General features: G+C 38.5%; 1 protein-coding gene and 1 pseudogene across 3 annotated transcripts; both read left to right on the forward strand.

The window, feature by feature from the left end:
• Positions 1-4,858: 4,858 nt before the first annotated feature.
• On the forward strand, positions 4,859-4,956 carry LOC120107679 (small nucleolar RNA R71; annotated as a pseudogene).
• A 19,969-nt stretch (positions 4,957-24,925) lies between these two features.
• On the forward strand, positions 24,926-58,288 carry LOC103697124 (uncharacterized). 3 transcript variants are annotated; one of them, XM_008778919.5, is made up of 5 exons: positions 24,926-25,105; positions 29,263-30,999; positions 51,653-51,766; positions 51,943-52,092; positions 57,556-58,288. In XM_008778919.5, the coding sequence occupies exons 2-5, from the start codon at positions 29,308-29,310 to the stop codon at positions 57,694-57,696; spliced, it is 2,097 nt and encodes a 698-aa protein (XP_008777141.3). In that variant the 5' UTR covers positions 24,926-25,105; positions 29,263-29,307; the 3' UTR covers positions 57,697-58,288. The 3 variants fall into 3 exon arrangements, with proteins under 3 accessions (XP_008777141.3, XP_008777143.3, XP_088560356.2); XM_008778921.6 differs by having other exon boundaries at positions 24,946-25,105; positions 29,292-30,999; XM_088704230.2 differs by having other exon boundaries at positions 24,958-25,105; positions 29,242-30,999.
• The last annotated feature ends 13,801 nt before the right edge of the window (positions 58,289-72,089 follow it).

Genomic DNA, 72,089 nt, shown 5'->3' on the forward strand with positions numbered 1-72,089 from the left:
TCAGGATTTCTAATAGGTTGGTGATGGAAGAACTAGGGCACAATCGGTACACCAAAAGGAACTAGTATGAACCCGATTTGATGATCAATATGTTGGCTATATGAACGTAGATTTTTTTGAAGAATATGAAGGTTGGAAGCTCTTGTGGACGTGAGGGAACAATGGAGTATTTTTTTTTTTTTTTGGAATTTATTTCTAAAGGATAACTAAAGAAACTAGGTTGAGTCTCACACCCTAGGTTCCTAGAATTTGAGGAGAAGGTTGGGGCGTCTCACCTTTATCTTCTTCTCTCCAATGGTGTCTCACCAATGGCTGGAAAAGAGCACTTCTTTTCGTGGTCTCTCTCTCACAAATCTCTAGAATTTTTTTTTCAAATAAATTTGATATCATTTCATTCATCAAAACCTCCTCTTATAAAGAGAAAGAGGTTGGAAGTTACAAACAGATTTACTTAGACTCAAAATCAGATAAGGACATTTTTTAAAATTCAAATCTAATGATAAACTTCCTAAACAACTTGCCAACTAAAGGTTGGACAAGTGTCAACCCTTCATGGTGTGTGGGTTGGAGATTAGGAGCAGGAAACCCCAACCGCACCATTACTCAAACACCTTCTCGAGTACCAACATCAGTATGAAGTTCGGGAGACTCCTTAAATTTCATCTGATCTCCAAATTTCACGTTCTTATAGTCATTGGAAAGCTACGGATGTCTATTTTCCAACAAAATTTGAATCAACTTAATCAGACTTCTGTAGCTCCCAAAATCTTCAAAATACCATATGGTGTTCAATCTGTCACGGATTTCAACTGGATTTGAACTCTGAATTTCTTCCACATGTGAGAGATCTTCATGGTTGAACTTCTCCACGTGATGAGTGATGATCTTCACGGCATTAGGAATCCTTCTTAATGGCACTCAATCATAAGGACTCAATCTTAAACACATGGACTCAATCCTCTCGCATAAGGACTCAATTTCACTCATACGACTAAACTAAATTCTCCACATATGACCCAATATGACTTGACTCAATCCTTGCATAACATGGACTCTTTTGATGCCACTTGGCATTCAATTACAAACATAAATCAGCAAATTGCAAACCCAAAATAAGAACTCAAATAAACCCAAAATAAAAGGACTCAATGTGACCAAAATAGAATAGACTCAATCCAATTAAATGCTAGAAATTATGAACCCAATGTTTTTTCGGGCACTCCCAAGCAAGAATCCAAACTCGACGTACATCCATTATGATTTGGGCTCGTGCTCCTGCATCATTGAACAAATAGGGGGCATCATAATAATAACTCCTTACTTCACGCAAGAAATTATTCTTATCATTCGATCTCCAATGCTCCGGCATCCGGTTCGTGACAAGAAAGTTTACAATATCAGCATACCATGGCATAGTAGAAAGTGCAAACAGCTGCTCTTCGGAGAATGAGTCCTTGATGGGAAACTGTGGCACCGAATCATTAAAAACTAGCCATGATAAATGGTCAGCAACCACATTCTCTACTTCCTTTTTATCTTTGATAGTGACGTCAAATTTTTGGAGTAGAAGTATCCATCGTATTAAGCGTGGTTTGGCTTCTTTCTTATCCAGTAAATATTTTAGCGCTGCATGGTCCATAAAGATAACAATAGGAGCACCAAGGAAGAGCAAAATTTGTCTAATGCAAATACTACTGCAAGCAATTCCTTCTCGATGGTGGTGTAATTCATTTGAGCATCGTTCAAGGTTTTGCTTGCATAGTAAATGACATATGGCTTATTATCCTTGTGGTGTCCTAGGACAGCTCCTATCGCATAGTCGCTAGCATCGCACATGATCTCAAAAGGTAATGACCAATCAGGTGGTCGCACGATAGGTGCAGTGCTAAGCATAGACTTCAACTTTTCAAATGCCTCTTGACAGGTTTCAGTCCAATTGAATGGTGTATCAAGGGCTAGGAGGTTACATAATGGTCGAGCTATGACACTAAAGTCCTTGATGAACCTCCTATAAAATCCGGCATGACCCAAAAGTGATCTAACATCTCTAACCGTCTTGGTTGCAGGTAGCTTGGCGATTAGGTCAATCTTAGCTCTATCAACTTCCATGCCCTTCGATGAAACAATATGTCCTAGGACAATTTCCTTTGGCACCATGAAGTGGCATTTCTCCCAATTCAGTATCAGATTCTTTTTCATGCATCGAGCTAAGACTGCTTGTAAATGTGACAAGCAATCATCAAAAAAGTCGCCAAAAATAGAGAAATCATCCATAAACACTTCTAAAAACTTCTCGTTCATGTCTTCAAAAATACTGAGCATACATCTTTGGAATGTTGCAGGTGCATTACACAACCCGAATGGCATCCGACGGAAAGCAAATGTGCCAAAAGGACAAGTGAAGGTAGTCTTCTCTTGATCTTCTGGTGAAATCTCGATTTGGTAGTATCTGGAATAGCCATCGAGAAAACAATAAAAATCGTGTCCTGCAACTCTTTCCAAAACATGGTCTAGAAAGGGTAGGGAAAAGTGATCTTTTCTGGTGACCAAATTCAATTTTCTGTAGTCAACACACATGCGCCAACTCGTCGGAACACGAGTTGGGACTAGTTCACCCTGCTCATTTTTGACTACTATCAGACCCGCTTTCTTGGGCACGACTTGAGTAGGACTTACCCACTTGCTGTCGGAAATTGGCTAAATAATACCCACATCAAGCAACTTGAGGACTTCTGCTTTAACCACATCTCTCATTGTCGGATTCAGCCTACGCTGCATTTGCCTTGTGGTTTTGGCATTGTCCTCCAAATATATCCGGTGCGTGCAAATTAAAGGGCTAATCCCCTTCAAGTCGGCAATAGACCACCCTAAAGCTCCTTTATGATTCTTTAGAACACCAAGTAATTTTCTTTCTTGGGCATGATCAAGATCAGATGACATGATTATAGGGAAAGTGTCCTCGGGTCCAAGAAAGGCATACTTGAGTTCCTTCGGTAAAGGTTTCAACTCGAGCTTAGGTGCTTGTTCATGGGATGGTACTATCTTTGCTTCTCGAGGTGGCAACTGTTCAAATTCCTCTATTCTCGGTCTCCACCCATTGACCATCATGACATCCGAATTATCTAAAACAGGTGGGACCACATCATCAGCAGTACCTTCAGAACACCAATCTATTAAACCATTGTCGGCCGATTCAGTAAATATTTCTTTTAACAGATATTCTTCCGCAATGGTTTCAACCCATTCAACCTCTTTACTTTCTTCATGATCACTGGGTTGTTTGCCTATACTAATAATGTTCAGTTCCAAGGTCATATTGCCAAAAGAAAGCTTCATGACACCATTCCTACAATTGATCAATGCATTAGAAGTTGCAAGGAATGGACGTCCTAAGATGACCGGAATCTGAGATGGTGAATTGGAAGCCGGATGTGTGTCCAGTACAATAAAGTCAACAGGAAAATAGAACTTGTCTACTTGGACCAACACATCTTCGATAATCCCTCTAGGAACCTTCACTGACCTGTCAGCTAATTGTAAGGTAATAGTTGTTGGCTTCAACTCACCCAAACCGAGTTACTCATATACTGTATATGGCAACAAGTTCACACTCGCTCCCAAATCTAGCAATGCTCGCTCAATCCTAAAATTGCCAATGATGCACGAGATAGTTGGGCAACCGGGATCCTTATATTTAGGGAGAAGGTTATGCTGTAAAATCGCACTCACATTTTCAGCCAAAAATGCCTTTTTCTTGACATTTAGTCGACGTTTGACAGTGCACAAATCCTTCAAAAATTTTGCATATGAAGGCACTTGTTTAATTGCATCAAGAAGAGGTACATTGATTTTTACTTGCTTAAAAAGCTCAAGAATTTCAGAGTTTGGTTCAAGCTTTTGCAAGGGCTTTAATCTTTGTGGAAATGGTGCAGGAAAAGGACATTTAATTTTTTCAGTAGATGTTTGTGCTTCAGTTTCTTCGGTATCCTTTTCTTTTGTCTTGGGAGGATCAGAATCAGGTATGACTTGTGTTTGTTCTAGGACTGTTCGGTCAATAACCTTTCCACTTCGCAAAGTTATTATACTCTTCGCTTGTTCTTTATGCGAAGTTGAAGATGATGCATTGCTACCGCCGTAGACTTGAGGGTTAGGTTGTGGTTGAGCTGGTATCTTGAGCACTTAAAGCAATGGTCAGCGTTGTCAGTTGATTTCTTAATTCATCATTGATTTTAGCTTGACCTTGCATGAAAGATTGCAAAGTTTCTTCGAGACTGGGTTTTTGAGGGGGTGCGTGTGCATAATGAGGTTGCGGAGGTGGAGGAGTTGGGTTATATACTTATTGAGGTTGGTCATTCCTCCACCTAAAATTTGGATGGTTCTTCCATCCAGGGTTGTAAGTACCCGAAAAAGGATTATTAAAAGATTTTTGATAGGAATTCATAACATTGGCCTGATCGTGCAAGACTTCCTTGAATGCGGGTATTGTGGGGCAATCAATGGTGAGATGACCAGGCATCTCACTAATCCTACAACACTCGTTGTTATGTTCTATGGTCTTGACGGGTTTAATCCTTCTAAGTTCAATTTCCTCTACCTTCCTAGTAAGGGCTGCCATTTTAGCCTGAATATCATCCTGAGTACTAAGGTTGTAAAGGCCCCCATGTCCAATGTTAGTAGGCTTAGGCAAAGGTTTATTCACTCTATCCCCTGTATCCCATAATTGTGCAGTCTCTGCGAGAGAGTCTAAATAGTCCCATGCCTCATCGGGTTGCTTTTCCAAAAATAGACCATTGCACATGGTCTCTATAATTGTGGAGACAACCCTTCGTAAAAGAAACTAATGGTTCTCCATGTTTCAAACCCGTGATGAGGGCAAGAGAGAAGCAACTCTTTAAATCTCTCCCAGCATTCATAAAATGTTTCATGGTCTTTTTGTTGAAAATTACTAATGTGCCTTTTCAAAAAATTAGTCCTTTGTGCGGGAAAGAATTTTTTCAAGAATTCTCTTTGCATATCATGCCATGTTCCTAGCGATCTAGGTCTCAAGGAGTTCAGCCATGTTTTGGCTTTGTCCTTTAAGGAAAAAGGAAACAATATCAATTTAAGGACATTTTCCGATACATTTGGTACTCTAAATGTGATGCTAATTTTCTCAAAATCCTTAAGGTGAAGATAAGGGTTCTCGGATTCTATCCCATGATACTTGGGCAGCAATTGAATTACTCCTGGTTTGATTTCAAAGTGTCCTACGTTTTCAGGAATAATCATGCATAAAGGTTGACTAGTCCTAGTGGGGTGTAAGTATTGTCGAAGTGTCATAACTGGGGGTCTACCTTCATCACCATGGTGACTTCCTACATCATCATCAGCCATCTCACCAGATCTGAGATTTTGCGAAAGAGTTTCAATAGTATGATCTAAGGAATTGTCAAAAGTTTTTCGATTCAAACGCCCAGTGTTGTCCCTATTCCAACCTAGCATACAAAATTTAATTTTAATTAATTTTTTTTATTTGTTTTTTTTAATGATCACCCTTGCTCTTTTTTTAAAGTTCTTATCAATTTTCAATTAGCAACAAGGGTTAAAGAGATATGATAATAATAAAATTCTGATTCTAAAAAAAAATAAACGCAGAAAATTCAAAACAGACAGCAGCAAGGTTTTAGATTAATATAATAGTCTTAAAAGTCTCAGAATGTCAATCTGACCGTTCAGATGAAAGAAACACAGGTCCTACACCAGACGACCAAATTTGAGTTCCATCAGACGGTTAATTATTTTGATATAAGAGTTTGATGCAGACTGTGCAGGAAAAAAAAAACAGCAGTAAAGATTTTTTTTTCAGTTTTAATTTTACTATAAGGTTCAACCTAACTACAAGGTACTAATTAAATCTAAAATTATACTAATAACTAAGCCGTTCTCCGGCAACGGCGCCAAAAATTTGACGCGTTGGCAAAAATATTTTCGCGAAACTAATCTCCCAAGTATAGAAGAATCGTACAAGTAGTAAAATCTTGGAAGTCCGAGATCGAATCCTCAGGGAACGTTCTATGGATTATTAGCGTAATTTTTAGATGTAATTTTCAATTGATTTTCAGAAATTAAAAACAAAGAATGATATGCAACTAAACAAAGTTCAATGAAATAGATAAATGATAGGGATCTGGAATCTCCCTTGATAATATTGCATCCAAGAAATAAACTCTAAGGTTCTTGATTAAAGATTAATGGTAGGATAGATCTAATCATGGTATATGTTTCATGAACATATGAACTCAATTTCTAAGCATTCATCGTGCTTTCTACGTCTACGACAAATCAAATACTAAAGCAATCCATATATCAATAATCATAATCCATTAAAGAGCTATCTACGAAATAACAATGCATGGATCAAGAATATATCAGTAAATATAAGTCATTCAAAGCAAAAGTTTAGAGTTTACTTCAAAGAGCAATACATCAAAGGTTCCTCCATCACCCTCCCTAAGAAATTAGCCCTCCATAAAAGACATTAGCCACTTTTCTCTTTTTTTTTTCTTTTTCTTTTCGAAAATAGGGCATCCCCTGTTTCCCTTTTCTTTTTTTTTGAATAACAGGGGCTCCTCTGTTTTTTCGAATGAACTATCCCCCCCCCCCGTTTGCCAGCCGAGAGCCCTCCTATATCTCTCGATGGGTCACCTGATCACACAAGATGCTCCTCTCCTGCTGGCTTCCGAGTATCCCGGACGCTGAGGAGTAGATCTGGGAACGGAAGATGTTCGCGGACGGTTGGGCTTGAGCACGAATCCGGAAGACGAGCGGATGGATCGGAAGGAAGCACGGACGCGGGTGATGCCTCGTGGGATGCTGGAACGTTCGCTAGAAGGCTGGGATCTGTTGGAATGCATGGGAGATGAACCGTGGACGGCTGCAACGCTTCACAGGATGCTGGGATCACGGTGTAAACGCGCGGATGAAGCGGATGCAGAAGACTGGGAGACTGCGGATTATGTGGCCCGATCGAAGGGGATCAGGATCTCTTCCACACGGGCGGATCGCTGATATGGCTGGAACTTGGACTTGTGGAAGAAGCTGGGATGCTTGAAGAATCGGATGCGGACGAGATGCTTCATGGGATGCTGATGCTGAAATCACGGGGTGAAGTCAGGATGACGGTTGGGAGGAAGCTTGAACGCAGATGGATGAGGCTTGGGTGCTGCTGGGAGGATCCAATGCTGAGAGCTGGACGATTGCACGCGGGAGAAGTGGACTCGGACGGACGTGGCATGCTGGGAGGGTGCACAGACACTGGATGAGGGGTCACACGTTGGGCTGCTCGGGAGAAGCAGACGCGGAGAATGCTTCGCGATTCTTCCACGCGGGCGGATGGGCTGCACGCGGCTTAGATGCTTGGGCTCATAGAAGACTGAAGCTGCGATGAAGCGGACAGCTGAACTTGACCTCCTTCTAGTGTGCAACTGGGGTTGACACAAGCGGTTGGCTGATCACCTGTAGTGATGCATATTTTTGGACCCAATGTGCATTTTAGCTTTGATTTCCGATCACTTGCACCCCACAAAAATATAATATTAATACAGCACTTTTATCATTATTTGTTAGTAATAATACTAATTTAAGTGATGTATAGATCGCACTTTTGTACTCTCATCAATTGGGAATGATGTTCCCATGCTAACCTCGGTCAAGGTCTGTTTGTCAAAAGAGTTCTCCATGAAAGACCTTGGGAAAGCATCCTACATTTTGGGGATTAAGGTCTATAGAGATAGATCTAAAAGGATGCTTGGCCTGTCACAGAAGATGTACATAGAGAAGGTACTGAAGAGGTTCAGTATGGAAAACTCCAAGAGGGGTCTATTACCCCTAAGGTATGGGATTCATCTCTCTAAGAAGATGTGCCCCAACACATCTGAAAAGGATACAACGCATGAGCAAGATCCCTTATGCTTCGACAATAGGGAGCCTCATGTATGCCATGCTATGTACACGACCTGATATAGCCCTTGTTGTGAGTGTCACTAGCAGATATCAGTCGAATCCAGGTGAAGAGCACTGGACTGCTGTGAAGAACATTCTTAAGTACTTAAGAAGAACTAAAGATTTGTTCTTGGTTTTTGGAGGATCATCAGAGTTAAAGGTAGAAGGATACACAGATTCAGACTTCATGACTGATATTGATGATAGAAAGTCTACATCTGAATATGTGTTCTTGTGCAATGGTGGTACGGTAAATTGGAAGAGTTCCAAACAACCGATCATTGCTGATTCTACCATGGAAGCTGAGTATATCGCCGCCTCTGAAGCTGCAAAGAAAGCCTTCTGGTTCAAGAAATTCATTGCAGAGTTAGATGTAATGCCATCAGATGCCATCACACTCTACTGCGATAATAATGGCGCCATAGCTCTTGCTAAGGAGCCAAGGTCTCATCAGAAGTCCAAGTATATAGAGCGGCGCTTTCACCTCATACGCGATTACCTCGAGAAGAAATATGTCGAGGTGCAGAGAGTAGACTCCGCGGACAACGTGGTGGACCCGCTCACTAAGCAGTTAAATCAGCAGAAGACTGAAGCCCACCTTGAGAAGATGGGACTTAGATATATGACTGATTGGCTTTAGTGCAAGTGGGAGATTGTTAGACGTATGCCCTAGAAGCCAATCTGGCGGACACATTATTAATTCTGGGACATAAATTTGTACTTGACTTTATTATTATTGAATAATAAATGGGCATTCTTTTCATTCATATTGTTTATGTGTCTATGAATCGTTCAAGAAATTAATAAGATGATGATACATATTCTCAAGAGTTGAGAATTTGAGTCATGTATCATTGGCTTTTAAATTTTAAATGCTCCTGATCAATGGATCATCACGAGGACGGTGATCGATCCGATCAGTGCACAGATTGCTTTCCTTATGGATGGACGAGACTCGAGTCCACAGTGTAGAGACACTGAAGTGAGAGTGCAGGTGCTTGTTAGAGAATAAGGGTACTGAGCGTGACCAAGACAAGAAGTCACTTGGATGTCTATCCACTCGTCAGTGACTTGCTTGATGTTGCAGTAGTGTGACTGGTGAAAGTTATTCTTAGGTTCTTCGGTGTTTAGCATACTGAATTTTTTTTTCTTTTGAAAACCATGGCTGAACCTGATCGGGTTGCCTACGTACCCCTTCACAAGGGGAATCAAGCCACACGTAGTTTTTTTAAAGTTGCAAAAATACAGCGGAAAAATGAATCAAACAATTTAATTCATGCATGCTTACAAGATCAAATCTAGAAATCAGCACATTAAGAACACATAGGATTATGCCGGAATCGTTTAAACAATTATGCTAAAACTTTTATGCATGATTAACTATCAGATCTGAAACTTAAGAACTCTATTCCAATTAATCTCCGAATATCCATCGAATGGATTCTGGAGATAGCTCCGTGAGGAGCCCCAAAAGAGGGCAAAACCTCGGGGAATCGGACCTAGACCTTGACACCATAATAAATGATTAATGCTAGATTAATACCTTTTATGATGGATGAAAGTTGTGAATCTGATTCTTGACTTCGCAGCCACGCACACGAATGGCCTCTATGAGAAGTACACGCGAAGTCCTGAAGGATCTTCTTCCGCAACAGTGCTAGCAGCTGCAGAACACTTGAAAGCTGAAATCTGCCCGCCGGGATTCAATCAACTCTTGATCAATCGTCTTGAAGCAGATAGAGATGAGGTTTGTAAGAGAAGTAGAGGACTCAGATCTGATCTTGAATCTTCTAGATATTCACCCTGAAAACTCTATCTAAAATGGAGAAGAAGAGGAGGAGGAGGTGGGTGAGGAAGAAGGCTGCAATGGATGTGTTTTCGGTGCCCATGTTTGACCCCTTTTAATGGCCTCCGAATTTTCATTCAAAATTCGAAATTTATTTTCAGAAAACCTCATTTAGTTGGCACATGCAAAGAAATAGGAACAACCCAAATCAGATCTCAACCAAATCTGATTTAAATTCAAATTTTAAACACATGTGCAAGAGGGGAGAGATTTGAAATCCATGCAGCAGAATTTTCCTACCTCTTGTCGCATATATTTCATTTGAATTTCGAATTTAAATGATTCAGAGGTTCACACGCCAGCTAGGAAAGTTATTTCATATATGAAATCATTTAATATATTGCTTAATGTTTGAATTCAAATTCAAACAACAAACAATGTCGCCATGTGTCAAGCAATGGGTCCATGCGCCATGCAATAATTTTGGTTTATTTAAAATTCATGAAATCCAATTCCATGTTACCACTAATTGCCACATCATCTGAGCCTAATCCTCTTGGGTTGCACCTAATCAAATTTGGTCAAACCCGGTTTAAAACAAAGCAATTTGGTTGAACCCAATCTAATCAGGTCAAACCCTGATTGAGCTCAAATTGAATCCAATTCAATTTTTGGCTCATCCAAACTCAATCAAATTGAATTAATTACTTTGTGTTGGACCTAATCCAATTAGGTCAATCTCCAATTAAGAACAAATTAATTTAAAATTAATTTGATCAGCTTAAGTCCTTTTTGGTTCTGACCTAATCCAATCAGGTCAAAACCCTGATTGAGCCCAAACTTGAATCCAATTCAATTTGGCTCATTCTTAGCACAATTACTCAATCAAATTGAGTTTATTAGTAATTTAATTACTAATTAATCCTTCAATAATTACTTTAATTATTTTATAAGATAATTTGACAATTAAATTGACCAAATTATTCCCAAATAATTCTTAATCATTCATCAGCTTTCTTGATCAATCAGGAATCTTCTATGCGTGTGACCTCATAGGTTCGAACCTAAGCCGGTAGTATAGGAACAATTTCTACACTAATCGATGTGACCATCTAGCAATGGTACCCGACGTCTGGATAGGCTGAATATATGCGAAGCAAATATTCTGGAACCCTGAACTATGGTTACTGTATAATTCAATCCCTTTGACTCCTAATGCCAGGATGACTTAGAGCTCACTGTCAACCCTATAATTAGTACATCCATTATGTGATTAACTTTAGATATCCTGTGACTCCTCACTGGGATTACCCTGGCCAAGATTTTGCTAAATTAATCACAAGACATTATCTTCTGTTTTCAGGAGGGGTCAATTCTATCTTGACTCACAACTGACTACGCAAAATACTTGACTGCACCCAGCGACCTTCCGTCACTGAATTAGAAATTCAGGTAGTCCGGTACCAAAGTACAGTGAGTTGCTTGCTAGTCACAGGTTGCGGTCTCAGGTCAGAGGGCCAAACTTATACCATATCCACTCGGAACATCTTTCGACAGTAGAGCGTTCCGGAATTGGTCACGTTCAGTGAAATGTACTCCTACACTTCACCTGTGTGGCATACCAGTGTCTCCACACTCTTTGGTTAAGAGGACAACCAACGTATATGTCACACAACGACCTAATTTTGATAATGTTGTCGTCCTAGTAACAACATATCATTTCGTCGCGAACAAGTTTAAGGACTCAAAGATAAATCCTCCTTTATCATAACATAAGTCCTAAGGACTTCATCATATAAGAGTTCATTTGAAGATGAAATGATGAATAATGCCAAATAACACTTTATTAATTTGTCAATTCATTTACAAAATTCAATCATCAATATGCTGACGATTGACATTTAGGATATAAATCCCAACATCTCCCACTTAGCCTAATGCCAATCGGCACAGTATCTAATACCCATCTTCGACTTGTGTTCGTCGAACTCTTTGATGCCGAGGACTTTGGTAAATGGGTCGGCCAGATTTTCTTTTGTGTCAATCTTCTGAAGATCAATATCACCTCGATCGATGATCTCTCGATCCAGGTGGTAGCGACGTAGAATATGCTTGGTCCGCTGATATGCTTTGGGTTCTCTTGCTTGAGCTATGGCCCCAGTATTGTCACAAAATACAGGCACTGGACCATCAATGGAGGGTGTCACTCCAAGCTCGGTGATGAACTTCCGCAACCATACAGCTTTCTTGGCGGCATCAGATGCTGCGATATATTCTGCTTCACATGTAGAATCTGCCACTATATGCTGCTTGGAACTCTTCCAGCAGATGGCCCCACCCTTAAGAGTGAAGATATATCCTGACACGCTCTTGCTATCATCTTGATCTGACTGAAAACTTGAATCAGTATATCCCTCAAGTTTTAAGTCAGAATCACCATAGACAAGCCACTGATCTTTAGTATTTCTCAAATACTTAAGGATGGTTTTTACAACCTTCCAGTGGTTGCTACCTGGATCAGACTGGTATCTGCTCACTACTCCTAGTGAGTATGCCACGTCTGGTCTAGTACATGTCATGGCATACATTTTAGATCCCACTGCCGAAGCATATAGAATTCTATCCATACTCTCTTTTTCTTGAGGGGTTGTCGGACAATCCCTTTTAGAGAGGTTAATTCCATGGCCCATCGGAAGATAGCCTTTCTTGGAATTAATCATACTGAACCTCTTCAGTATAGTATCAATGTATGTGGATTGGGATAATCCAAGCAATCTTTTACATCTATCTCTATAAATCTTCATCCCTAGGATGTAAGATGCTTCTTCCAAATCCTTCATGGCAAATTGAGATGATAGCCAAACCTTTATTCCTTGTAATGCAGGAATGTCATTCCCGATTAAAAGAATGTCATCCACATACAAAATAAGGAATATAATAACGGAACCATTTGTCCATTTATAAATGTAAGGTTCCTCTTCATTCTTAATGAAGCCATATGTTTTGATTAACTTATCAAAACATATATTCCAACTCCGTAAAGCTTGTTTTAATCCATAAATGGATTTTTGAAGCTTGCACACTTTAGACTCATCTGCAGATGTAAAACCTTCAGGTTGTATCATATATACTTTCTCTTCTAAATCTCCATTTAGAAATACGGTCTTTACATCCATTTGCCAGATTTCATAGTCTAAATGTGCTGCCAACGCAAGCATAATCCGAATGGACTTGAGCATTGCCACAAGAAAAAACGTCTCGTCATAGTCAATACCATAACGTTGACGATAACCCTTGGCAACCAAACGGGCTTTATAGGTCTCTACCTTTCCGTCTGCGCCCCGTTTCCTTTTGAATATCCACTTACACCCTATGGATTTAATTCCTTCGGGTGGGTCAACTAATGTCCAAACATCATTGACCTTCATGGATTCCATTTCGGATTGCATGGCTCCAAGCCATTTATCAGAGTCATACCTCTGCATTGCATCCATATATGTGATCAGATCCTCATCGTTTTCATCAAGTTCGATAGGATCCCCATCCCGGACCAAGAAACCATAGTATCTGTCCGGCTGACGTGGTACTCTACCCGATCGCCTTAATGGTGCATCTAATATGGGTTCTGGATCTGATCTAATCAAATCCGACTCAACTGGTTCAGTAGATGGTGTCGGATCTTCTGCATGTTGAACTTCTCTAAGCTCAATATTAGAGCTATTTGTTCCTTCACCACGGAATTCCTTTTCTAAGAAAATTGCTCTATTGTTTACAAACAACTTTTGTTCTTCAGCAAAGTAGAAGTAATATCCTTTAGTTTCTTTAAGGTAACCAACAAAGAAACATTTGTCAGACTTGGGTTCAAGTTTGTCTGTCTTCAAACGTTTGACGTACGCCGGACACCCCCAAATCCTAAGGTGAGAGAGCATCGGCTTGCGTCCAGTCCACATCTCATGTGGTGTTTTGTTTACAGACTTACTTGGAATCTTAGTTAGAATATAGCAGGCTGACTCAAGAGCATATCCCCAAAAGGATATGGGCAGATTAGCAAACCCCATCATGGATCGAACCATGTCTAACAGAGTTCGATTTCTCCTTTCTGACACACCATTATATTGTGGTGTACCAGGAGGAGTCCATTGGGAGAGAATCCCATTTTCTCCTAGATATGTCAAAAATTCACTGGAGAGGTATTCACCTCCTCGATCTGGTCGAAGGGTTTTAATACTCTTTCCAGTTTGTTTTTCTACTTCATTACGATATAATTTGAATATTTCAAATGATTCAGATTTATGTCTCATTAAATAGACATAACCATACTTAGAAAGGTCGTTTGTAAACGTAATGAAATATGAATACCCACCTCTAGCATCTATGCTCATTGGCCCACATACATCAGAATGTACAAGGATCAATAAATCACTGGCTCGTTCACCTTTTCTGGTAAAAGGTGATTTGGTCATTTTACCAAGAAGACTTGATTCACAGGTTGTCAATGATTCACAATCATTAACATCAAATTCCCTTTTTACTTAACATGTTCATCCTGTTCTTGTTAATATGACCTAGCCTATGATGCCAAAGGTAGACATTCGTGACATTATCTATTCTAGGGCGCTTATTGGATTTATACATTACATGAACAGGCTGTGACAAAATGTAAATGCCATTCTCAAAATTCCATTCATTACAACAACACCATTCCAAATGACATTGCAATAATCCTTTTTTATTGATATTTCATAACCATTCTTGGCCAAAAGGCCTACAGAAATGATATTCAATAGAAAACTTGGACAATAGTGACAATCACTAAGGACATTTACATGAGAGTTGAATTCAAGTTTAAGAATTCCTAAAGCTAGAACTGGAACTGGTCTTCCATCTCCAACATTCAGGAACCTTTCTCCTTCTTCAAACCTCTTACTGACTTGTAGCCCCTGCAACAAATTGCAAATATTAAAAGGACTACTGGTATCCAATACCTAGATCGAATTATCACAAATAGAAAAATTGCAAGGTGTTATCATATAAGTACCTTGATTGGCAACTGATTGCCCATTTTTCTTAGGCCGGTTCGGATCGAGGGATGCAATGTAAAGAGGACAGATCCTCTTCCAATATCCTTGCTTCTTGTAGAAGAAGCACCCCGCCTTGCTCTGATCAGTTTTTTTATTCTTTTTCTGACTAGGCTGAGCATGGTGCACCTGTTTCTTTTGGATTTTTTTTTTCCCTTTCTTAAAGGAGCGACCCTTGGATGAACCTTCCACTAAGTTCACCGTCTTCTTAAGAAGTTGGTGATCATTCTCAAACGTCTGTAGTAACCCCAACAATTGGTGATAATTCACTACAGATTTCGTCATACGAAAATGAGTGAGAAAAGGACAGTATGATCCAGGCAATGAGTTTAGTATGGCATCCTTCCCCAATTGATCATGAAGGGGAAAGCCAAGAGAGCTTAGACGCTCGATCAACTCAATCATGTACAGTACATGATCAGTTACCGAGGTCCCATCTTTCATTTGGGTGCTGAAGATGGCACAACTAGTTTTGTGCCTCTCAACGTCGTCAGGAATGCCGAATGATTCATTCAACACTTGAATGATATCTTCCGGCTGCGTATTCTCAAAACGCCTACTAAACTCATCACTCATTGCTGTCAATATGATGCATCGAACAGTGATCCGATCACTGAGCCACTTCTGATAAGTGTCTCTGGCCGATCTTGATGCATTAGCAGCAGGCTGCTCAGGTGCTTGATCCGTTATCACATAAAGGATCCTCTCATGCTCTAGCACTATTTTCAGTTTTCTATGCCAATTATTGAAATTTGGACCAGTCAATTTGTCATTGTCCAACAATGAGCGAAGTGATAAATTAGTGGCCATTTCTGCATAAAAAAAATTTGGCTATTAGTATATGAATTGACTAAACTCAATAGACTTAGACTTTAGTCTAAAGGTATTCCCACTATTTTATACAAATTGGTAGCCTCTACCTCTAATTCGAAAAATTACTCCTAATTCTTTAGTGGGCACTAGAACCCAATAGATCATATATAGGCCCGAGTGTGGCTCGGCCAACCCATATGCATCTATTGGTAGGTTCTTAACCAATTGCTTCACCAAGCAACTTCTAGTGATGATTTTGCCTTAGGTTTTCCGGCAGACATGTGGCGCCTCCACCGAATACCCTAGTCAGGTCCAACCATTAAATGATAGGGTTAAGTCTAATCAACTAATAGACGACCAAATCCGAGTGTGGCTCGGCTCATCTGACCGTCTATTGAAGGTACACTTAACTCATCATATATTGAATGACAATTCCAATGCTTGATAAGTACCAGGCGTGTGGCGCCTCCAATAATTATCAAAATATTGGACCCATTATCACCCAACTTAATGGGAGGCTATGACCTAGTTATCTCCATAACCATTTCATTTTAAGGACCTAATAATTTTAGAAGATTTCATAATTAGGATAGATGAGAAGATCCGGTTAGTCTAATTTCTCTCACTGACTTCACCAAATCAGATTAGACTCAAACCGATTAAGGAGACACCTAAATCAGTCATACTGATTTTTCTTAAGGCATGATTTAACTCGAATCATTAAGTGATCCAATCAAAATGTGATTGACCATATCGGCCAAGTAAGTGAGATCGGTGGAAGGGATATGCCATTAATTCGACAAAGACGAATCAGTGCGAGTAGCTCCCAATTAAAAACCATCGGTCAAAACTGCCAAACTTACCTTAGATACCGACTGGTTAATCAATTTCGATTTGATTACTCAAATGACTCGGGCTACACCTCTGAGCCTAAATCAAGTTCCATCTTGGTCTAATCAAAGACATGGAATTGATCAATCTACAACTATTGTATTTAACCTAGAGTTTTCTTGACCTAATCTAGTTACTACTTAATTAGATTTGATCAATTAACTCTAATTAGACCATGTTTGATTCTAACCTTAGGTCTAACCCAATCCTAAGAACTTGATTCAAGCTAACCCATATGCCCAAAGAATTATGCAATGTCAATTAATTGAGTTACAATTTTATTTCATAACACTTAATTCTCAACTAAGTTTAGACTTATGAAAGTTTTGATCATTGCATATTTTTTTAATTACATATTAATTACAATCTTTCATTTATTAAAACATATTTTTAGATCTGAGTTTTTGTAATTAATCACATGTAATCAGATTTAATTCATGTTTAAGTCATTATGTTTTATGTTCATGCATCACATATACATAACAACATGAATTAATACAAACAACATAGATCTTATGTATTTATTTTTTTACTTTTATTTTCAGATCTGATTTGTTTATTAAAATCAGATATCATATGAATCATAAACTTTATTTTGATCTAATCTAATTAATATTATGATTTCAGATTTATTCATGTTACTAATCCTAACACAAATATGCATCATATGCATCCAAAATTTCAGATCTACTTAATCATGCATAATCAGCAATTAAATCAATCATAAAAAGCAATTTAGATCTAATCTAAATATGTTAATGATTTTAGATTTAATTGCAAGAATTAAAATATAAAAGTTTAAACATAAACCTGGCTCTGATACCACTGAAAGTTATTCCTAGGTTCTTCGGTGTTTAGCATGCTGAATTTTTTTTTTTTTGAAAACCATGGCTGAACCTGATTGGGTTGCCTATGTACCCCTTCACAAGGGGAATCAAGCCACACGTAGTTCTTTTAAAGTTTCAAAAATACAGCAGAAAAATGAATCAAACAATTTAATTCATGCATGCTTACAAGATCAAATCTAGAAATCAGCACATTAAGAACACATAGCATTATGCCGGAATCATTTAAATAATTATGCTAAAACTTTTATGCATGATTAACTATCAGATCTGAAACTTAAGAACTCTATTCCAATTAATTTTCGAATATCCATCGAATAGATTCTGGAGATATCTCCGTGAGGAGCCCCAAAAGAGGGTAAAACCTCGGAGAATCCGACCTAAACCTTGACACCATAATAAATGATTAATGCTAGATTAATACCTTTTATGATGGATGAAAGTTGTGAATCTGATTCTTGACTTCGCAGCCACGCACACGAATGGCCTCTACGAGAAGTACGTGCGAAGTCCTGAAGGATCTTCTTCCGCAACAGTGCTAGCAGCTGCAGAATACTTGAAAGCTGAAATCTGCCCGTCGGGATTCAATCAACTCTTGTAAATCGTCTTGAAGCAGATAGAGATGAGGTTTGTAAGGGAAGTAGAGGACTCAGATCTGATCTTGAATCTTCTAGATATTCACCCTGAAAACCCTATCTAAAATGGAGAAGAAGAGGAGGAGGAGGCGGGTGAGGAAGAAGGCTGCAATGGATGTGTTTTCGGTGCCCATGTTTGACCCCTTTTAATGGCCTCCGAATTTTCATTCAAAATTCGAAATTTATTTTCAGAAAACCTCCTTTAGTTGGCACATGCAAAGAAATAGGAACAACCCAAATCAGATCTCAACCAAATCTGATTTAAATTCAAATTTTAAACACATGTGCAAGAGGGGAGGAATTTGAAATCCATGCAGCAGAATTTTCCGACCTCTTGTCGCATATATTTCATTTGAATTTCGAATTTAAATGATTCAGAGGTTCACAAGCCAGCTAGGAAAGTTATTTGATATATGAAATCATTTAATATATTGCTTAATGTTTGAATTCAAATTCAAACAACAAACAATGTCGCCATGTGTCAAGCAATGGGTCCATGCGCCATGCAATAATTTTGGTTTATTTAAAATTCATGAAATCCAATTCCATGTCACCACTAATTGCCACATCATCTGAGCCTAATCCTCTTGGGTTGCACCTAATCTAATTTGGTCAAACCCGGATTAAAACAAAGCAATTTGGTTGAACCCAATCTAATCAGGTCAGACCTTGATTGAGCTCAAATTGAATCCAATTCAATTTTTGGCTCATCCAAATTCAATCAAATTGAATTAATTACTTTGTGTTGGACCTAATCCAATTAGGTCAATCCCCAATTAAGAACAAATTAATTTAAAATTAATTTGATCAGCTTAAGTTCTTTTTGGTTCTGACCTAATCCAATCAGGTCAAAACCCTGATTGAGCCCAAACTTGAATCCAATTCAATTTGGCTCATCCTTAGTACAATTACTCAATCAAATTGAGTTTATTAGTAATTTAATTACTAATTAATCCTTCAATAATTACTTTAATTATTTTATAAGATAATTTGCCAATCAAATTGACCAAATTACCCCCGAATGATTCTTAATCATTCATCAGCTTTCTTGATCAATCAGGAATCTTCTATGCGTGTGACCTCATAGGTTCGAACCTAAGCCGGTAGTATAGGAACAATTTCCTACACTAATCGATGTGACCATCTAGCAATGGTACCCGACGTCCGGATAGGCCGAATATATGTGAAGCAAATATTCTGGAACCCTGAACTATGGTTACTGTATAATTCAATCCCTTTGACTCCTAATGCCAGGATGACTTAGAGCTCACTGTCAACCCTATAATTAGTACATCCATTATGTGATTAACTTTAGATATCCCGTGACTCCTCACTGGGATTACCCTGGCCAAGGTTTTGCTAAATTAATCACAAGACATTATCTTCTATTTTCAGGAGGGGTCAATTTCATCTTGACTCACAACTGACTACGCAAGTACTTGACTGCACCCAGTGACCTTCTGTCACTGAATTAGAAATTCAGGTAGTCCGGTACCAAAGTACAGTGAGTTGCTTGCTAGTCACAGGTTGCGGTCTCAGGTCAAAGGGCCAAACTTATACCCATATCTACTCGGAACATCTCTCGATAGTAGAGCGTTCCAGAATTGGTCACGTTCAGTAAAATATACTCCGACACTTCATCTGTGTGGCATACCAGTGTCTCCACACTCCTTGGTTAAGAGGACAACCAACGTATATGTCATACAACGACCTAATTTCGATAATGTTGTCGTCCTAGTAACAACATATCATTTGGTCGCGAACAAGTTTAAGGACTCAAAGATAAATCCTCCTTTATCATAACATAAGTCCTAAGAACTTCATCATATAAGAGTTCATTTGAAGATAAAATGATGAATAATGCCAAATAACACTTTATTAATTTGTCAATTCATTTACAAAATTCAATCCTCAATATGCTGACGATTGACATTTAGGATACAAATCCCAACAACTGGTCCTTTGACCTGCGGTGCTTCGGCCATTCATAGTGAGGTTATTGTAGTTTGACTGCACATATACATGGTCTCTAGTCATATGGGTCCTTGTTATGTAGATTGGCTGCAGTAGGTTCACTATAGGAGTAGGGTATGCACTTACATGGAATCTATCGACCTTGATAGAAGAGGAGTGATCCTATGTGATTTATTAGACTGAGTTCTAAGATCTTGGCTAGGACAGTAATATAAAGCGGAGAAAGAGTTTTTCACTATCGAACTCAAGTCAAATAAATCTAGACATATGACAGACGACGGGGTTTGACGAGTTATCCATGACCTTCAGTCTGTAGGGATCCATGATAGAAGGACTGTATCATACGATAACTGCACATAGAAATTCATCATTCTATTCTGCTGGGTGGCCACTACATACTGCTAGGTATCACTGGTGGATGGTGAGACTCACAGGGATCATCTTGATGGTCGATAATCCCTGGTGAGTTGAGTTGGAATTGTTTCAACCCATTGAAAGGAGTTTTCAATGATATTGTGATAGAGATTGCAATATATCTTACTACCAGTCAGAATAGAACCTATGGGGTCACACACATTAGAGGTATTGACCGATCCGATGGTTGAATATGATTAGGAATCACAAATAATCAATTAGATTGATAAATGGTTAACCCGCTAAGAGTTAGTGGTTAGAAGAAGGAATAATTGCAATCGGATTGCAATTTAATTTAATTAATTGAATTTAATTAATTGGACTTGATTATGAATCCTACTTGGAGTGGGATTCATAAAGTCCTAATTGGATTAGGATTTTAAATTAAATTAGAATCCTATTTGGAATAGGATTTCTAAAGTCCTAATTGTCTTAGGGCTGAAATTTAAACAAGTCCTGATTAGATTAGGATTTTCTCAAGTTCTAATTAATTTTAATTTTAATCTAATTAATTAAATGACTCCTAATTGGATTAGGATTGATTAAATTCTAATTGGATTAGGATTTGGAGGAATTAAATTGGGTTCATTTAATCCTTTTTAGAAAAGGATTGGGTCCCTAACTATGTGGCTAAACCCACCCCACTTAATATGATTAAGTGGGGTGTGAGAATAGAAGGGAGAAGAGGGAGGGGCCCACGCCCCTCCCTTGCTTGCGTGAGATGAAAAGGAGGGGCTATGCCCCTCCTCTCTTGGAAAATAATATGATAATGATGAGCTCCTAAAAAGTAGGAGCTCATCCTTATCTATTATGGCATTAAAAGGAGAGAGGTTTTGGCCCCTCCATTTCATGCCATTTTTCTGGGAGTTCACCGCAGCAAGTCCCTTCTTCCTTCCTCCTTTCAGCCACAAGGGAAAAGAAAAAGAAAGGGAGGCGTGGTGGCCCTTCTTCCTCATATTCTTGGTTCCAACAAAAAGAAAAAGGAAAAGGCTGCAAGTGTGTTGTTCTTGCTCCTTTTGATCCATCCTTCTTCCTCCTCCTCCCTAAGCATTCAAGAGTTGATTGAAAGGGAGGACTTCAGTCATCAAAAGCCATCTCTACAAAGGAGCTAGCACCCCGGGGAGATACGAAGGCTTCGATCGGTTCAATATTTCGTGTGGATACCCGTAGAGGCCGGACGCGTTTGCGGCTTCCATTGAACCTTCACCAAATACCACGTGAATCAGATTTGCGAAGACCATCTACCCGCACAAGGTGAAGATCTGATCTTCTTAATGATTTTAAAATGGTTTAAAATAATTTAATTCTAATTTATCTACAAACGAAAGGTTTTAAAATACGTTAATGCGATGAACGGATCCCGCATATGTTTTTCCGCTGCAATCTGAAAATTATTTCGAAATTTTCATGACATATGAGGGATGCTAACAGAGGCTCCATATTCCCAGCTTCCTCCCACATAATCAACATTCTTCCAACGTCACAGCAGGACCCGTGTCCAAGCCTCCCGGATCGCACGTCCGGGTATCTCATGGCCAGCCGGGATGCGCATCCCGGATGACCGCCTCCTCCCAGATTCCAGTTCCCTCTGCATTTCAGCCGTTCGTGATTCACTTCCTAGATTCCAGCCTTCCGCATCCGCTTCCCTCTTCGTTTCAGCATTCCCAGCGATTTTCCAGCTTCCGAATCCCAGCAATTGCATTCCAACCTTCTGCATCAGCATCCAGCCATCCGCGTCCAGCAATCGCGTTTCCATCCTTCCATCCTAGCGTCCGGGATACTCGGCAGCTAGCACGAAAGGAGCATCTAGTGCGTCTGTTCACACTCCTCTCCATGTTATCCCATGTGATCAAGGGATCCATCAGGGGATATAGAATAGCTCTCCCTCGGCTGAAAAGGGATCTCTGATTCAAAAAAAAAAAGAAATAGAGGATGCTCTATTTTCCAAAAGGAAAAGAAAAAGAAGAAGAAGAGAGGCTAATGTTTTTAATGGGAGGCTGATTTCTTAGGTGAAGGGTGATGGAGGAACCTTTGATATATTGCTTTCTTTGAAGTAAACTCTGAACCTTTGCTCTTATTGATTTATGTTTTCGATGTGTTATGGATTCTTGCATAATTATTTTGTAGATAATTCTTTAATGGTTTGTGTCTATTGATATATAGATTGCTTTCGTATTTGATTTGTCATAGACATAATAGGCATGATGAATACTTAGAAGTCGTCTTCATGTGTTCATGAAATTTATACCATGATTAGATCTATCCTACTATTAATCTTTAATCAAGAACTATAGAGTTTATTTCTTGGATGCGATATCATCAAGGGGGATTCCGGATCCCCAACCATCTCTATTTCATTGAACTTTGTTTAATTACTTATTATTCTCTGCTTTCAATTCATAAAAACCATCTGAAATTATATCTGAAATTACGCTAATAATACATAAACCGCTCCCTAAGGAATCGACCTCGGACTTCTAAGTTATACTACTTGTGCGATTTTTCTGCACTTAGGAGAGCAGTTTTGCGAACGCACCATATGCCAACTATTATACCCATTAGCAGGGCCATATGCCAACTATTATACTCGTTGGCGAGGGCTGCATATAGCTATCTGAGAGTCTGAATCTTATTTCTTAAATCATATTTTCATATGTTATTTTTTTTCAAAATATATTTTTCGTTAAGTACATGAATAAGACAGTAAATAGCTTTATTGAATTCATAATCCCTAAATATTCTTTAACAATAAAACTGACATTAAATCATTTATGGTAAATTAGCTATTTTCATAAAAGTTTATAATTTATAATTAGGCCATATGTATCATTTTCCTAGCAAAATGCAATTTTTCATAATTTAGAAATCATTCACATAAGAGGATCCATGAAATAATGCTATTTGACATAAAAACATAAATCATTTCACAATCATATGCTTGATCCTAAATTCTCACAAAAATGCATAGCCAATTTTATCAATATAAGTTTTATTTTCATTCTTCATATAAATTAAAATTGTATAGTAACTCAAAAATTAGTAAGTTCATGTCAAGGCCACTTACCTCTATTTGCTTAAAAATCGCAAAGTTCAATTGCGCAAATCAGCTAAACCTTTTAAAAGTCATTTAAGAATATAAATTAATTCATGTTCAAGTATGTAAAATCTAAATACAAAATAAGGAAGTCTAGGGGACTGAAATGGGCTTGGTCATGAATCATGTCCAAATCGGGGGAAACAGTTAAGAAAGACCAGCTAACATTGGTCTAGAATCCTATATCAAGGTCCATCCAATGGGTACATAGAGAAGGAGACAAGCAAGAGATGGGATCTATTATTTTATTTATTATATTATATTTTATTTGTGTCTCTTCTCTCTTGTTTTTGGCTTTTTTTTCTTCTTTCTTCTCTCTCTCTCTCCTATATTCTTCTCCATATGCTGGTTAATGATTAAGGTGTTTTATGTGACCTTTCGAAAATAATTTTCTACTGTTATCCTTAGTTCCTTTCACACGTAAAAATATAGCAAAATTTGAAACCTAAGTTTAACTTTATCCATCTTCTTCTTTTGAACTTGCTTTTGTCATAGTTATACTTTCATTCTTGTAGTTTCTATCCAACTATTTTTAGTTTTAAAATCACTGCTTTCATCTGCTTCGCAAAGCATGAATGTTACAATCTCTCTCACCACGGGCTACTATAACATCTTTTGTATTTGTACTTTTATCCTTCCAATTTGGGAAGCACATTCTCCTTTGCAGAGTACCCTTCATTATTTCTTTCAGTTTTTGGCTTCCAATTTCAATGCCTTGAGATCAGACAATGAATGCATAATGGACAATAGCAAACCCATTGTTTATTCAAGTGCCCTCTATCCCACTTGTTGATGGTGACTTATCATGCTTGGTTTCTCAAATACACTCCTTGCTTCTGATTAATAATTAATATTTTTGATTAATGCATTTTAATTAAGGTAGGTTAGTAATCCCTCAAAAAAAAAAAACTTCAAAGTAGACATTTAAACTAAAAGAGGAAATGAAAGTTTAACCTTAATAGTAAGAATCTTGTCTAACACTTCGGGATATCTTCTTCCTTCCTGAGCCTTCTCTTGTTCTTCTTCTCCTCTCATATTAAAGATTCAAACATGAATTGTGGTGAATAATCACCACACTTTTATTATAAGAAAAAAATAATCTTAACCTGCTTCTTTTAGGCAACAAAAGTGACAAACTTATTAAGTTAAACAAGAAATAGGTTTTAGCAAAAAAAAAAAAACAAGAAATAGAAGGATATCATTAAGGTCTTGATGTCAGCCAAGAGCTCGGTTTGTGATCGCACTGGGCATCCTTCCCAGCCAAACCCAACCCACTTAGGCGCCTACCTGGGCGATTCTGCGTTGTCTGGGCCTCCCAATTTCGTAAGGCGCTCGCCCAGCCCAGCCCAGCCCAGCCCACTCAGAATAGTATCCGACCCATAACATTTTAGCCCGCCAGGCTTGACTCAACCCCCGTTTACCGGCGAAATGATAAGGAACGGAAAATGGTTTTAGCAAGAAGGAACGGAAAATGGCCGAAAGGCTTCTTTCTTTCTCTCTCTGCTTCTAGGGCAAGAAAGGAGCTCCGTTTCTCGGCAGCGACTAGAGACCAACAAGGGCCGGCGTAGATCGGCGGTGATCAGGAAGGCCGCAAGGTAGCTCCTTGTCTCTCTCCCTGTCGATCTTTCGATCGTTGCTTCTTTCTCTTTCTTTTTTCCCTGAGAGAAGGGATTTTTTCTTCTGTAAATCTATTTAGGGGCTGGCCAGATACCTCTGGGGTAAGAGGGTTCTAATCCTTTGGTCGCCGTCTCAAGAAAAAATAGAAAAACGATAACCGATGATATTGTTCCTCATCTTTTGTGTCCTGCCTTTTTTTTTTGTTTTTTAATTTCCATTTTTTCCATTTTAATTTTGGAGTTACAATTGATGTTGTGGAGAGGATATTTCTTTGGTATATTTTCACGCTTCTAGGTATTGATCATCATTTCTGGTCTATTTTGATGATGAATTAATTTATATCAGGACTTCTATTCTATGTTTTAGCTTGAGTAGGATTGGGAATTTAAAATTATGTGTTTGAATCCAGTGAATGTATTTGGAAATTTTAAATTTTACAATGGCTTCTTTTTTTTGTCATGTTTCTTTGTTATCTGTTTTAAGAAAATGAGAAGTTAAATTGTTTCATTTCTCCTTCTGTTTGGTATCTTGTATTATTCTCTGTTTTCATGTATTTTATGTTGTAGCAACATACTAGTGTTATTACCATGACGATGGGACTAAGTAGTGACATAACAGTGATGCCACTATTTTCATATTAGTACGTAGTGGCATACTAGTGCTACTACCATTATTAAAATAGTAACTTGAATATGATTTCTATATGTTTCTAATTTCTTCTACATTATTTTTTGTTTTACCATTGCTAGCATATCTTTGGATCATGTGATAGTGATAATTTATTGAGAACAATGTGAGTTTTAATCAATAATCGAAATATATGCATATATACATTGTTTTTGTTTAATTTTATGCTAATTTTGTTGCCTAGATGTCACCTAATTGCCTGGACCATCATCTAGGTTATAGGAGACTTCATCATTAGGGGCTACTCGACAATTATGCCACTGATAGAGTATAAAAATATAAGCTGATATTTTTAAACACCTTGTTTCTTTCTAAATATGTTTTTGATTAAATAAATTTCAAAGTCAATGCCTAACAATAATTTCTAATCCTGGATATGCCATAGTGGCTGAAATTTTGATAGCTCTGTCCTAAAATATTGGTTGAGGTCTTGGAAAAAATCTTGCATCTTTCCTTATTTTCAAGATGATAAATATCTCATCTTTATAAAAAACTTGCTCCAAATTGAAGATGAGTAGATCGGTCGACTTTGTCTCTTCTTTTAAGCCTGTTACAAGCCTCTCTTAGTCTTTCCAATATGGAAATCAATTAAAACATATGTTTAAGGTTAAAACTTAGAAGCATCACTTTCTTACCTCAAACCCCTTTTTTCGTAGGGACTTTAGAGCTTTAGTTTCCTTGGAAATGCACTTAGGATAGCATCTTGAGAAAAGAAAAAAAAAAGAACAGTAAAAAGGTAGTAATGCAGTTTATGGTGGCAAACGTTGATGGGGTTATATATGATTGGTAGGGTTTAGGGATTGGGTCATGTTGAACGAATTTGTCATTGCACGTGGATTGCAGTGGTTTGTGCCAAATTGTATTGACATATAGATTCGATGCTAACCAATTGTAATTAGTGTACTTAATGAGGGTAAAACCCTCCCTATGCAAACGTACAACATCTGTATTGAACTGACTATTGATTGGGACTTCAAACAGCATGTATTGGCTTATGTGATGTTGTTCTGAACGATGCTTTAAAGTTTGAGTTATCTAGTTTTTTTTTCTTCATATTATCTGGAAACTTCTACATTCGATAGTGTTGGACATACTCTGCCGCTGTGCGGGCCATACCTTGCGGGGTTCCTGAGCAGCACTCGGGGGGGGGTCACTGAGTCAGCATGTCCTGCCGCCTGCCAACGACGATGGCTTGGTTAGTAGGTGAGTTATACCCGAGGTGGGTTCCTGAACCCATGGCGAGGCCTGGTCAGAGTCCAGGTGGGCGAGGCCTGGTCGGAGTCGACTCGTGGCGCTACCTCTTGGTGAGGTTTAAGAAAATAAAGTTGCGTCTTCACTATCACCGGTTGGTTTTGGTGTAATGGTAGCGCTTGATTCTAACAACTGGTATAAGAGCCAAAGGTCTCAAGTTCGAAACCCAGGCATCGCATTGGGGGGGGGAATGTTGGACATACTCTGCCGCCGTGCGGGCCATACCTTGCGGGGTCTCTGAGCAGCACGGGGGGTCACTGAGTCAGCATGTCCTGTTGCCTGCCAACGGTGATGGCCTGGTTAGTAGGTGGGTTATACCCGAGGTGGGTCCCTGAACCCATGGCAAGGTTTGGTCGGAGTCCAGGTGGGCGAGGACTGGTCGGAGTTGACTCGTGGCACTGCCTCTTGGTACGGTTTAAGGAAATAAAGTTGCGCCTTCACTATCACCGGTCGGTTTTGGTGTAATGGTAGTGCTTGATCCTAACAACTGGTATCAGAGCCACAGGTCTCGAGTTCGAAACCCAGGCTTCGCGTGGGGGAGGGAATGTTGGACATACTCTGCCGCTGTGCAGGCCATACCTTGCGGGGTCTCTGAGCAGCATGGGGGGGTCACTGAGTCAGCATGTACTGCCGCCTGCCACCGGCGATGGTCTGGTTAGTAGGTGGGTTATACCCGAGGTGGGTCCTTGAACCCATGGCAAGGCATGGTCGGAGTCCAGGTGGGCGAGGCCTTATCGGAGTCTACTCGTGGCGCTGCCTCTTGGTGCGGTTTAAGGAAATAAAGTTGTGCTTTCACTATCACCGGTCGGTTTTGATTTAATGATAGCGCTTGATCCTAAAAGATAGCATATCCACTTTGGAAACTTGTAATTGCACCCACTTCTTGGATGCTTCCTTGTTAAAAGGTTTTGAGAGATCTGCTTCCTGTGCTTCCAAACAGATCTACTCCTGTACCCACTTTTGCTTCTGACAACTAAGGTTTTATGACTATCTATTCTTATGAGAATCTCCTATTTATATTATGCAATCTTTTTTGATGAATCATAAAGGTGAAAATTGGAAGGAAAAACTTGCTGAAAATTTTTAAATCTTATAAATCTTTATCAAGACATTATTGTATGTCATGATAACATGATGCTTATCTAGTAAACTAATCACTGGTTTCATTACTACATTACTTCTTGATTGACACACCCCTTGTTTCAACTTACCTGGTCTGGTGGTCCTAAACATTTGCTCATTTATCACCTGGAGATTGAAAGGAAAAAATTGATTAATTTAGTTTTGTTAATTTAGCATAAATTGTATAAATCTTTATCATGACATCTAATTTAGTATTTCTTTCATGTATCTAGTTTGCTGTGTTTTCCCTCTTTATTTCTCAAAAGATAAGTTTGTTTACTCTTTTGATTATTTAAATTTTGGAACACATTTTAACATGCTGATTATGAAAATTGGTTTCATCAATTGCCACCGTTATCATTGTGGAGGTTGTTTATGTTTTTCATCATTAGCCTGCTTTTGGATTGAAGGTTCATGCCCAATATCTACTTCCATCTCCTGTTTGTTACAGTATAGTGAAGACAGGTTCTTCCAATCACTAGTTGTCATCTCCAATTTGGTCCACCAGTTCCCTGCTTCCCTATGTTGGATAGATTAGTTTCAAGAAGTTAGGCCCAGAAATGCCATTTTTTTAATGAAATGAAGGTAGAACAGTTTAAATCTATCTTGCATTTTGAAACTCTTTGTTGAAGTAGCTCATTTCCTATCAACTCAATGAGTTTATATGTACTAATCCTGATGTTCATGAGGGTTGTTATGCATATATTATTGAGAATAGGGTACTCCAGGGATTTGTATGAATGATTTCTATTTCTTTTGGCAGTAATTTTATGGTAGTTCCTCATACACCAGTACCAATTCTACTTCAGTTCTTATGTATCTAATTAATGCTACACACATATTATTTCCTTGCCAATCAACGGGATGAATTATTGGGTTTTTTTATCTTCCTGTTGTTGATAGATGTAATTTTTGATGCTTGAATATTGGCAGTTGAGAAAGAGTGGAAATTGTTTCTGGATGGAAAGTTGCAAATTTTAATTGCAAACTATTTAAATTTGGTTTCCTGATATTTTGTTAACTGTGATGCCGAATCTTTCAATGATCAAAACAGCCTGAAATAATTGCTTTGCAGCATTCCTAAATATATTCTGTGCACTATAGAATGTAATCATTGAGAATGTCAAGGGGTCATTGCCAACCGAGAAATCAGCCTGGAAGGAGAACTCTCGAAAGGTGCAAAAGCAAAAGCACTGTTGCGAATGTAGAGATCATTGATGTTGACAAAGGCAAAAGTGATGTGGTCATCATTGATGTCCCAGAGAGTTCCGATCAGGAGTCTAGATGCTTCAGGGCAAAAACAAGAGATTGTCGTCCTAATGTTATTAGTATTGATGATGAAGAGGGAGGTATTGATGGGGCTCCTAGTAATGCATGTTATGCTACCACAAGCAGAACATTTCGCCCCTTGTCTGGCAACTCTCCATTTTATGAAGAAGTGGATAGTGATGAATGCCTAATGTTTGTTGGAAAGGGAACATTCCCATCTAAGTTGACCGTAAAAGTGAAAATGCACCCTAAATGTGGTTATCCTAGAAATCGTTATGGTCTAGATCCTTCCTCAGATAGCGGTACATCTGAAAGTGATAGTTCTGAATTTTGCATGTCTGAAGGAGACAGTTCGGAAGGTGACAGCTCCGATTGTGAGATTATGGAAGACGCCTCTGGAGAGATCCGTGAACGGTGGGAAAGAGCTGCTTTGAGGAAAAAAATGTTGCAGAGGAGCCAATTTGTTTCTGAGGATCAGGCTAGTGCTTCAGGATCTAGTGCTGATCCTGGATTTCAGTCAGATGAAGCCATTCAAAATATGGTTAATATAGAAAGTATAAATGAGTCCGACAAGGCATATTCAAAGCATTTTGAAGAAGTACCTGGTGAATGTGGTCCAAGCATTTCAAGTAATGGAATGAACAGCTCTTCTAGGATGACCAATGCTGATGAATTTACTGAAGATTCTCTACGGGGTAGTAAGGGGAACAGCTCTATTGCAAATTCAGATCCTTCTACTGGTGTAAGTCATGATGGGCTTGGTTTCCAGAAGGAAGAACTAATTTCGGAGGAATGTTCCCACGGAGCACAGCCGTCTGATGAAACCTGCTTTAGTCATAAAAAAAATTATTTTCAGGACTTTGAAATGGAGAATTCCATACATATCAGGGATGAAGGTTTTAGTTTTCTGGATAAAGATGGACAAGGTCCTGTTGAAACTTGTTACTGTACAGCTGAACTTAGGGGTGAAACCATATTTCAAGGTGCAGAGAGTCCTTGTCCTGGAATTCCACAGGAAGCTTGGGCTGGAAACACTTTATTTTCTGATAGTGTTTGTTTTCAGGACAGGAAGGAGCCTGACTTTGAAGAACAACCTTCATGTCATAACCAATCACCACTTGACTCTGTTGTAAATCATGATATTGCTGCTCGGGAGAAAGAGGACAAGAAGGAACATAGCCCTGAAGAAGAACCTTCGTGTCAGACCCGGTTATCACATGATTCTGTTGTCAATCATGAACTCGCTGCTCAAGTGAAAGAGAACTCACATAGTGAGCAAACCATTCTGTTCGATGATCAACCACAAATTGATATTGGAAATCAGAGCTTCTGTCCTAGTCAGGAAGATATTTCTGAAGAACCAATTTGCAAACCTAATGAAGAAAGTGGAGCAACTGAGAGTTGTCCCTTATATATGGAACCTGATTTATCTCATATTCAGAATGATTTAATTAGGGCACGTGAAAAGCACAAGGAATCTGATGAGTACAAACGTGTTGAAGAAGAAGAATGGGCATCCAGGCAGCGGGAGCTACAGATTCAGGTTTGACATATACCTAAAAAAAGTCATCAGTTTCATGTTCACTTGGTTTTTATGTCTTGTATTTCTAGATATGGTTTATTTTTGTTTGCATCAATTTGGTAGGGTAGCCTGGTTCTTTGTGTTACTTCGAAGACAATTCAAATGTTTTTGCATGTCCATCTATCCATAACTCTTTTTGGTAATTAATTGCAAACCTTTTTCCTGAAATGCTCCATGAGAGTGCTAGAAAAATTATAGGAAATTGAATATAGTGAGAATGCATGCATATGTTGCTTATGACATGAACTTCTTTTAAAGTAGTATTGACGTTGGTCCTTTTATTCTGTTCCTGCTTTGATCAGATTATGTTACACTTTTCCTATTATGTGACAATTGAAGCAAGAGCAAGTGTACATAATCAAATGTGGAAACTATTGCTGTCCTTTTTACTTCTAGGCATTATCACACACGCTAATGCTCATATGCCCAAAGAAAAGTAATGAATCATGAACTAGAAGCATTAATAAATTGAAAACATACCAAACAAAACAATTTAAAGTATTATTTTAAAATATCACTAATAAAATCACAGAGTTAGTTAAGAATATCTAAAACTATAAAGCAAAAAATTGTGAAGATTTATCAATCCCAGCATTATTGGCAATAGTTCAATCGTTTAAAGTGAGAATATTTTCTTGGCCATAACCAGCATTCCTGCTAATGATAAAAGAGTTAAAGCTGCTTTGTTTCATGTGATGACTTTGAAGTAATGCGATCTGTTGCCCAGAGGTACAGCCCAAGAGGGGGGGTGAACTGGGTCTCTTAAAAAAAAAAAATATTAACGTTGAAACATATGGAGAGTATGAGTTACTAATATCTTATAGATTCAGCAGCGGAAATGAGATTGCACAAATATGACAGTAAATAAAAGTTAGGAATGCAGTAAGGAATATGCAGAGGAAAGAAAGAGAAGAACCGTAATCACAAACACCAAGGTTTATAGTGGTTCGGTGCACTTCAAGCCTAGCTTGAGATTTTCACTATAACCCAGCAGATTACAGCCTGATTGTTTTCCGGGCTCACAATCAAAATTCCAGTTGGTTTTTCCAGACAACCAAGCGAAGATCTTTTGTTTTCCCGGGCTCACAAACAACCCAGTTGGTTTTCAGATGAACCAACCAAAACTTTACATCGTTTGTTTTTCCGGGCTCACAAACAACCCAGTTGGTTTTCAGATGAACCAACCAAAACTATCATCCTTGCTGAATACACCTGATTCAGCAACTTCCAATCAAGGCTTGGAAGAGCCTTTACAAGTTTCAAATCAATAAAACTGTTATAGCAGCAATTAATCCAACTAAAAGAATGCTGTAACTTGAAAACTTAAAGCTTCAGAGCATATAAAAAATAAATCAATGAAAGCAAAAAGCTGAAGCCGATGAAGTAGTTTGCTGTGGAAGGATGTTCCAATGTCTGAACAGCAACTCTTCACGATGCAGTGAGAAACTTCAACTGATCTCCTCATAAGAGAGTTTCTGATTACAGTGTTAGTGAGGAAGATGAACTGTTAAGCTTTTCTTCTTTTTTTCTCAGTGGAAACCTTTTGTTTTTAATGAGGTCTTTTTCCTTTCCTTGTTATTTCCATTCTGAGGTTTTCTCGTATTTATAGACAAATTCTTCGGCGGAATTTGAATTCCTTTCTTTCCGTTCTGATGAGAATCTTTTTCTATTATAGAAGAAGACAAAAATCGTTCACAGCTTTCCATTGTGGTCCCAGCAGTACAAGGGTCGACTCATGTATCTCAGGGGTCGACTCATGTTCTTTCTGGATTGGCACTTCAAATCATGGAGAGAGCTTTTGCTGTGTCAACTTCAAAGGGTTGACTCTTAATTCTTAAGGGTCGGCTCATTTTCATCAGGAGTCGCCTCTTTAAACACAAGGGTCGGCTTACGCTTTAGTTTTTCGGCTAGTGCTGAGGCTGAGCAGGGGTCGACTCTTCAAACGCAAGGGTCGACTCTTCAATTTCAGGGGTCGACTCATTTTGAACAAGGGTCGACTCTTCAAGCTTTTCTCAGGCGATAAAAAAACTTTCTGTTTACTACACAAGGGTCGACTCATGTTTTGCAGGGGTCGACTCTTTGACTATGTTCCTTGAATAAAACTTATCAGAATCAACTTAAACTTGTCCTTTTTGCTTAGAAGTTGACTCAAGTCTTTCAAACAGAAAATTTTAGACTTCTTCTCTGATCTCTATGGACTAGATTAAAATCAATTCCTTTTAGAATATGTCCAATGAGATATTTGCGAAGAACTTAAGATTTTGCAGTGCTTCAATTCTTCTGATTTTTCTTGACTTATAGAACTTCACAATTAAGCCAATGTCATTAGTACACATCATGATCTCAAGTGTTTTGTAATCATCAAAATTCATTCTTTAGGGTTGACAATCTCCCTCGTTTTGATGATAACAAAACCATTGAGTTAAAAAAAATTTTGCAATAACTTTCACAGCAATTATCAAAATTTATAATGAAGTTCAGAGCAAATATGACATTCAGAGACATATGCATAATTTCATCAAATTAAGAAAAAAAAATCTTCCCCTAACAGTTATAACCATTTGAATTATGCAGAGTTCTTGTTCTTCATCTTTTCTTAAGTTTTGTTTGCCATCATAATTTAAATCTCCCCCTATATATTATCTTTAATGTAGAGATTGCTCAGATTAGAATTCTTTTTCATATAATTCTTCCGATTTGTATTCTGAATTCTTTTCATATTTCTTATCTCTATATATTTCTCCCCCTTTTTGTCATCAACAAAAGGAAGGAAATTAAACATAATTTCTGATACTAACATTAAGGATTAAGAGTTGATTCAATATGTATCAGAGCAGCATACAAACCAATAAGGACATTTACTGCATTTCAAGAAAGGTAAGCATTCATTACTTTTGATAGATGAAGCGCACTTGATAAATCGAAAAGATTACAATTGAGATCAATTTGTATCAGACAGCATACAAGTGTGCCAAAAAAAATCATGAAACTCAGCTTAGTACAAGGTTATGTTTTGAAAACTAAGCTAAGGGTAGTTTCAGTTTAGGGTCAGTTTAGGTTCAAGGTTTTGAAGATGAAGGTCCAGACTGATCTTTCTTTGGCTCTTTCATCAGCTTGTCAATTTTACTGTTTAGTGCAGTGATGGAGCTAGTGAGCTGACTGTGTTCTTCTTTCAGTTCTTGTAAAATGCCTTGTACAAAATTTCTTTGAATCCTAAGTTGCTTTTCAATTGCAGCCATTCTTATTTGTTGATTAGCTACAAGTTGCCTTAAACCATGCAGTTCTGCTTTCACTTCATGGGTCATGTTAGTGAGATGATGGACTTTGCTAAAACTGACCCCAGAATTAAGCAGTGCTTTGATAGTGTCATCCCCAATAGCTTTTAACTGCCATTTCTCAAGTCTGAGTGGAGGATCTGATGGCCTTTGTATTGGAGGAGGCTGACTGACTGATGGTTCTGTTGGAGGTGCTTGTGTAGGGATTCTTTTGCCTTTTAGTGGTGTAGTAGTGTCTTGACCACTTTCATCTTGAGATCCTTTCCCTTTATGAGTCCATTTTTCCTCAGATTTGACAAATCCCATCCCCTTCAGTGATTTGTCATTGTAAACATCAGAAGATGATAATTCTTTCTTGGTTTCTCCTTCTAGATTTACATTGAAGTTACAAAGGACTTGAGTTAAGACCATACCATAAGGAAGTGAAGCTTCTTTTCTTTGACCTTGAGCTTCCATGTATCTAAGCATCAGGCAGGGTAGGTTCAGTGGGAGTCCTTGGATGATATGGTGCATTACTAGTATATCCCTTTCTGAAATATGATCAAATTTCCGTCTTCGGGAAGAACATCTTGTTGATCATGTGATGCAGCAGACGCATCTCTGCATTCAGTTGATTGGCACTGATCTCAGTCCAATCTTCTGTGACTTCTCTGTTCAAAATGGTACTATCCCTTCATTCCTATTTTCTAGATGATCTCTATTGTCTCCATCATTTGGAATCCGAAGGGTATCTCTAAGAATCTCTTCAGTAATTAAAATAGGTGCATCTTTTACCTTGGACGAGATCTGTCCTTCTCCATATCTGGCATTGTTGTAGAATTCTCGTACCAGGTCTGGGTAGGTTGGCACATTCAGAGAGCATAGGTATTCCCAACCCATATCCTTAAGATTCTGCCCTAAGGAAAAATTTTCTTTCTCCAGAAATTCAAAATCCAATCTCCTTCCTGTCGATACATTTCTTATGGAGAGAGGTCCTTGTCTGGATACTGAGGACGGAGGTGACAGAGGAGTCGTAACGGGTTGAGGCGGTGATGTTACTTCCTTCTGTGGATTCTCTGCCCTAGCCTTCGTTCTCCTCTCTGTGTGTGGAGTGGTATTCTTCCTCTTTGGTCCAGATGTTACTTGCTTGATTCTCAGCATTAGAAGATCAATCAGAACCTCGGAAGGATTTTCTAGGATTTTTGGGAGTTTCTAGTTCGAAGAAGAGTTTGAAGACAAAAAAGACGCTCTAAGGGTTATCAAACGTTTCAGGTTCAACGTTTCAGAGAGAGAGAAAATCTTTTAGAATCCGTTTCGAATAGTTTCCTCTTTAGTCGACTCATCTAACTCATGAGTCATCTCCGATGAACTGAGAGTCGACTCTTTTAACTTAAGAGTCGTCTCTTGTGAGTTAGGGGTCGACTCTTTTAACTTAAGAGTCGTCCCTTCATAAGTCGACTCCTTATTTACATGAGTCATTTTCTCAGACTGTTCAAGAGACAAAATCTTTTTGAATAACATTTAAAACTTAATTGCAGACCACGGATTAAATCAACTAAAATTCAACCAATGATAGTCAATCAAAATACATAATTTATCAGTAATAATCAATCATTAAAATGGATCACAAATGCATAATTCACCTCTAAATTTACACAATACTTCTTCATTAAGAGGTTTAGTGAAAATGTCTGCAATTTGTTTATCAGTATTTATAAATTTTATTTTTATATCCCCATTTTGAGCATGATCTCTTATGAAATGATGTTTGGTTTCTATATGTTTAGATCTTGAGTGTTGTATGGAAGTTTTAGTCAAATTTATGGCACTAGTGTTGCCACACCTTATAAGAATTTTATTTTGTTTTATGCCATAATCCTTAAGCTGTTGCTTGATCCATAGGATTTGGGCACAGCAACTTTCTGCAGCAATATATTCAGCCTCAGCTGTAGATAGTGTTACGGAGTTTTGTTTCTTGCTAAACCAAGAAATTAAGTTTGTTCCAAAGAATTGACAAGTTCCACTTATACTTTTTCTGTCTAATCTACAACCAGCAAAATCAGCATCTGAATATCCAATCAAGTCAATTGTAGATGCCTTAGAATACCATAAACCTAGGTGTTGTGTTCTTTTTAAGTATCTTAATATCCTTTTAACCGCAATTAAGTGTGATTCTTTAGGATTTACTTGATATCTTGCACACATACAAACACTATGCATTATATTAGGTCTATTTGCTGTAAGATAAAGTAAAGATCCAATCATTCCTCTATACAACTTTGAATCAAAGGATTTACCATGCTCATTTTTTTCTAATTTATAAGAGAAGCTCATAGGAGTACCTATTGATTTTGAATCTTCCATACCAAACTTCTTTAAGATATCCTTTGTGTATTTGCTTTGGCAGATGAAGATTCCATCTCTTGTTTGCTTGATTTGGAGTCCAAAGAAGAAGTTGAGTTCACCTATCAAACTCATCTCGAACTCACCTTGCATGAGCTTAGCAAATTCTTCACATAAACTTTCATTAGTAGCTCCAAATATCATATCATCAACATATATTTGAACAATCAGTATATCAGAATTTTTTTTTTTAATAAAGAGAGTTTTATCAACATTTCCTCTTGAAAAATTGCTCTTTATTAAAAATTTGCTTAACCTATCATACCAAGCTCTAGAAGCTTGCTTCAATCCATAAAGCGCTTTGTTCAATTTAAAAATATGATTTGGAAGTTTATGATTTTCAAATCTAGGTGGCTGTTCTACATAAACTTCTTCAGTTATGAAACCATTTATAAATGCACTTTTGACATCCATTTGAAATAATTTAAAATCCATGAAACATGCAAATGCAAGTAATAATATGATAGCTTCAAGTCTAGCTACAGGGGCAAAAGTTTCATCAAAATCAATTTTTTCTTCTTGATTATATCCTTTAGCAACTAATCTAGCTTTATTTCTAATTACAATTCCATCTTTATTTAATTTATTTTTGAAAACCCATTTTGTTCCAATTACAGAAGTATTTTCAGGTCTTCTAACTAAATTCCAAACATTGTTTCTTTCAAATTGATTCAGTTCTTCTTGCATTGCTATTAACCAATTGTTATCTTTTTCAGCTTCTTCAAAAGATTTTGGTTCTATTTGAGAAACAAATGCAAGATGATTACAAACATCTTTAATGGAGGATCTAGTCCTAATTCCTTGGGAAGGATCACCTATTATTAGTTCTCTAGGATGACTATGTGCATACTTCCATTCTTTTGGTAGACTAGTTTTATCATTAAGCATTTGATCTTTTTCTTTCTGATTTTGATTATGTTCTGAATTTTCAGATTCAGACACATCCTTTAGGGTCAATTCTTTGGCTTGCTTATTGAGTTCTTCTGCATCATCATCGAGATCTAAATTCTTTCTTGATGAAGGGTCATTAGATTCATCAAAGATAACATGTATTGACTCTTCTACAACTAGAGTTCTCTTGTTAAATATTCTATATGCTTTGCTTGATGAAGAATATCCAAGAAAAATAGCTTCATCTGATTTTGAATCAAATTTTTCCAAGTTGTCCTTACCATTATTTAGAACAAAACAGATACAACCAAAAACATGAAAGTATGAAAGATTTGGTTTCTTATTTTTCAAAAGTTCATAAGGAGTTTTCTTTAAAATTGACCTAATAGTAACTCTTAAAAGAACATGACAAGCTGTATTTATGGCTTCAGCCCAAAAATACTTAGGTAAGTCACTCTCACATAACATTGTCCTAGCCATTTTAGTAAGTGTTCTATTCTCTCTCTACAACACCATTTTGTTGCGGTGTTCTTGGTGCAGAAAAATTATGATCAATACCATTTTCAGTACAGAAATTTTCAAAATCATGATTTTCAAATTCAGTTCCATGATCACTTCTAATCTTAATAGTTTTCAGTCCATATTTATTTGAAATCTTTTTATACAGTTTAGTGAAAACTGAAAATGCTTCACTTTTGGGTGCTAAGAATAAAATCCATGTATACCTAGAAAAATCATCCACAATAGCAAAGCCATAAAGTTTTCCTCCTAGGCTTGCAGTTCTAGTTGGTCCAAATAAGTCCATATGCAGAAGCTCTAAAGGCCTATTAGTGGAAACATCATTTTTAGACTTGAAGAAGGTTCTGGTCTGTTTTCCTAGTACCGGCTTTTAAAGCACTATTGGGCGGTAGTTCCTATGCTTCATTCGTAAACCATCTTTGAGGACAATCCACTCGACAAACAATTCATTAATGACGAGAAGTTGGCATGCAGAGCAGATTTTATCTTTTTCAAATGACAATTTGGACAAACCGAAAACAAGTTCTTTTTGGATAAGTTTTGAAATTAAGTCCATGCTTGCATGAGCTAATTTTCGATGCCATAACCAGCTAGCTTCACTGTTTTTGGTCTTCATTGCTACTAGACAGTCCATGTATTTCATGAGTATTTGATCTAAGTCAACTAAATATATATTTCTATATCTATGTCTAGTAAATATTATATCACTGTCATTACTACTAGAAACTAAGCATAATGATGATTCAAAAGTCACAACATATCCTTTATCACAGAATTGACTAATGCTTAGCAAATTATGTTTCAATCCATCTACCAATAAAATATTTTCAATAAAAGTAGTTGGTGAAATCCAAATGTTACCAATACCAATGATTTTGCCTTTTCCATTATCACCAAAGGTACCATTCCTCCATCTTTCTTTTTGAGGGACATGAATTGGGATTCATCCCTTGTCATGTGTCTAGAGCACCCACTATCCAAGTACCATTTTCTGTTTGATGCTTGGGATGCTAGACACACCTGCAAAACAGAAATTCAATTCTTTATCTTTGGTACCCAAGCTTTTTTGGGTCCTTGAAAGTTAGCAATGATGGTTCTATTTGGAACCCATATCTTTTGAATTGAAACATTGTTCATATGATTTTGACTTATAGGATTGTAAGTGGCATATCTCTGTTTCAGTTTGTCCAATTTGAATGGTACAGATTTCGGTTTAACATAAGCGGGTTTCACAAAAATGTTTTTCAATGATTTCTGTTTCTTCCAAGGATTATATCCTAAACCAACTTTATCATAAACAACTTTCTGACTTTCTAGAATTAAATTGAATTTCTCATAGCTTAGGGTGAATTTATCAACTATAGGTTTCAGTTTTTCAACTTCATTAGCTAACTTCTGATTTTCTTCATGCAGTTTCTTCTTGTTATCCAGAAGCAGTGTATTTTCTTTTTCTAAAGATTGGTTCTTAGTCTTCAGTTCCTTGTTCTTTAAGCTAAGCTTTTTATATTCAATCATAAGCTCAGAAAAAGCATGTTGAAGCTCATCGAAAGTGAAATCTTAATCAGTATTCAGATATACCTCATTTTCGTGTCCCATTAGACACAGGTTTGCAGCTTCCTGTTGTTCTTGTTCTCCAGAGCTGGATTCATCACTGTCACTCCAAGTAGCCATCATAGCTTTCTTCCTTAACCTCTTTGGAGCCTTCTTTAATAGAGGACACTCTATTCGGAAGTGTCCAGGCTTTTTGCATTCATAACAAACATTTTGCTTCTTATTTTCTTTGCTTTGCTCCCCCTTGATCACAGACCTTTTCTTGAAGTTTTCTCTATTTCTTCTAAAGAATTTTCTGAACTTTCTTGTAATCAGGGCCATTTCCTCACTGTCATTAGGTTCATAATCCTCACTTTCATCCTTATGCAGAGTAGATTTAAGAGCGATGGTTTTGCGCTTCTTAGGTTCATCCTCCTCAAGATTCTGTTTCATTGAGAGCTCATGAGTCATTAAGGAACCCAGCAGTTCTTCCAGTGGGAGAGAATTGAGATCTTTGGCTTCTTGAATAGCAGTGATATTTGTTTCCCATGCTCTAGGAAGAGACCTAAGAATTTTTCGAACAAGATCACTGTTAGAGTAAGACCTACCAAGGCTTTTCAGGCCGTTTATATTATTAGTGAATCTAGTAAACATTTCAGTTATAGATTCACTGTTTTCCATTCTAAATAGTTCATACTTATGCACTAGCATACTGATTTTAGATTCTTTGACCTGGTTAGTGTCTTCATGTGTAACTTCCAGCCTATCCCAGATTTCTTTAGCAGTCATGCAAATAGATATACGATTAAACTCATTTGCATCTAAAGAACAGTAAAGAACATTCATGGCTTTTGCATTCAGTTGAGCCATTTTTTTATCATGGTCATCCCATTCAATCTCAGGTTTGAATAAGATGATGCCATCAACAATTTTAGTTGGTGTGTGAGGTCCATTAATAATAATAGTCCATAAGTCATAGTCAAGTGCTTGAATAAAAATTCTCATGCGAGCTTTCCAATAAGTAAAATTTGTGCCATTGAAAAGAAGTGGTCTGTTGGTAAATTGCCCTTCGGCAACTGAGGATCCCATAGTGACTGTCATGACTTTTAACTCTTGATTGTTCGATCAAAAAGTTTCTGGAGTACCAAGCTTTGATACCACTTGTTGCCTAGAGGTGCAGCCCAAGAGGGGGGATGAATTGGGTCTCTTAAAAAAAAAATTATTAACGTTGAAACATATGGAGAGTATGAGTTACTAATATCTTATAGATTCAGCAACGGAAATGAGATTGCACAAATATGACAGTAAATAAAAGTTAGGAATGCAGTAAGGAATATGCAGAGGAAAGAAAGAGAAGAACCGCAATCACAAACACCAAGGTTTATAGTGGTTCGGTGCACTCCCAGTACTTACGTCCATTCCTCAAGCCTAGCTTGAGATTTTCACTATAACTCAGCAGATTACAGCCTGATTGTTTTTCGGGCTCATAATCAAAAATCCAGTTGGTTTTCCCAGACAACCAACCAAAAATCTTTTGTTTTTCGGGATCACAAACAACCCAGTTGGTTTTCAGACAAACCAACCAAAAACTTTACACCGTTTGTTTTTTCGGGCTCACAAACAACCCAATTGGTTTTTAGATGAACCAACCAAAATTTTACACCGTTTGTTTTCCCGGGCTCACAAACAACCCAGTTGGTTTTCAGATGAACCAACCAAAACTTTACACCGTTTGTTTTTTCGGGCTCACAAACAACCCAGTTGGTTTTCAAATGAACCAACCAAAACTATCACCCTTGCTGAATACACCTGATTCAGCAACTTCCAATCAAGGCTTGGAAGAGCCTTTACAAGTTTCAACTCAATGAAACTGTTACAGCAGCAATTAAGCCAACTAAAAGAATGCTGTAACTTGAAAACTTAAAGCTTCAGAGCATATAAAAAATAAATCAATGAAAGCGAAAAGCTGAAGCCGATGAAGTAGTTTGCTGTGGAAGGATGTTCCAATGTCTGAACAGCAACTCTTCATGATGCAGTGAGAAACTTCGACTAATCTCCTCACAAGAGAAAGTTTCTGATTACAGTGCTGGTGAGGAAGATGAACTGTTAAGCTTTTCTTCTCTTTTTCTCAGTGGAAACTTTTTGTTTTTAATGGAGACTTTTTCCTTTCCTTTTTATTTCCATTCTGAGGTTCCCTCGTATTTATAGACAAATTCTTTGGCTAGATTTGAATTCCGAATTCGGCGAGCTGATGAGAATCTTTTCTGATGAGAATCTTTTTCTGTTAAAGAAGAAGAAAAAAATCGTTCACAGCTTCCCGTTGTGGTCCCAGCAGTACAAGGGTCGACTCATGTATCTCAGGGGTCGACTCATGTTCTTTCTGGATTGGCACTTCAAATCATGGAGAGAGCTTTTACTGTGTCAACTTCAAAGGGTCGACTCTTAATTCTTAAGGATCGGCTCATCTTCATCAGGAGTCGCCTCTTTAAATAGAAGGGTCGGCTCACGCTTTAGTTTTTCGGCCGGCGCAGAGACTGAGCAGGGGTCGACTCTTCAAACGCAAGGGTCGACTCTTCAATTTCGGGGGTCGACTCATTTTGAACAAGGATCGACTTTTCAAGCTTTTCTCAGGCGATAAAAAAACTTTCTATTTACTACACAAGGGTTGACTCATGTTTTGCGGGGGTCGACTCTTTGACTGTGTTTCTTGAATAAAACTTATCAGAATCAACTTAAACTTGTCCTTTTTGCTTAGAAGTTGACTCAAGTCTTTCATACAGAAAATTTTAGACTTCTTCTCTGATCTCTATGGACTAGATTAAGATCAATTCCTTTTAGAACATGTCCAATGAGATATTTGCGAAGAACTTAAGATTTTGCAGTGCTTCAATTCTTCTGATTTTTCTTGACTTATAGAATTTCACAATTAAGCCAATGTTATTAGTACACATCATGATCTCAAGTGTTTTGTAATCATCAAAATTCATCCTTTAGGGTTGACACGATCTCTTGTGAAATATGTGAAATCTGGAACATACATGTGGGTAGATAAAAGTCATGGAGCCCATGTGAAGTTTGAGAATTGTGAGAAGAAGAGAGGTGGGAAAACAGAATTTGAGAGAGATGAACGGACCATGCACAGTCCAGAGTTATTGAATTGGGACTCTCTTATCTAGTTTGTGGTTCAATCCTTTTAGGATAGGCTTTAGAACTTTTCCTTTTTTTTATAAAAAACATAGTATTCTAAAGTAAGTAAAATTAGATTGTAGAACCTTGTATATGAATATAGATGAAGGGCAAGATCACAATCAAGATGAGCCCAAATTGAATTGGGAGGAATCTTTTATACTTTTACTAAAGAAAGGTTGCGATTCCTACTACAAAAAACTCATGAACATAAACAATGCAAATAAATAGGGGCTTGTTGGAATGAAAAAATTGGGAAATATTGACACTTTAATATAGTGTTAGGATTTAATTAGTTTTATTATTAATTAAGAGAACATAACACCTAGTTCTTTATTTGAATATCATTTTATTAGGGCTTGAAGTGGGCTCGAGCTGGCCCAAGGCCTATTGGGTCGAGCTGACTTCGGTCGGGCTACGGGCTAGGCTCGAGAAAGTTCAGATTGGATTTGGGCTCAAATGTAGAGCTTATAAATATTTCAGGCCGGGCTCGCGTAGATCCTTTGCCCGCACTAGCTTGGCTTGAGCCAAAGCCCCAACCAAGCTCGAAATTGAGCCCTAAGTCAGGCTTAGAGCAATAAAAAATGTATAACCCAAACTTGCTCTCGCTGATTCCGGCATTCTACTTCGTTTGGGCCTTGTTGAGTACAGTATCACCTCCTTTAAAGATGCCAGCACCCTCGCCTTTCACTTCTTCTCTTGAGCCTCTTGCCATCTCGACTAGCTCCCTCCCCCACTGCCCATTAGGCCATAGTCAAATCCTCTCATCTCTACCTACCGCCTCCACCACAACACCACTCCACCACCTCCTCTGCCTCCGACGTCAATAGCCTCCTCTGACGTCAAGAAGCTCCAACAATCCTTCACAAGTTCCATTCTTGACCTCCCAAGATCGCCCTTGCCCTCACTGACTCTGACGGGCCCCTCCACCAGGGCCTCGTCGAGTGCGTCACCGCCCCCTACAGAGATGCAAGCACCCTCGCCTTTCGCTTCTTCTCCTAGGCCTCCTGTCACCTCGATTACCTCCCCTCACCTTTTGCCCACTGCGCTATGGTCAAATCCCTCGCCAAGATGCTCCATATAGGTGTTGCATGGGCTGTTGTCGAAGAGATGGATCGTGATGTCCCCAACTTCATCACCCTTGACATATGTTGCCCTCATCTGTCGCTTGCCTTGTCTCCTTGTCTCCCAAGCTATCGAGGTGCTCAATGAAATGCCCAAACAGGTTAATTTGGCTTGGCTTGATTGGGTTTCAGGTCAGGCACGAGCCTTGGTTCTTCCAAACATTTTGGGCCTATGTTTGGACCAAAACCCGAGTAAAAAATTCGGGGTTGGGCTTGGGTAGGGGCATGGCTCGGCTTAGTCTGTTTCTTGCCCTACATTTTATGTTTAGCCCTAGCACAATTAGTATTTTATATTGCATTTATTTACACAGTTAGGCTAGTGTTTTGCATAGAGTTATGCCTGTTTCTATGAATACTTGTGTCTGTTTTGTACGCATTGTGCTTAGGTGTGTAAAGGGCTAGGGACTAGACATAAAAGGGTGATCAAAGTTAAAAGGAATATATAAAATTTCTAACGAACAAGGGTTGAATATAATTTTGTTGCATGTCTGCAAAAACTACACCTACTGGTATACCTGGTGATACTATTCTACACTGTAACTATACTTCATATGTTTGATCTACACAAAACAAGCACCTATGCATGATGTGATTAGTATTGGATATTGACTATCCATTACTTCGAGCATTACCTTATGTCTTGAGGTTGTAAAAAGTTTCTTGTCCTAGTCAGTTTCTTTGTTAAATTTTCTTTCAGTATTACCTTGAGGATGATAGTGTTATTTTGATGATTAACACAACCATTGAGGAAATATCTAATTAAATACTACAAGTTAACATGATACATCGTTACTGAGTTCGTCACTCTCGGTACATTAGAAGAATGAGATCAAGATGTATTTCAATGATTAATAATGAGATAAAATTTGCGATAGAAAAGGGATAGTGAATTCTAAATTCTAATTCGGCAAAGTTTCAAGTGAAACGTACTATTAAGGGGACAATAGTAATTTTCATTGTTAAGAGTATGTAGCACTACCATGGCATACATTCAAAATTGCTTGAAGTATATTTCATTGATTATATGGATGAATCTAACCTTAAGTTGCAGCAAAGTGTGGAATGAGTCGACCCCAAGATTGGTGGAGTCGACCCCGACACATCATGGAACCATCAGGCACACTTCTGCGAAAATGGCACGGATGAACAGTAGTGGAGTCGATCTCAAGCTTGCTTGAGTCGACCCCATTTTCAAGCCTCAAGAAAACAAGTCTCTGAAATTTACTGAGAGGGCCGACCCCAACCTTTCTTGAGTCGACCCCAGATGGAGTCGACCCCAGGAATGCTTGAGTCGACCCCAATGGAGTCGACCCCAACTGAACATGAGTCGACCCCAAGGCTGTGTCGTTCAATACTGTCTCTCTGGAATCCCTGAGAGGTCGACCCCAATGGAACTTGAGTCGACCCCACTATACCTTGAGTCGACCCCAAAAAGTGTTGAGTCGACCTCAGTGAAAAACGGCTGAGATGTAAGGTTCTATGTTTCCTGAGAGGGTCGACCCCAATGAAGCAGGAGTCGACCCCAGTGAAAGTTGGGTCGACCCCAAGTCTGATGAACAGTGGTTTGAGTCGATCCCAGGAAAGTTTGGGTCGACCCCAGCACGGGCAGAAACATACGACTCTGCAGAAGTACTTTTTGTCCTCCCAACAGTAAGTAACGGCTAGTTTTTGAAATCTAACCAATGGGGGGTGTCCAATGGATGAGGAAAACTATTTAAAGTGACACTATTCATCAGAGAAAACATCCTTTTGCAAAATATCAAAGCATACACAAGAAAGACAAGAGCCCTAATTTTCTTTATCCAAGTGCTTCACTCAAAGAGTCAAAAAGAAGTGGTTGAGCAGATTCTAAGGGACATTAAGAGCTCCATCAACCCTTGAAGAGTGAAGCAATCTTGACAAAGAAGAGAGAAGTCTCATCAAGCGATAACTATATTCTAAACTCTTCTTTGTAGCTTATAATTGTTATATTTGCTCATATAGGAGTTTCAACTTTGTTCTTTTTAATCATCTTGTAAAAGGTTTGTTGGTGAGCCCGTAAAACCAACGGTGTAGGTTTGTTGGTGAACCCGTAAAACTAATTGTGAAGGTTTGTTGGTGAGCCCGTAAAACCAACATAGGTTCTTGGTGATCCCGGAAAACCAAGGTGTAAAGGTTTTTGGATTGTGAGCCCGGAAAATAATCCAACTATAATCCACGGAATTATAGTGAATTCCCAAGGGGTCGCTTGGGGAGTGGACGTAGGTGCTTAGGAGAGCACCGAACCACTATACTTCTTGTGTGTTTGCATTATTTATTGTTTTAATTTAACTCACTCATCAATTGACTCAATTAAGATAGTAAAAATTTAGAGAAACCAATTCACCCCCCCTCTTGGCTTGTCACCTTGGGCAACATACCTTTTTTTCTTTTAAGAGTTGTGTTTATTGCTCACTTGAATAAGAAAACGGGGCATTGTTGTCTAGTAGGTTCATGTTGTATACTATATTTATGTTAGAAACCGCCCATGCCGCAGAAAAATTTAAAAAATTCAGACGCAGTGGAAGAGGCATGTGCGGGATCAACCGTTCATCGCATGAACGTTGTTCAAAAACTGTTCGTAGTTAGATAAGGATTAAAAACTTTTAAAACATTAGGAAGATCAGATCTTCACCTTTGTGCGGGTAGATGATCACCGCAAACTGATGATCGTGGTTTAGGATGAAGGTTCGCTTGAAGCCGCACAAGCGTCCGGCCTCTACGGGTATCCACACGAAGTAAAGAACCGATCAAAGCTTCCTTGTCTCCCCGGGGTGCTAGCTCCCTTGCAGAGATAACTTTAGATGGCTGATCTTCTCTCTTTTGATCAACCCTTGATTGTGCTTGGGAGGAGGAAGAAGAAAGATGGATCTTTGGAGAAGAACCAAAGCACCTTGCAGCCTATTTCTCCCCTTTGCGTTGGATGAAGAAGGGAAGAAGATGAGGCCGCCAACACCACCTTTTCTTTGCTCCTTGCTTGCGGCTGATCCAAGGGAGAGGAGAGGGAGGCCACGGCTTGGAGGGGAGAGGGCTTCAATTGAATGCCCTAGGGTGCCGCCAAGTCTCCTTTTAAAGCATGAAGGGCTCCTACAAATTAGGAGCCCTTGATCCCTTTCCAAGAGGGGCGCCGGCCCCTCTCTTCATGCCGCACCAAGAAGCAAAAGGAGGAGGGGCGTGACCCCCTCCTCTTGTGTTGCCCTAGTCCTCCTTTAAGGAGGATTAGGAGGGCCCTATTTGGTTTAGTCATAATCTCATTAGGCTTTAACCAAATCATGAACCATTTGGGTCTAATCTAGGTAAGTCCTAATCCAATTAGAACTCAAATCAATTTTGACTCAATTGAACTCTTCAATCCTAATCTAATTAGGAGTCTTGTTAATTCATTAGATTAATAATTAATTAGGACTTAAGAAATCCTAATCCAATTAGGATTTATTCATTTTTAGTCCTAATCCAATTAGGACTCTAATTTGAATCCGAAGTCCTAATCCAATTAGGATTTCTAGGAATCCTATTCTAAGTAGGAATGCAAAATAAATTCAAAATCCTAATCTAATTAGGATTGTGGGAATCCTACTTCAAGTAGGAATCCCAGTCCTACTCCAAGTTAGGACTCCCAGTCCTAATCCAATTAGGACTCTAGGAATCCCACTCCAAGTAGGATTCGTGTTTTAAGTCCAATTAATCAATTCCCATTTTTTTTCAACTTATTATCAATCGAATTGATTACTTGTGATTCATAATCACTTTTCAACCATCGGATCGGTCAATACTTCTAGTGTGTGTGACCCCATAGGTTCTATTCTGACTGGTAGTGAGATATATTGTGATCTTTATCTCAATATCATTGAAAACTCCTTTCAATGGGTTGGAACGATTCCAACTCAACTCATTAGGGTTTATCGATCATCGAAATATTTTCTGTGAGTCTCACCATCCACTAGTGACACCTAGCAGCATGTAGTGGCTACCCAGCAGAATAGAATGATGAACCTCTAGGTGCAGTTAATATGTGATACAGTCTTACTATCGTGCATCCCTACAGGACGGAGGTCATGGACAACTCGTCAAACCCCATCGTCTGTCGTATGTGAAGATTTATTCGAATTAAGTTCGAGAGTGAAAAACTCTTTCTCTACTGTGCATACTGCTCCGGCCGAGGTCTTACGAACTCAGTCTTATAAATCACATAGGATCTCTCCTTATCTATCAAGGTCGATAGATTCCTTATAGGTGCATACCCTACTCCTACAGTGAACCTACTGCAGCCAATCTACACTGCATGGACCCATATGGCTAGAGATCATGTATGTGTGCAGTCAAACTACAATAACCTCACTGTGAGTAGCCGAAGCACCGCAGGTCAAAGGACCAGTCATACTACTGCAACATCAAGCAAGTCACTGACGAGTGTATAGATATCCAAGTGACTTCTTGTCTTGGTCACGCTCAGTACCCTTGTTCTCTAACAAGCACCTGCACTATCACTTCAGTGTCCCTACACTGTGGACTCGAGTCTCGTCCATCCGTAAGAAAATGATGTGTGCACTGATCGGATCAATCACCGTCCTCGTGATGATCCATCGATCAGGAGCATTTAGAAATTAATCACCAATGATACATAGCTCAAATTCTCAACTCTTGAGAATATGCATCATCATCTTATTAATTTCTTGGACGATTCATAGACACATAAACAATATGAATGAAAAAGAATGCCCAACTTAATAAATTAATAATAAGATCAAGTACAAATTTATGTCCCAGAATAAAAATGCGTCAGCCAAATTGGCTTCTAGGGCATACTTCTAACAATTTCCTCGTGAAATATTATAATATTTCATTTGAGCATATTCTTCTAAATCTATCTCTTCCTCCCCTCCTCTATCCTGTTTTCATTCAGTAATTTGATATTTTCTCTCTACTTTTCCTTTTAAATAACATGTGTCAAGCTCTTGAAAGATTTTAATTGCCTGTAAAAATGATATATAGAAGAAACCTGTGCCCTCTTTGAATTTTTTTACAATTAAGTTTTTTTTATCATCTAGAAAATTTTCCATTTTATATAACTTTTCCTTAAATGGTTTGTTCTGATCTTCCTTGTCCATCTCATTATTATTGTTATATTCCCCCTTTTGATGCTTGTTAACATAATTGTGAATGAACTAATGCACTTGCCATTGAAAAAGTAACTTCACATTAGCACCCAACTTATTAAAGGATAATCGTTCCCTCTTTAGCTTGCATTGTTTAGATTGATTACACGATTGATTCCTTTCTCGTGTGTTTTGTATGAGAAGCTATCAAATTCTTTTTCATCTTTAGAGAAACATGTGTCAAATCCTTTGTTTTTACTTTAAACACTTTGCAAAAATATGCAGTTGATTTTCTAAATGTCATTGAGATATAAGGCAAAGACTTTATCGCATACATATACAACCATTCAGCTTGAGTTATCCATTTACGACGACCATACCTTTGGTAGAAACGAAAGTGAAAAATAAATGCTCATAATCCCCACCTTCTCACCTACCTTCATTGAGATTTATGCAAAAGTTACTAGAGGCGCCAAGGTCTATTAGAGCCTAAGCACAAGGTGCAAAGCAAGGAAGTGAAGAGCAACATGTGCAAGCATGCGTGCATGTCTGTGTACATATTAAACATACTTGATAATGAAGAAAATAACGCAAACACCACACAAATGCACTTCTTAGTAGTCCAAATCTTTGAGCAATGCCTTCTGAATCTTCCCAGAATTTTGAATCTGACCTACTTAAGTCTTTTTTTAACTAAAAATGTTCCTAAAATATCCGCTTCCCTACACCTGCACCTGCACCCCTCCTGCATCTGCTCTTGATTCTAGAAACTAAGAACCATATGCAAATCAAAAAATAACTCTAGTCACACCAACAAACAGTCATAGAAATGTGAATACAAATGCAACGTATCTACACAAATAGTTATTACAGAACACAACACACAACAGCAACGATCCACGGTTATATTTGCATGCACACAACATGCATAATTGTAAATTGGTGCCATTTTGCTCCTTAGGTTGTAGATATGGCATACTTTGTGAATGTAGATAAAGTTACCTCACTTTGAATATGCCTTATGCCTTAAGCGTACCTTTTGACGGCAATGATCTTTGCTTGTGCCATGTTAGTGCAAGCGTTTTACCTAAATCTTCCAATATTATTTAGAAGGTGATGAGGGAAAATGATGTGCCATATTTTTATTTTAAATTTTATTTCTTGGATCTATTACATCAAAATGGAGACATTGAAGAGTGTGTATCTAGTAGGAGTAGAGTGAGGCTGATGTAGTTGGTGAGGCTGATGTAGTTGATAAAAGCAAGATTAAAGTTAGGTTGTATCGTTTAGCATGTTGTGGGATTAAAGAGGGTGCATGCACATATTATGAGGGGTAAATACAACAATGCTTATGTGGTGTGAGGTACAGCAAGGGAAGTATGGTACAACAAGAGGGGTACATTAAAAGAATCATAGCTATTGCATGTATAAGGGATATGATAGAGAATCAATTGACATGGTATGAGGCTATGAGCCTGTGACAAAGTTAGGTGGAAGCCCTGGTAACCAGCACACATGTTGATTTCATGTTGAAACTGAAAGGTTGAGGAGTAAGATGAGAAAGCTTGGGTTCGTAAATTAAAATTGTGAGAAACTTTTTGGACATGTTGGAAAGAGACAGGGTATGTATCCCTTATTGAAATGAACATATAAGGCCATGTTGTTTTTTATTGTTAAAAAGGTGTATTGGAAGAAAGCTCATTCTATGTGTTGGAAGAAGGTTTTTTTCTTTGTATTCTCATACACCAACATGGCTGTTGAAATGTAGTCATATTTGCTTTCACCTCTGTGATCGTCAACCAATAAAGCTAGCTGTTCATAAAAAGCTTTAACCTTGTTTGACTAGAAGCAACCAAGCTCAAGCCTCAAATTAAGGATTGAGAAAAACTACATAATAGCTGGTGCTTAGTTTTGGTTTGATAACAAGCTCATATGAGTTCTTTTGGTCAGGGAAACAGCAAAACTTGAACTTTTTCAACTCAGCTTGGCTCAAGCTTGCGTTCAATCTTGAACCATCCTTTGATATAAAAAGTTGATCCTGAGCAGCACAGGCTTGGGCTTGTTTAATGCCCTACATGGGAGTCAAGGAAGGCGCAGTGATGTCATGTGACGTTTGAAACAGAATTCTGCAAAATTTTTGTTACTGGTCTTTAGAGAAAAATGCCACCTAGATCACCATCTTCTGGATATGAGCACAATCAATTATTACACCATTTATGGCATAAATTTTGAAGAGAGAAATTACCAACAATTTCAAATAATTTATGGTAATCTGTCAAAGTTGACTGAAATAATTGAAATTAGAGTTGCTGATCCTGATTATGTACATGCGTTAGCCTCTTGTAATTCATATTGAGAAAGGGATTTTTTTTTTTTTTTTTTTTTTGGGGGGGGGGGGGGTTGTGGGAAGTGAGATGCTTAAGAAAGGGGAAGGGATATGCCCTTCTAGTGATCAGAGTCTGATTTATAAAGATGTCTCAAAGTTGTATGACAGGTGCTGTCCTCATGTTTTCTGTTGCTAAGTGATTATTTGATTAGTATATAATTAGTATTCTGCTTGATATAAACTGATCTTGCTGTTGCTTTTTTGCAGGCAGAAGAAGCACAAAGGTTGCGGAAGAAAAGAAAAGCTGAAAATTTGCGTCTAATTGAAATGGAGAAGAGGCAGAAGCAGCGTTTGGAAGAAATTCGGGAATCACAAAAAAAGGTTTCAAAATAATATTTACCATGTCCTTGTATAAGTATTAATATCTTTTACATTTCCTGTTTCTTTTCATGTATATTGCCTATTTATTTGATTTGTTAATTGTCCTTAGTGTGTTTGCTCAATATGATTCTTCTTATGCTCTTTGATGTTCTTATGCGGATACATGCTAATTTCAGGATGAAGAAACCATGCATCTGAAAGAACTGTTTCGTGCTGAAGTAAGGAAGGAACTAGACAAGATGGAAATGAAATACAGGGACATGGCTTCTCTTTTGCGTGGATTGGGCATACATGTTGAAGGGGGTCCTTTTCCCTTGTCACGTGAGGTATGTGGCATATCTTGTTATTATTTTAGCATTTAACTAGTGACTTTTCAATTATATTAGATAGATGCTTTTGGTAACATGCCTTGAAAGGTAGAACACACTGATGTAATTTATGGAGTGTTTTGTCGTTATTTGATGAGTATTAAGTTCTAGTGATGGTTCTGATTGTCACTTTCCACTTGCTGATGTATTGGCATCGGGCACCTAAGAAATCCATTTGGTTTTGAAGAAGGATTCTTATTTTATGAAGAACCTTGAATTTGTAGGAACAAAGTTTTAAATCTTACAAACCATTCAACATCATCTGCAGCTGCCAAACTGATACTAATATGCTTAAGAAACGTAAAACATATCCATTGGAACACTTGGAAAACATTTCCGAGGAAGAAATCATCTTTTCTTAGAGTTTTTTTGTGTTTATATTCTGAGAAACTCTGGGCCTCTACAAGGCATTCCTTTTTTTTAATTTTGTTAACATACCAAATGGTAGGTAGTTCATAGATCTATATGTCAATTCTTCTTATTATCATTATGTTGCAAGTACATATCAACCTCGAAGTTAATATTATCAAACTTAAATACTGTAATTGTTAATACAAACTTAAAATGTTCTTATCCCTATTACCTAATTGCTATGATACTAGAGAATTTTGTTTGGAAAAACTAATAGGCGATGAGCCTTGGCTCAATGGTGAGGTTTCTCTATTATGATCTAGGAGGTGTCACGGGTTCGAAACACAGAAATGGCTTATCTGTACATAGGGTAAGGCTGCATACCCTCCTGAGACCCTACCGGGGCAGGAGGCTCATACATGGGGCCATCTTTTTAGTTTGAAAGCTGATTTGCAATATCGTCCATTTAATACCAAGTGATTATAATTCTTATATGATGATTTATTTGTTCAATTCATTAGTCTTCTTATAGTGTTTCATCAAAGTCTTGTATAATCTTTATGTACTTCTATAACTTGATAACTCCAAACTTGTCAGTAAACCTTATAAAATTGAAAAAAATTGAATCTAAAATATTGCTTTCAAAACATTTTTCGATCTTATTTCAAGTGAATGGATAAATAATAAAGCTGAATCCTTGAACTACTATTTGTATAGCAATCAAACTGATGAGTAACTAGACTCAAATTGTACCCAAATATATGTAGCTATGCATCTAATTTTCCAATTCACGATTTTGGTGAGTATGTTATGTTGAACTACTACTTTGTCACATAAACTAGTACCAGCCATCCAAACCCAAGTGGCAAAATTATTTACATGTTTCATCTTCATTTGATCATGACTTATTTTAGTGAGGCTGTCATGTCTATGGAAACTTCTTATTTAAAGCTTGTGGATTTGGTTAGATTGAAAGCCCGATCATCTAGGACATACATGATGAATATGATATCAGGATACCAACATGTATTTATGCAACTCTTCTTGCTTTTTTCCTTCTGCATCAGGGTCCTTTTTTTTAATGTTGTTTTACAGACAGTGTTTGATAAGTGTCTTGTAGTATTAATGGAAATTTTAATGAGAATCTGTCTTGATGATTGAATTTTAAAGAGGTTTGGGTCGTATATTGATGTTAGATCTAGGAAAATATGTTGAAGGTATCTGTTTTTGTCAGCTCCATGATTAATGGTAGGGGCCAATGTTGTCAAGATCGGGATCACATCATAAATCGTAGAGGGAACCAGATCAGATTGGACTCATAAGATTTTTTTTTTGCAGATTTCTTTAAAAATATATGAAAAAATAATGAAAAGTAAGTAACAAGTAACAACACTAACGGAGAAATCTGATTATCAGCGAGAAATCTGATGTTTAACTATCATCTGGTAGGGCATTTTAATGCAGTTGGGGTTCTGAAGCTTCAACTGCTAAACACAGTAACTGAGGCTTTTGTTGGTGATATTTAGCCAGTCTTTTGTTTCTACCGAGTTTATGAGGCCAGTCTTTTGTGGATTGTCAGTTTCTTTTTTAACCATCCAAACTCGAGATATGTCAGTGCTTTTATCTGATGTGAGATATGATTTATCTTTGACTTACATGAAGTAGCTAGCTTTGCAAATACTACCAACTCCAGAAAGCAGTGTTGTGAATAGTCATCCAACGATGAACTACTTGAAAAATAAGTTGTTGTTCTTAACTCCTCTAACCCCCACTAAAGAATGTGGTTACATAACATTTCGCGAAGTAATGGCTAATTACCAATAGATAAAATCCACCACATTAGTTCAAAACTTGAAATAGACATGAAAGTGTAGTAGAAGTGGACTCTCATGTACTTAAAAATTGATTTGTTTGAAAATGTGTTCTTTTTCATGGGCTGGTCATTTTTTCTTTAATTGTCAGGTTGTTAGTTGTTACCTAGAGTTGAATTACCAGTACAAGTACCCATATTGGTACCTTACCAGTTAGTCTGATATTGTACTGACTACTGACACAATACTCCTATTGGTGCTGGCACAGCAAAAATATTATCTATGGTACCATACTGAGGGACATATTGGTACCTTGCTGGTACAATATGTGGTATTGCCAGTATGTGCCAGTAGGCACTGCTTGTATTTAAATGGTAAATCCTTGATTCTTACTTTCCTAAGGTTGCTGAATTCCTGGGGCTGTTTTATATTTTAATTTTATAAGAATTTTTTTTCTTAGGTAAGTTAAGTTCTAGGAAGCTATTACCAGATACCCATTTTCTTCTTGTTATCATTATGGAAAATATCTCTCTATCAAATTGCTTTGGGATACTTTTCTGGAGTTAAATTGCAATTTTGAAAGATGTTTTGAAATTGTTGGTTGGTTCAAGAAAGATGATTTTATGCCTAGTTGCCAGATGTTAGGCTTTGAAGGAATTCTTGGTTGGAGGAATAAGCTATTTTTTTGTAAATTCATAATATACAATTAGTAGCAAGAGATGTGAGGCTTTGAAGTTCGAAAGTTAGTATTTAGTAACTTTTAATCTCTTTTTGATCATTTGAAATTTTATTGAAACTAGTAAGGTTTTTGAAGTTATATTGCAAAATTAATGTCAGTTTTATGTTTCCTTATGCAAAGATATCTGGATAAAAGGAAATTTTACGTGAAAAATCATCTTTATTTGCTTTTTTTTTTTGCAAAAATAATTCTATTTTGTCCCCTAGAATTGTCCATCTTGGACTTTAATGGTCTTTATATCCCCGTCCTCATGACTAAGAACATTTTTGTGCATTTGTCTGCAAGATGCACACCCATCATCAATATGTGTGCATCTAGATTTATGGTATGCATCTAATTTAAAGATGGGAACATAATAGTTGAGTAAAGCTTCCCTTAGATAAAAACATGAAAATGACCCATTTTGCTAAAATAAAGATAGTTCCGCAAATTCCCCTTAGATAAAAAAACCTGGTTGAAGTTCTGCTAACTTAAATGTTCTTTCAAAGTATTGAGAAGGGCTAATTGAGGCATGCTCCCTTAGATAAAAGAGAATCCTTGTTGAAGTTTGTGTTATTTAAGCTGTTTAATCTTTTGACGTCTTGATGCATAGGCTAGGGATCTCCAAATGACATGATTTTGTGTGTAAGCAGTTTAAAGATAGTAGATCACATCTAATAGCTCGGATCATCAATGTGGGACCCCCATGGTCCGATCTGAACCTAACCAGATCTATGTGGAGATCCACTTAAGTGTAGTCTAGTCTAGCTATTATATACATATATTTATATATGTACATTTATATATATACACACATATACAAATAAATACACACACACACACACACATATATATATATATATGTATTTATCTATATATATCTATATATATAGTTACATATTAACATGGAGTTACATATTAATATGGAGGTGTTCAGTCTAATCTGGAGTGTATATATTAAGACAAATTTCAAAATCATTGCCGTTCATAACTTCATATCCTGTGTCCCACCCATTACATGTTAACATGGAGGCGTTTAGTCTAATTTGGAGTCTATGTAACACATCATTATAAGACACATTTCAAAATCATAGCCGTTCATATCTTATAACCCCCACCCCCCTTATGAAATTGAAGGCCTCCATTATGTAGGTAAAGTGTTTGTTTCCATATTTTAACCCTCCTCTCCATTGTGTGTGACAAATTCAATTTAAGGCAACTGAATGAGAGAAAAAAGGGGAAAAGGAAGAGAAGCCAAAGGCAACGTCCCAGCAACTAGATAAAAAGAGGCTCTTTTTACTTTGTATTTTATCATCTAGTAACCAATTTTGTGAACATGTATTTTAATAGGTTTTGTCATATATGTAACCAATTTTTTGTACTTGTATTTTAAGTTATATGACCATCTTTCATTCTTTAGTACAATGAGGTGTTTATGATGCATACCAGCAGACACTAGTCAATTCTAGATAACATTATTTTCTTGAAAGCATTAGGTACTTCAAACTATTCGATAAATTTTATGTAATACTTTAAATTATTGCATAAAATTTTATGCCAGTTTTAGTTAAAGATTTCATTATTGGATAGCTTAAGTAATTAGTCATCATGCTGTCATTAATATGATTGTTTTAATGGGTTCTTTAATGTGTTCTCTCCTTCGCTGCCTCCCTCCATCCCTCCCCCCTCCATCTCTCTCATCTGTACTAATTTCATTAGATATGGGGGATTTCTTTACTCAAGGCATTTAAAGGGTCATTGCCTAGACTGTCTGAGCATTTTCACCTTGGCTCTGGCACATTTTATGACTGAATGCATGATATCGGACAACCTTGGAGAAATCCAACCCTTCAAGCTTCTTGTCACTTGCGTCTACAGCTTTATCATTACAATTGCAACTCTTTATCCTACATATTGTAGGATCAAGGATGCTGCTTAATCATATTTAATGTAGGATATAGCCATCTAAAGGGCAAACAATCCTGCTGTGTTGTTAAATTGAAATAAGAACGGTTTAGCCTTTTTGTAGTTGTGCTCAATTTTGGTATTTTATTAGTTAATCTAGCAATACATTTAGGGCTTTAATGAGATTAGTGTGGCTTAGGTGTACGGTCATCTATATTTCTTAAGTCCGGTGACTATGCCAATTTTGTTTTTTAATAGATTTATTTTCCAGTAATTTGACCTTTAAGGTCCTTCCCTTCTTTTATCTTCTGTAAATGACAATTTGAAGGGTGAATTTGTGGTTTTTAAGAATTTGAAGGCAAGCATTTCATTGGAATTGGTAAATGATAATGCCTGCTATTCTAACCAATATAGATTCATCCCTTGAATCTGTAGCTTACAAGAAATACAAAATGGTTCCCTAAAACTGTGGTTAGATGAGCCTTGTCCAGCGTCTGATAAATGGAATATGGCTCATTGGTCATGGCATATGTGTGGGTGGCATGTTAATAATGTTGTGTGTTTTGGTGTGTACTTGCTTCTTTAATACAGTAACCTACTGTTGGTTTTTCTTGCCACTGTTTATTGATTGGGCAGGTCAATGCTGCCTATAAACAAGCATTGCTGAGGTTCCATCCAGACCGAGCTTCGAGGACTGATATTCGTCGGCAGGTTGAAGCAGAGGAAACATTTAAATTGATTTCACGTTTGAAAGAAAAGCTGCTGCCTGTAGCATAATTGGATAGGTAAACATCGTAGACTGTCATCTTTAACAGTGCAGTGCCATCCAACAGAGTGCCAGCGCTGTTGTGGCAAGGGTCCTGCCGTCTTCTGGATAGGGATCTTTAGCAGACGATTATATACACATTAAAATTCTCAGACATAAAATTAAGACAAAGATCTTGTATCTGTTATTCTAATACTTTGTTTTTGGATTTTTTGTCTTGGCACATACCCTGGGGTCTTTTTTTGGGTGGTTCGGTCATTCATAGAGGCTTCTTGATCCAAGGCAGCATGAATCAGGCAATTTTGGCTTCTAAATACTGCTTACCTAGCTTAATTTTAATGAAGGGACCTCTGCCACCTCTATTGGTTGAGTAGCAAGGGATGAGAAGCTTTATACAAGTTCTTTAACTGACCTGCATGGTTTTGCAACTGCAGAATTCATATGTACGTTCGATGTGTCTTGGTGAGTCTCATCGTTTATTTCCAAGACCATTTGGAAGTTGGAAGCACTCTTCTCAAAGGTCCTGTTAATGAGGAATATGTGTATATTCTGGATTTGAAAATGTATTCCTTTCTTATTACACTATGAATTGCACTTCCAGTATCTCTCTTATGATTGACAAAGAGGTGAATAGGTTCAAGTATGGATACTGGGCAGAAGAATGAAATGCGAATGGGGGCAAATGGAAGGCTGGGGGTTGTGATGATAGAAAGGTTGTGATGATAGAAAACTGTGTTGGAGGCTGAACGAGAGGTGGTTTAAGTGGGAATGGGTGATGGTGGTTGCACCAGAGGTGGTGATGGTGAAAAATGGAACCAAGAGGTGTAACAAAGAATGCCAAGCTGATCTTGCTAATTGATTAACAGGTGTATGCTTGTCTAAAGGCTCGTCAGGTTTCAGCTTGCTTGGCAGTCCCAATTCCAGCAGCAGGGATGGCAATCCAGAATGGGCCCAAGTTGCTGGAGATTGTAATGCTTGCTGCTGCTGATCTACTCCACCAAGCATGCTTTCTCCTGTCTATGCGCTTTCTGGTTTTCAAATGTGGTAAACTTTTTGAGGACTTTATTTATCTTTGCCTCTAAAAAGCTGTCCTTGTGACATGATGCAGTCAGGCCAAACAAGAATTGATATCCAGATTTCGGTTTCAATTAGCTGAACCTGATACTTTTCTAAGTTTTGCTTTGATGTTTATTACGTCATTGGATTTTTTAATTAATTTTCTTTAACTAGCTATACAATAGTAATCATTCTTTTATATATATATATATATATATATATATATATATATATATATATATATATATATATATATATATATATATTTCTGAGAAATAGAGTGAGTGTCCCCATAGTGATGCCATTATTAGGATTTGGACCTCCTCCAAATAAAGAGGAATGCTAACCTAATAAGCTTAGGCTGGTTAAGTTTCCATTGATCTCTCTTTTTCTTGAAGTAAAATAGGGAATAAATAAACATAACTTTTGAGAAAGCTGGGTCCTCCATATATCCCTTATTAATATGAACAATAATGCAAGACATGTTACAAGAATAACATCTTTTTATGTGAAGTAACCATCTAATCTATAATTATTTGCATGTAATTAGATACCACAAAAACATTCTATAACTATAAACGGTACCTATATATTCACTTCAGTTCCTTTTATTCAAGTCATTTTTGGTTAATTTTGTGAGTATTAGGAATATCCCCATTTGTAAGATCAAGGTCCGCATGTATGAATTAAAAGAGATCAAAATGATCAATTCTGCAATCAATTATTAGAATCAATAGATGTTGAAGTTGTTCATGTGAATAAAATCCTTTTATTTATAGATAATAATGCTATTTCCCAAAAAATATCAAAATGGAAAATCGACTTGTATCCATATTAATAATGATCTAACTTACGAATCAATGGGATTTTATGGATTTTTACTTCTATAAATCTAACTTACGAATCAAACATCAATGAAGATTTTATGAGCTAAATTTGTTTGGCTCATTCATGCAAAACTTATTTTAGTGATTTCATATGCATTACAATGCTCTAAATCAATCAATAACACCACAACAATTTACGTTGTGTCTTCCCTTACTGCCATGCATGTCTCATTAGAGATGACAAGTCAAGGGATTTTGCTTCTTATAACCACTCTTGCCTTCTTCACCTTTATCATGTTCCTGCACTTCAAGTCTTCTTACTCTCAAATAACTCTTCTGTTGTTGATGATCTTGCTGGCGTGATGTAGCTATGATGTCACCATATTAGGATGATGGAGGCAAGAAGCTCTAGTATCACTTTGCTTAGATATAAATGTAGAAGGGGAGAGGACAACAGGACTCAACTACAGGGGTTTATATAGATAATAGTGGTTCTTCAAATATCCATTATGTAAATGCATCACAACAACCTAAAAGACACAGGTATACAATACTTACATGATCTCTAAGAGATGCTGCCTGATAAACTCTAGAAAAATACCAATAAACATTCTCCTAATTTAATACATGCATGGAATTAATAGTTCTAATAAATACTAAAGCAAATTTGGTTTAATTTCTGATATATATTGCATATTTTTCTTAAACTGATTCTTTTACCTCTGGAATTTATTAACCTGAATGTCCTATTAAATCATTAGAAGAAGTACATAGCTGATTTACATCAAGATAGTAGTACACAGCAGACTATAATTAACAAACTACTAGCTATTCTGAAAACCATGAGAGCAATGAACAACTAATTAATTAACAATAAAAAAACAAAGAGAAAGTTTAGAATCCAACACATGGATTCATAGTGGGAGCGTGTTAGGGCTTGAACATTATGCATGATTAGGGCCCAAAGGAGATGTGGGAGATCGGCAGAGGCATGGAGATCTCCAATAGATCTCCAACAGCATGGAGATCTCTCAGTTAGGTTAGGATTAGAGCTTTAAGCAGCAAAAAACTGAAGAGAGAGGAATTGAAAAATCATTAGAGAGGAGAGCAAGATGACGAAGATTTTAAGGGGCGGCAAAAGCATCGTCGATGGATGGGGGCTGTCGGTAGAGTGATGGGTGAAAAATCCAATTTAAGATTTCCGTGGATTGGCATAGGCTGGCAGCTGCAGGCAGGTCATAAGAGGAGGAGGAGAAGGAGGTGGAGGAAGCTGGTGGAGGAGGAGAAGGAGGTCGACAGAGGAGCTGGTCTCATGGATGCTTGGAGGAGGAGGAGCTTGATGGTGTGGGCAATTTAAAGCTCTGGAAAGATGGCTAGTGATAGATTGGGCAAGATTGTGTAGAACATTAGGGAATTTGACAATGCTTAAATGCGTTGTCTTGTTTATAGCTTTTGACGACACTTTTGAGCATCATCTATTATAGCGGCCTAATGACACTTATCAAAAAAGCGTCAAGAAATACATTGTGCATTAGAGATGCTTATGTGCCGATGCTTACTTTTCACTATATTTTATTATTTTGCCTAAGATTATTTTGGGGTTGACTCGTGCTCAGCAAGACTCGATAGTTGTGCTGCTTGGGTCGACTCGCGAAACAACTGTTTTTTATTGCGATTTGTTTTTTGCTTAAGACTATTTTGGGGTCGATTCATGAGTTGTTGGGGCCGACTCATATAAATATGCTAGTTTTCTCTAGTGTGCCAAGGGTGACTTGAGTGGTGTTGGGTCGACTCTTGGAATCCTTCATAAACATGATCCTCTGTCTAAGCCTATGGTCATTCAAGGGTCGGCTCTACCTGTATTGGGGTTGACTCGTCTACTTTAGAACTTCAATAAGGCTTGTAAAATCCTCTCCAACTTGGGTATTTTATGTTAATTACTTATCCAAGTAATCAAATTATTTTGGGATTATTTTTGCTTCCTACACAAATATTTAAGTACGCTAAAAGCACAATTAGTAAGCTTATAGTCAAATGTTTTGTACCGTTAAAATTAAACCTTCAGATCAACAATGATTATTTTCACTACTTGTATTTTTTTTGGAAAAGCTATGGTATCTTTTAACTTGAAAAGAAATCCGATCTAAATTTATAAGGACATATTTTGTCAGTTTGCTATATCTTAATGAAAAAAATGGGACCTACACCCTTCTTTCATCATTTTTGTTTATTGTTTTAATTTCTTGAAAGATTGAGTTGTGTGAGTTGAAGAGATTAGTTTCTCCTCGGTCGAATCAAATCAAACTTTTTTCTTATTTTTGTAAGTCATTTTAAAACTATTAGGATAAGGTGCATCTACTAAATTCACATTATTAGTGCTAAAATTGGAACGACAAACTTGATGTTTTGTTTCCTCCAATTTATCTTCAACGTGTGCTTCTTCCTCTTTTTGAAGTTATTGAAGTAATTCTTCCAAAGCTTAGACGACAATTTCGCTTCAACATTTTTCGATAGTCTTCCATGATGGAGGCAGTTTGTCAATGGTAGACGACACTTGAAAATTGCAGGTCATTGATTCTCCAATTGAACTGTTGTCTTGTGCCATGCATATCATTTCTTAAACTTGCACCATAATCTGCTTCTCATGAAACATCTTGAACTTAATACTTATTGATCAAATATACTCTATTTCCATCATTTTCAGTGAAGCATCTTGCTTAAAATACATTCGACAATTCTAATGCGGTTCCAATAAATGTCAAATAAATGGTTGGATATAGCATCCGAAATCATGCCTCTACAAATATAACTATCTTCAAACTATTTGAGTTGATCTTGTGTGCAAGAGGCATCTTCCAAATGGCTGTCTGGATATGATGTTTTGAGCACATATACCATTTTTTGCATGGTAAAAAAGATAAATTTTCAGAAGCCGTCTCCTAAAAGAAACAAAATGGCCAAAGTTTCAAATTATCCCCTAACGATTAAAAAGAGTCAATGAAGTATCTCTCCATGGAAGGAACGAAACAGTTAAAATTTTAACAAGTATAGCAATCTCTAAATGGATAAGAAGTGTAACTCCTGTAAATGAAAGTTATTTGAAAATAAAATTTTAAAATCTATGCATCAAGGAAGGTGCTCCTCAACCCCTGGTTCAGGGCCATCGGTACCACGGCATCGTAGGGGGCTCCATATTTAAGAAGGTGGACGTGGACGACACGGCATCGTAGGGGGTATTGGAGAAGCTTGGCTTTTTTGATAAACAGGGAGTGCTCCGAAAGTATTTATTATTCTTAAAAGTTGGTGCCGAGACCTGGTGATGTACACAGCTTGCCCTCTCCACTAACGCCATATTATTTTGACAGTTTCTTACAATAATTTTTCTGGTATACTTTTCATATTATTATTTATGGTTGGGTGAAATTTGGAAGGTGAGATTTAAGTCGGTCGTTAAAAATTTCTGCACTTTTACGTACAGCTTCACTAGTTATTTAAGCTTCCCACAGCAAATCTCGACCATCTGCTACAACTCTGATTCTGATCTGTGAAACTTTAACAGTATTGTTTTTAAAAAATAATTGGAAAAAGAAAATCTCAGTCAACCTGCTTCTATTGCTAGGAACTTCGGAACTTCCATCATCCGTTCAATAGTTTCTCGCGATGATGCGTGAGAAAAGATAAGAGTAGAATGAAAATATAAAGATTGTGAATAGATAGAGAGGTTTAAAAAAACAAAGCTAAGAAACTACAGTTCTAAGATTATAGAAGCTAGATTTTTTTTGAAGTTTCAAAGACAAAAACAACTAATAAAATTTCGTTTAAATAAGTTTTCCAAACTGTGTGCAGTCATAGCTCCAAACGGCTGAATCCCCTCATGTTTGATAAATATTTTGAACGAGGTTTTTTAACCCAATTGTATTGTGTTTGATGAGAAATTACATCCTACACTGTATGCATTTATGTAGGCAATCGAAGCTGCTTATTTTTATAGACTCTGTTCATCAAATATTTATGCTGATGCACCGCTGCAAGGGCTTCGATCACCCGCCGTAGGGTATAATTTCTCGTGTTCGACAGTTTGCTTGAAAAGCAATCTGCAAGTCCAAGTTGGCAGACGGTCAACTGCGGCGGCCAACCTGAGAACAATCCCTTCCCCGGATTCCTTGTGGCTGGCACCAAGTTATCATTTCCAAACGCCGCCTGCAAAGCTCCAATTAACTACCTTCCCATTCAACTCCTCCGTCAAAAAAAAAAAAAAAAGAACTTCAAAAGACTAGTAGAATGCACTTTGACCAACCACTATACTTGCCTGCACGCACAAATATAAATCTCTGTGCAACTCCATCGTCAGTTCATTGGCCGGAACTCGGAGGACCAAGAACAAAAAGAATAGAAGAAAATTCCACCAATCCCCAACGAAACCAGAGCCAAATGAATAAGAAACCAACCCCAAAGATCACCCTCCGCCCATTCGAGCCGTCCGAGTCCGACGTGGAAGCCATGATGACATGGGCGTCGGATCCCCGGGTGACCCGCTTCCAGCGTCGCGGCCCCTACGCCACCGCCAGCGACGCCCTCCACTACATCATCGACCACGTCCTCCCTCACCCCTGGTACCGCGCCATCTGCGTCGACGACGGCCGCCCCGTGGGCTCCATCTCTGTCAACCCAGTTCCGAACGACCCGTGTCGGGCCTCGGTCGGCTACCGCCTGGCCTATGATTACTGGGGCCGGGGTATTGTCACGGCGGCGCTCAGGGGGGCGGCAGCCACGGTGTTCGAAGAGTGGCCGTTCCTGGAGAGGCTGGAGGCGGTGGCCGACGTGGAGAACCCGGCATCGCAGAGGGTGCTGGAGAAGGCCGGGTTTCAGAGGGAGGGGGTGTTAAGGAAGTACATCATGTTGAAGGGGGAGAGAAGAGACATGGTAATGTTCAGTCTCTTAGCCACGGATCCCAGGACCTGATGATGTTTACGGTTTGGTGGTAGTCCGCAAGCTTCGTCTCTCTCTCCTGGTCCCTAGCTAGTAGAAGTGTTTGGCCTTCGTCTATGGTAAATTGTACATCAAAAATTAAGCTTCAATACAGAGATGGAAAGATATGGGAGGCATTGCTGCATAGCTTATCTATGTAAATTGTTTTTTTGTTTGTTTATTACTCCTGAGGTTGGTGACAGGTTAGAGTGGCCTGGTCTTAAAAAATGGCTTAGCTTGGCTCTTAGAAGTGTTTGGAACAGGTGAGCAACTCAATCTCATGACAGTATTTCTTGCTGGCTCATGCCAAGCGAGCGCATGTATATATATATATATATATTTGATTCATATGAATTTATTTACTCTCTTGCTGGCTCATGCCAAGCGAGCGAGTAGAGCGAGTAAATAAATTCATATGAATCAAATATATATATATATATATATATATATATATATATATATATATATATATATATATATATATATGATTCCTATGAATTTATTTATTTTGGATTGATTTAATAAATTTAATTTATTAAGAAAAAAATTATACAATTTTCATTACAGAGATCACTACAGGAAAAGTCGGTTTTACCGACGCTTTTTTGCCGATGCTTTTCACAAGCGTTGGCAATTTTTGGTCTAGCGTCAAAATTTGCCGACGCTTGTAAAAAGCGTCGGCAAAAGACGACGCTAATAAGCGTTGGTATAGTCACCGGCCTAAGACGACGCTAAAAAGCATCGTTGGAAGCCAACATTCCACCAACATCACGTTAAATCCCAATGAGCCCTCTCTCTCTTTCCGTTTTCCTGGCCACCACCCTCCACCCTCAACCCATTTCAGAGATCGAAGAGAAAATGGAACCCCCTCCCCATTCCTCGCCCATTCCTTGTCTTCTCTCTCTCTCTCATCATCATCGCCCCCCCTCCCTAACCCCCTCTAGATTCAAGAAGCAGAACGGCTCTGGCGATGATGTCTTCGCCCGCCTCTTCGCCGCCTCCTTGGATCCCGACTCCGCCCCCCTCTCCCTCAAACCACGGACCCTCAAGTTCCGCCTCGTCGCCGGCGAGACTCTCTACGGCCTCTTCCTCCTGCGCTCCTCCCCGACCCTCGCCGAGATCGCCGGCCTCGCCAGCTACGGCTACGTGGTCGTTGACATGGAGCACGGCTCTGGCGGCATCGCGGAGGCCCTCCCCTGCCTCCTCGCCCTCGCCGCCGCCCGCACCCCGGCCATCCTCCGCCTTTCGGAGCTCTCCGCCGCCTGGGCCAAGAAGGCCCTCGATCTCGGCCCCCAGGGACTCATGTTCCCCATGATCGAGTCCCCCGGCGCCGCCGCGCTCGCCGTCTCATTCTGCCGTTTCTCGCCGCGCGGCGTCCGCGGGTCCGTCCACACAGTGGTGCGCGCCTCCGCCTACGGCATCGACGACGGCTACCTGGCGCGGGTTGACGAGGAGCTGTTGGTGATGTGCCAGGTGGAGACGGCGGCTGGGCTAGCGGAGATCAAGGCGATCGCCGGCGTCGAGGGGTTCGACGTGGTGCAGATGGAGCTGCTGGATCTGAGCGCGAGCATGGGATCCTAGGAATCGGAAGGTGAGGGATGCGATGAAGGATAGCATATGAAGATGAGAAGGATATCTGTGGGATCCTAGGAATCAGGCGGAGAATGTGAAGATGAGAGGATATCATATGGTAACGGGGGCAGTGGATGTGGGGATTTTCCGGCAGGCGGCGGTGGAGGAGCGCGGAGGTGGACATTGGGGAGGAATCGAGGAAATGAGGCTCTGATTCAAAATAATTTTTAAAATATTTTTTTTTAAAAAATATTTATAACGACGCTTTAAAGGGTCGCTAAATGGGTTTTTAGTGACGCTTAAAAGCGTCGCTAAAAAACGTCGCTAAAAACTACCTTAGCGACACTTTACAGAAGCGTCGGTAATTCTTTTTTCCACTCTGACATAGCCGATCCTTTGGCGACGTTTTTAAAAATGTCAAAATGCAACAGACTGACGTTTATAAGCGTCGGTAAAGGTCTTAAAAAGTGTCGCGAAATCTTATTTTTCTTGTAGTCGATGGAGAAAAGGAACGAACGGCTGCTATGCACCTGTGGCTTGACCGCTTGACGGAGGAACACTTGAAATCTATGGGTGGACCGCTGAATTATGATAGTTTAGAGTTTTAATGAGTAGAGATGGATGGTCCCGTGCAACAAGAAACAGAAGCCCCCACGTTAGAAAGTTACAGGCACTAGCTTAAAAAGTCTTGATGAGACTGAAGCACCAGGTCGGGTCCAGAAGCCTATCGACAATACCTCAGAGTTGAGGAATTTCGATGATTGTTGAGGAAGATTAGTTGCACGATAGTTTGTTTATGAAAATTAATTCCCATCCCTTGATCTGATTGTCATTTGATGTTTACGACCTCTTGACTAAATATCCTTTTATATTAATCTGGTACATTATTTTTGCCGCATTCATGCTCTTAATTTGATGCCAACGACTTTATGGTCTTGGCTGGCTCAAAAAAACTCGAATCAAGTTTAGTTTGAAGCTAAACAAAGCAGCCAAGTAGGCTCATTATTAGCTTTCAGCCGAGCCAAAATTTGATCTAGCTCAGTCAAGCTCCGCTCGATAAATTTTGGATAGATTTAAATTATATTTATTATTTTAACACTATCTTTTTCATCCAGAGATGGGGTCACAAGTCAATAGCAGGAATATGGTAGATACATGGGTTTGCTACTGGTACTTGATCTATTCGGAACGAGAATAATCAAAACGAAGATAATTCGAATAGTGTGGGTGTCACGCCCCCGGCCCGAGATCGCGAGCCGGGAGTCGCGCCAACCGCCGCACACCCGTAGGAAACTCTCCCCACGAGCATGCAAAGCATCTAAACCAAACACCTCAATTATGTAATTCTAAAATAATTTAACTGAATAAATGCAATCTTATTCCATTGACTAATATGCAGAAACCTAGTTCTTAAAATAACAAAAGTCCACCAATCATAATAAATGTCCATAATAACAAATCAACTTAAATAACCCTAATCTAAGATAACTTGTGCCACAATTCTTCTAGTCGCTCTTCCATTTTGAATCTCCAATAGACTAGTTCTTGAAATCTGTAAAGCAACAAGAGATGGTATAATGAGCTAGACAGCCCAGTAAGTAATGAATACTCTAGCTAGATAAATCAAGCAATAATATGTGGAAAATAAATAAATATGCAGTTCCAAAGTATAAGTCAAATATTTCTTAAATTCATAAGATTCTTTTCACGGTTTCAAGATTCTTTCATATATTCAATTCATCTGTCGATCCTGGACTATGACCACATGTTTCCTGTGGCAGGATCATCAACACCGACTATTCTTCTTGCGGTGAGTCCTTCAGGACAGTCAATTACCAACGTATCTGCCCCCATTGGCAGGGTCCTCAACATAGCCAGGTCGAAGTTCAGTTTGTTCTTTATTTCATATTTCAGTTATATAAAAAAAAAAACATACAGTGTCAAAACCAAATGTCGTTCATATCTTAATTTCTTTCAATTTATCAGATTCAACTCAACAGCCAGGAACTATGACCACATGTTCCCTGTGGTAGGGTCATATCACCGACTATTCTTCTTGCGGTACCAATGTATTAGCCTCCATTGCCAGGGTCCTCAACATAGCCCGACTGCAAGTCTGAATCTATTTCAAGTCATAATCTTTTCTTACATTATGTTTAGTGTTCCAAGCCAAAAGGTACAATGTCAGAGCAATTAAACACAATTCAAATCAGAAGCAAATACGTTCAATCAGAATCATACAATATTCTAAAATACACATATAATCCATGCATCAAATTCAAAATCACGAATAATTCGATTCGTAAAACATCTATATAATTTGCCGATAAATCTAAAAAAGATGTTACATCACTTACCTTACGAACGCGATCCACGACAAATCCAATTAATTCCGCAAATTTCTCGCAGAACCTAATATTCAAAAATCATATTCTTCTTTTAAAATTCATCACAACATATATATATACCAAGACTTAAATTTTAATATCCTCCCATGGCTGGCCCTGCAGGAGTGCCAAACCCCGAGTTTGGGTTCATACCCGAATACCACCCCCTCTCTTTATTATTATATTTATTATATATATATATATATATTTTTCTTTTCTTTTCTTTTTCTTCTTTCTTCTTTTCTCTTTTCTTTTTCCTTCTTTTCTTTTTCTTCTTTCTTCTTTTCTCTCCCGACTCCTCTCTTCTCCTTCGGCAAAACAGGGGATCCGCGACCCCCTGTCGCTCCCTTCTTCTTTCCTCTCGGTCGATCCCAAGGGCGGCCGCGGTGGCCGGCCTTGACGGCAGCAGGAGGCGGCGGAGCAAGGGCAACCTCCCCCTGTCGACCGGCAGTGGCGCACAAAGCCGACGGTGGAGCACTCGGTCGACCCATTTTCGGGACCCAAATCCGGCGATTGACCGGCCCCAACCCACAACACATCATGGCCAAGCATCAGAAGAGGAGGAGAAGAAAGCAAGGGACTCTTACCTCAGCCCCGACGAAGACCGGCGCCTCCCCCTCTCCGATGGCAATGAAGAAGAAGAAGACCCCCGTACCGAACCCAATGGTCCTCTCTTTCCCTCTCTCTTTCGGCGGCAACATGAAGAAGACCCTCCCCCCTTTCTTTCTTGGGTGCGGCGGCTCTCCTTCGGTGGATCCAAAGGAGAAGGAGAAGGAGGAGGAAGCCCTAAAACAGGGCTCTTGTGGAGTGATTGATTATAACCCTATTTGATTTTGATGAGCTCAAAGCATTTGAGTATATCTTATGTTATACTGATGAATTCAATCTAGTGTTTCAGCCAAATATTTGTGAATTTATGTTTAAGTGTCTCTAGCTTTGGTTCAATACATTTTGGCTAAGTATGGAACTCAGTTTGAACCAAAGTCTGAAGCTCGAGTCGACTCCGGAAGGTTACGAGTCGACTCCAAGTGTTTCAGAAGTTCTGGCACATGCTCGAGTCGACTCCGGTACACTACGAGTCGACTCCGACTGAGAACTGACAGAAAGACAGAAAGTTGATTTTCAGACCCTGTCAGCGAGTCGACTCCAGAAGGGTTCGAGTCGACTCCGATGGTTGCCGAGTCGACTCCCGACGTTTCCGAGTCGACTCCAAAGGGTAACAGAAGAAAGACAGAACAATGTATTTCAGACCCTGCAGCCGAGTCGACTTCAGAAGGTTACGAGTCGACTCCGAAGTTTGGCGAGTCGACTCCTAGTTAAGTACGAGTCGACTCTCAGAGGAAAGCAAGACTAGAAGGCAGTTCAAGCCAAAACACAGAGGATCAGTTTTCGGATTCTGAGAGCCGAGTCGACTCCAACAAAGTGCGAGTCGACTCCGAGGCAGTTCAACTCCAAACACAGAGGATCAGTTTTCGGACTCTGAGAGCCGAGTCGACTCCAAGATGATCCGAGTCGACTCGAGAAAGAAATGCAGAAAAATAGATCTCTGGAACCCTAAGAACGAGTCGTCTCCGGAGGGCCGAGTCATCTCCGGACATTGGTGAGTCGACTTCAAGTTTGGCCGAGTCGACTCCAGAACGGGACAACACTTTATTTCAAATTTTGAACAGTGCGCGAGTCGTCTCCCATAAAGCATGAGTCGACTCCAGCAACAGCCGAGTCGACTCCAGATCGAGCGAGTCAACTCCGATCCCAACGGACACTATGTCAGGAGTTGCAGACTGTACAGAACGGCTCTAAAAGTGAGTCTAACGGCTATTTTTCGATGGGGATTGCTTAAATAGCTAGAGTAAACAGTAATAGACATCAAGAGAAAGACTCCATTCAAAGCAAAAGGGATTTCCACCAACCAAAGCCTCTCAAGAGTAAATACAAGAGAAAGAAGGAAGTAGTGCATTGAAGTCCATCCTCTAAACGTCTTCCTCGCATTCAAGGCTCTCCTCTGACATCAGATCATCAGTGCATTCAAAGAGGAGACTCAGAGTTCTAGAAGCCCCTTCTTCCTCTTCCAAAATCTGTTTGAGGGCTTCTAACTCTACATTATTTATATTGTTCATATTTGCTTTTGAAGAAGCTTTTTCTGTACTCTTTACAAACTATTTTCTTGTTACTTGATTCAATCAGGGGATTAAATCAAGGGTTTTGATTGGTTAGTGAGCCGAGGGCAAAACCAACATGTAAGGGTTCGATTGTGATCCTGGGAAAACAATCGGGTGGTTCTAGTCGGTGAGCCTGTGAAAATCAACCGAGTTCGTTGTGATCTCGTAAAACAACAAGTTGGGTTGTGAGCTTGTAAAACAACCGGCTGTAATCCGTGGGATTATAGTGAACTCCCAAGTAAAGCTTGGGGAGTGGACGTAGGAGCAAGGATTAGCTCTGAACCACTATAAAATCTCTTGTGTTTGTGATTGTTTCATTGTCTCTTCCATTCCCTTCATTCACTGCATATAGTAATCTAATTAATCCACTTGCAATAAGGTTTAATTAGTTACTCACTAAGTTTTTAATTGCAATAATTACTTGAAACCCAATTCACCCCCCCTCTTGGGTTGTCTTTTTGGGCAACAAGTGGTATCAGAGCAGGAGCTCTTCTATCAAAAGAGTAAAAGATCAAAATGACAACCCCATTTGGATCTTCTCATATTGAGGGGCAATCCACCCATAGACCTCCATTCTTTAATGGAACCGACTACTCCTATTGGAAGGCTAGGATGAGGATATTTATCCAAGCTCAAGACTATGAGATTTGGAGCACCATAGTTAATGGACCATACATCCCATCAATTTTTGTAGAGGGTGTTACTATACCCAAACTTGAAAAAGATTGGGATGACAATGATATTAGGAAGGCACAACTAAATGCCAAAGCAATGAATGTGCTTTATTGTGCCTTAGACCGTAATGAATTCAATAGAGTCTCTACTTGCAATTCTGCAAAAGAGATATGGGATAGGCTTGAAGTGACCCACGAGGGCACGAATCAAGTAAAAGAATCTAAAATAGACATACTAGTTCATAAATATGAACTATTTAAGATGGAATCTAATGAAACTATCACTTGCATGTTTACTAGATTTACTGATATTGTCAATGGCCTAAAAAGCCTTGACAAAAATTATACTAACAGTGACCTTGTCAGGAAGATTCTTCGATGTTTGCCAAGGTCATGGGAGGCCAAGGTAACGACAATCCAAGAAGCCAAGGACTTGAACAAGCTTCCACTTGAGAAGCTTCTTGGATCCCTGATGACGCACGAGCTCACAATGAAACAACACAGCGAAGAAGAATCCTCTCATAAGAAAAAGGTAATAACCCTCAAATCTACTTCGTCTAACAAGGATTTATCTTGCAGTAGCAGCAGCGAAGAAGAAGATAATGAGGGAGATGATGATGAGGCTCTTCTCGTACGAAAGTTCAGAAAATTCATCAACCAGAAGAAGTCCTTTCATCAGAGGAGAGGTCCCTTAAGTTCCTACAACAAGGATAAAGGTAAGAAAAGGAAAAATGAAGGAATCGGATGCTATGAATGCAAGA

Source organism: Phoenix dactylifera, chromosome 9 (assembly GCF_051530095.1).
Source record: "Phoenix dactylifera cultivar Ajwa chromosome 9, Ajwa_hap1_PhDact_Kaust_v1.1, whole genome shotgun sequence".
NCBI lineage: Eukaryota > Viridiplantae > Streptophyta > Magnoliopsida > Arecales > Arecaceae > Phoenix > Phoenix dactylifera.

Bases quoted from the DNA above. Each gene is read 5' to 3' on its own strand.
- LOC103697124 (XM_008778919.5), top strand. From the start codon at position 29,308: ATGTCAAGGGGTCATTGCCAACCGAGAAATCAGCCTGGAAGGAGAACT. The intron at 31,000-51,652 runs GTTTGACATATA...GCTTTTTTGCAG, and splicing joins AGCGGGAGCTACAGATTCAG to GCAGAAGAAGCACAAAGGTT. The intron at 51,767-51,942 runs GTTTCAAAATAA...TGCTAATTTCAG, and splicing joins TTCGGGAATCACAAAAAAAG to GATGAAGAAACCATGCATCT.